At 39.1% G+C, this 72089-nt stretch overlaps 1 long non-coding RNA gene across 2 annotated transcripts; it reads right to left on the bottom strand.

Moving 5' to 3' along the window:
* Positions 1 to 31943: 31943 nt before the first annotated feature.
* Positions 31944 to 38613, bottom strand: LOC133777896 (uncharacterized). 2 transcript variants are annotated; one of them, XR_009868902.1, is made up of 5 exons: positions 37892 to 38613; positions 34087 to 34163; positions 33666 to 33721; positions 32301 to 32563; positions 31944 to 32220 (listed from the first exon to the last, which is right to left on the bottom strand). It is a non-coding gene; the product is annotated as an uncharacterized LOC133777896 (long non-coding RNA). The 2 variants fall into 2 exon arrangements; XR_009868901.1 differs by lacking the exon at positions 32301 to 32563 and having other exon boundaries at positions 34053 to 34163; positions 37892 to 38612.
* Positions 38614 to 72089: the final 33476 nt, after the last annotated feature.

Here is a 72089-nt window from a genome sequence, read left to right as displayed (position 1 = left end):
TAACAAAATATCAATTGCAAAATTTAATATTTATTCTATGAATACAAAATAAGAACAAATAATATTTTTTAAAAATAAAAAATAAACTTACCTCATAATGTTTTTAAGTAAATTATGATATGTTTGACTTTTATATTTGTAAAAAAATTAAAATATATATAAAAAATTATATTTATAATATATTAAATATTTATTATTTAATTTATGTGTTTAAAGTATGTGTAAGAAGAAATATGATTTTTTTATTAAATAATTATAATGAATATTTGTGTAAATTTATAACAAATATGTACATTGAAATAAATATTTTATTAATTAGTTAAAAAGGATTAGGAGAAAAAAAATAGGAGTGGTTCAAGAAAGTTATTAGCATGGTTTCGCTTCTCACTTGGGTATCAATGTGGTTCCGCACCACAAAAAATACTTGTGTCTCCCTTGCTTCGTGGGGAAAGAAAAGAAGAGCTTATTTCAAGGAATTAGAGATCGAGTATGGAAAACAAATTTTAGTTAGAAGTCAAAATTCTTCTCCATGGGAGGTCTTGCTTAAGAGTGTTATTCAAGCTTCTCAACTTACTCTATGAATTTGTTCATTCTCCCAGTTTCTCTAGTTAATGAAATCCATAGGCTATGTGCCAGATTTTGGTGGGGAGGGGATGATGAGAAAATGAAGATGCACTGGTGCAATTGGGAACAACTCTGTTGGCATAAATATGATGGAGGTCCTGGCTTTCATAATCTTTTTTTTAACCAAAGTATGTTGGCTAAACAAGCTTGGAGGATCTACAACAGCCCTCACTCTCTCTCAACGAGGGTTTTACAAGGTTTTATTTTCCCAACTCTAACTTTCTTCATGCCAAAGCTAAATCTAGCGATCATTCTTATGGCACAATGTTATTTGAGGAAAATAATTAATGTTACAAGGAGCTAGATGGACTGTGGGGTGGGAAATGATGTTTCAGTGTACTTTGACAAATGGATCCCAAGGGGGAATGTCATTCTTTCGTCATCTGAGAGAGTTCTGCCTTGTTGTACCCTAAAAATTAGCACGAGTCTAGTCACTCAATTTGGGTACAACTGGAAGATGAATACATGGAAAAGCAACCAAGTAGAACCTCTGCATAACAATGATGTGAGCAGCTTGAGTTGGGACCTGACAACACGACGTATAGGTTGTTATCAGACTGCCTCTTAGGATAACAATCCAATTCGAGATCTAAAATGGCCAGATCTACATTTGGGCACTCTGTGCTTAATGCGAATTAAGGTTCAAATAGTCTTTGAACACCAGCTCGAGTAAGATATTCAGGTCGTAGAAACCTGGTTAGAACGCATAATTGAAGGATCCCAAGAGATTCGGAGGCTCCTTATACGCTCATTAATGTCCAGGCTGTATTGCATATCTATCATTTATTATCCGAGACAGTAGGGGTATATTCTATTATGTAATCAAATCATATCCCAATGAAAATGGGAATAATCTGTATTAAATGTATACCTTATTTATTCACGCGGTTACTCAAACCTGTCCAGGAAATTCCCCTATAAATATCAGGGATAATAGACAGGGAAAGGGACGACATTTTGGTATTACTAAAACTCTGCATAAATTGTGAGAGAAAAGCAATAATACTTTCTCGTGGACTAGGTGGATTTTAACCACTGAACCATGTAAAAGTTGTGTGTGTAGAAAAGGGTTCTTATTATTCATTACGGTTTACAATTTAACACTAATACCCCTATTAGATTTATTAACCTATTGTTGGCGAAAAATCGCGTCAATAGTTTGGTGCTTTCATTGAGAGGAAGTTAGTGCTTCACAAGTTTTGTTGACTGCGTTTTTGGCCAACGACGTGTAGACGTCAAAAACAATAAAAACCTTCAAGAGAAATAAACGACACAGTCGATTTTTATAGTGGTCCAGCCCCAATGTGTTGGTAATAGCCTAATCCACTTAGAGTTGTGATTATAGATCTGCACTCAAGATCAGATGAACCTGAATCAACTGAGTTTCTTCAGTGCAGATTACAAGAATACAAGAATTCTCTCAAATACAAGTACTCTCTCTCTCTAGAAAAATAGAATTCGAATCAAAAGTTCAAAAGTCCCCTTTATGATGCCATAAGCCTTGTATTTATAAGCTCAGGATCGTACAGATGATATCCCCCATAATCGGGACATTTTTCTATTCTCATTATATTTAATTTACAATAATATTCAAAATATAATAGTATACTATATTCATGGGATAAACTGAGAGATTCCCGCGCAAGCCAAGACCGATTCTTATTGAAGCCGCTTCTGGGATCTCTTGCGTAGCCCTGCTCTGTCTAGTCGATCCATATCTCATTCAGGCTGGTCGATCACACCTTCACTGGGCAGACACGCACCTGACTGGGCAAACATGCACTTGACTGGGCAGACATGCACTTGGCTGGGCAGACATGCACTTGGCTGGTCGGACATGGTCATGATCGATCGGCCAAGGTCATGCCTAGTCGGCCAAGTTCATGACTGGGCAGACAAGCATGTGACTGGTCGGACAAGGTCATGCCTGTGCAGACAAGCATGTGACTGGTCGGACAAGGTCATGCCTGGTCGGTCATGACACTTCTCTGGCCAGTCAAAATTCTTCATCGGTCTGCCGGGTCACTCCTAAGCCAGGTCACCCAACCATTCCTTGCCATTTGTCATTTATATTTCCACGTCATCGTTTTCAAATTTTGGGGATAACATTTGCCCCCCAAGTTTATTATATGATGTCTCACATAATAAACTTTTTTCTCCACAGCTGACGGCACTATTAAAAAAAATCAACTGTTCATCTTCCCGCCATGCAACAGACCATGACTCCACAGACCACGACCACTGCAATTAACTGCTCATAATCGTGGGGAGAAAAAATATTCCAGGAATTCCAAGGGTCCAAAAATAAGTGGTAATTCCCACTTTTTTCCTTTAAATAGGCCCCTATACTCCCACATTTCCACACACACAAGAGAGCAAAAACAAAAATATTCCATCATCTTTTTTCCTTCTTTCTTTGGCCGAACCCCATATTTTCCTTCTCTTGGCCAAAAGTGCAAAGATCTTCAAGGAGGAGCTCTTCATTTCTTCAAGCATTCTCCAAGGTGTCTTCAAGATTGGGTAAGTCTTCTCCTCCATGCTCTTATATTGTTGTTATTTTTTTTTTAAAAAAAACTCCATGAAAAATGCATGAGATGGCCGAAACTCTCCTAGGGAATTTTTTTTCTAGAGTTTGTCTATGAATCTTAGAGACACAATGTATTTGCTGGCTGTTTTGATGTTGTTTAGATTATGGGTAACTCAATTTTACCTTCAATTTCATAGAAATTTAAAGAAAAATGAGTCATTTTAACCTAAATCATGAATATGGGTTTTTGGATATTTGATGGCATATATGGTCTCAAGAACATTGGAAAACCTTTCAATTTCCCATTTTGATCTTGTGGTTGTGTGTTTTGGATGAGAAATGTGTTTGTGCTAGGGAATTAAGGACTTTGCTTTTTCGGAATAGGGTTTATGTTTGTGGTAAGGGGTATGGGACATGGGGTATGGCCGATTGGCCATTGCTCATGTTATTTTGAAAATTTCTAGTCCGATCGGACTCTAGCCTTGGGCTCGGACTAGATTCGGCACCCCTCGGACACGCATCCTCAGACCAGGCGCATCCGATCTATTGGACCTGCTGCATTTCTCAGACCCTAGGCGAGCCCCTTCGTCACCACGTTGCTGGTCGGACACACGCACCAGCCCCTCGGACGCGCTGGCTACTCCTCGGACCAAGGTGTCCGCTTGGACACCATGCTGCTGGTCGGACGCTGGCTATCCGCTCGGACCCAAGTGTCCGTTCGGACACAACACGGCTCCTTGGCATCTCTTGGATCCTCGGACCTAACACGGCTCTTCGGACCAGGCACGACCCCTTGGACACAGGGGTCCGCTCGGTCATAGCATGGGCTCCTCGGACAGCCCCTTAGGCACGCACACACGGACCAAATTTTTTGCCTATTTCCAAATCTTTTAGTTCATGCTCATTCTAGGGACCTTAAGCACTTTTTAGGCACTTTTAAGCACTTTTAAGCACTAAAATTATTTTTTCTCCATGCATGCTAAAATTTTACTAATTAGAAAAAAAAATTTCTATGTAGAAAAATAAACATTGCTCTTGTTGATTTATATTTGTATGGTTACTCACCTCCCCATTTTTATTTTTTATAGATGAATCGCTTTGACTATAGGGGAGGTGACAACCACACGAATTCTGATACGTTCGTCCCGCAGTCCATCGACACCCCTCAAAGCAGTGACTCCTCATCAAAGTCTCCTGATAGTCGCACTCCTGAGGATCGCCTCCGCCACTTTAAGAAGATCCTCCCCCGTTCAGCTTTATACTTTCTTCACGAAGAGAAATTCCTTCATCAATCTGAACAGTCGACAATGAGGGTAAAGAAGTCCCACAGACTCCCGCAGGACCAGGATCCTCAAGTAGCCCGTAGAGCGGTACAAAAAGTGGTGGAACGCAGTGAGGTCCGCACTGCAGCTTTTTCGAGACCACCCCACAAGACGCCAAAACCAAATAAGCCTCGAAGAAAAATTACCCAGAAATTCGCTACCGAGATCCAGCATCTGACTGTCCAAAAACCAAGGAAGGAAGGAGAAGAAACACCTTCTTGGTTTACCGCCAAGCCTACAAAACTCAACCCAGGGATGTTTGGCAAACACATCCAAGCCTTGGGCTTGAGAGGGGTGAATGTGATATGTCCGCGCCCTCACCAGAGAGCTAACAGGCCTGGCGGGCCGTACTGTGCCTGGTCTAGGCACCATATATATGCAGGAGCGACTATCCCGCTACACCCTTTCTTCCGGTCAGTAGCGGATTATTTCAACGTCTCTCCCTTCCAGATCGCTCCTAACGGGATTCAGGCGTTGTCTACCCTGTTCATTCTTTACTACATGCAAGGCTGGGATAAGCCTACTCCTCACGAGATACATTACTTGTTCAACTTCAGAACCAATCCAAGCCATAAGAACACAGGTTTTTTCCACCTCTTTCACAGGCATAAAGGGGTTAAATACCTTTGTGGCATCGCTCACAAGTCGAACCCTGGGAAATACTATACAGAGTATTTTCTCACGTCGGACATCAAAGCCAACAACCTAGCTTTTACGCATGCGGGTCCATTTCAGCAACCCTCGCCCACAAAACCGATGTTTGACCAAGCAGAGGAGTTGGCCAACATGTTCAGCGAGGAGAAAGATGTGAAAATTTTGGTTACTGTAGACAATCTTCAGATGGTGGGCCTGCTACCAAGTAACCAAAACATCACAGTGGAGAGCACTACTAAGGAAAATAATGCAACTGATCAGTCCAACGCCGGCACTGAGGTAGTGACTGATCAGTTCTCTCCTGGGCCATCTCCTCACTCCTGTAGACCAAGCAATCTCATCATTAGGGAGCCCCAGCCAGAGGACCAACATAGACCTGCTATTCCCACACAGCCTGGGAAGGGAAAGGCCATCCATCCTGAGAGGGACTTGAGCTCATCATCCGACGACGAGGACGACTTCCTCAACCAAATCCTCAACTCAGGTCTAGTAGTCATAGTGATATGTTTGTCAACTTGGTTATATGGGATTTATAGAACTGTCTAGTAGTAGTAATATAATTATCCACATATTTCTTTATATATATTTCTTTTACTAACAAATCTTGTGTTTTCTCTTTTGCAGATTCAGAGATGTTCAGGCATTTCAACGCCCCTCCTGCCCTGAAGAGGAAGTCCGGAGAAGGGAGTGGCTCCACCCCTCCGAGAAAAGTCCCAAGGATAGTACCATCAAGCCAAGGGAGACAACCCGAGGGGTCAGTTGCACTCCCACAGCTGACCCCTTCCTCACTTCCTCCTTTAGCGAGCCTAACCCCCACTCGTCCGACCGACCTGAGTGAGGCACTTCGCACTGCTGATACTATTGGGAAGGAAGTGGTTGATCAGACTCTTCATGACACTTCAAGGATTCAAAGTTTTGAATCCTTCCCTCGACTTAGCGTTGATGTCGTCTTACAGAGAGGGCTTGCTCAGTTGGCGAATGTAAGTATTCTATCACAAGACAGTTTGTTATTTATATTTATACTTGTAGTAACCTCTTGTGTTTTCATGCAGATGCTCATCACCATCAGTCCTGCTCAGCACCGAGCAGTAGACTACAAGGAGTTGATCAAGGTCTTAAATGATCAACTAGTGGAGGCCCAAGCTAAGGTGGATACTCTGACTTCTTCAGAAAAGGATCTTAAATCCAAGTTGGAGCGGTCAAAGGAGACTGTGGCTGAGCAAGATGAGTCTCTTAGAGGGTTGGCTGATGGGAACAACAAACTAACCCAAACCAACAAGTCGCTGACTGATCGGCTAGACAAACTGACTTGTGAGAACGAGGGGTTGGCTCGCGAGAACGAGGGACTGATTCGCGAGATTGAGGAGCTGAGGCAGGAGAAAGAAGCTGATCTTACTCGCTACGAGGAGATCTACTTCAACTGTTTTTATCAGGTGTGGAAGCTAAACAAGCCTCTCAACCTCGACTTTCTCACGGAGGAGGTTAAGGCAGAGGAGCTTGCGAAATGTGAGGCCAGGGCTGCCGAGAAAGTAGCTAATCCTGCCGGCACTACATCTGCTTCCCCCACGCTGTCATTCCGACCGGAAGGAGCAGCTGATGCTGAGGAAGGGGTTGATCAACCTGCAAGAGCCGACCAGTGATCCCTCATCCGACCAGAGAAGCCTCCGCTCGACCAGACAAGTTGTCCTCCTACCAGCTCTCTAGCATACTTTTGTTTTGTATTTTGTTATATACTCTTGCTCGTATGATTGAGCTGTTGGCATTTATACTTTACTTTTTCTTGGCTAACTTGAAACATTCTAAGTCTTTTTAGACTTAAAACATTATAAGTTTTTTGTGAATAGCAAAGTCACTCTGATGTATGCCTTATATTTTCGCATGAGTACTTAGTTTTCTAACTTAGAAATTCTAGACATTTCATAAATCCATACTAAGTATACTTTCTCACACTCTTATTGCTCTAACATTTTATGAGCATAATGTTTATTGTCACACGAATATCTGCTTCTAACTTAAAATTTTAAAAAATTCCAAGTTACTCAAGCTTTGTCAAACAAGTTAGCTTAATGGCCTTTTTGGACTTCAAAAATTTACAAGTCAGCCTAAAAATAGATATCTTAACTCGTGCTCTTATTGCCTGTGTTAAATTATATACCGGTATACCCTATGTTTCCCCCAAGTGATTGAGGGTTGAGAGATCCTTAGTCACTTGCTACTTGACCGAATCTGTTCGAGCAGTTTATCACTCGTGAAACACATAGAATATATGGAAAATATTTGAGCAGTTGAACACTGCTTGAATGTATCGACCAGTTGAACATTGTCCGATTTTACCGACCAGTTGAACACTGTTCGGATAATTAACACACATGCACATTTGTAGCAAGAATCAACCACGCTGCGCGTGATCTCTTTTATTACTCGTAAATTAAAAAGGACAAAACGTGTCTAATAACGAGTCTTAAACAACAAAATTGTTCAAAAATAGATGGCTGGTCAGCAAATAACCAGCTCATAATCCAAATTTAAATAACAAGTTAAACAACTTGAAATTAAACTACCACTCTGAAAGTGGTATATAGAAATAATATATTCATAGACGCTTGCCGCTCCAGTGGCTCCTGATCCTAGCACTCCCGCTCAGCATGCTTCTCCCTTGCTTCGTTGCTTTCCTCAGCCAAGTCTGGACCTCCACATATAGTGTCTAAGGTAAAGTCCACAGGTCCGGGCTGCAAGGGTGGAGATCTTTGTCGTTTGAAACCAGGATTGCTGCTGCCTCCTTCTCCTTAGGGTGTCTCTGCCTGGTACTTCCTCAACTTGCCCGACCGGAGAAGAAATTCTATCTCATCTTTGAGGTGATTGCATTCATTTGTATCATGGCCATAATCTCCATGGAACCAACAAAATTTTTTCATGTCCCTCTTAGATGTCTCTTTCCTCATCGGTGGGGGTTTCTTATAGGGAACTTCCTGATGACTAGCGAGATAGATTTATGCCCGGCTTGCTGAAAGAGTTGTGTAGTTTGTGAATCGGGGCTCATACTTGGTTGGCTTATCGTTCGGATTTTACTTAGCTTTCTTTTCATCACGGCGGTCAGACCCGTTATTCCCACGTTTCTTTCCGCCATTTTGACCATTTTCTCCGTTCTTGGGGAGATCAGTCAATCTGCCCCTATTGTTTAGACCTTTCTCTCCTTTCTCAATCGCGTCGTCCAATTTCATATATTTATCCGCCCGGTCAAGAAACTGTTGTAACGTTGAAATTGGGTTGCGATGAATGCTATCCCACAAAGGACTCCGATAGATTATGCTGGAAGAAATTTCCACCATCTTCCCCTCATCTCCAACTGCAGTAGCTCGGTTAGCTTCTCTCATGAACCTTTGTATGTAGTTTTTGAGAGACTCGTCCTTCCCTTGTTTAATATCGGCCAAGTGATTGGCGTAAACTGGAGGGGTCCAGGCAGCACTAAACTGCCTGCAAAACTTCTTTCTAAAACTTTCCCAAGAAGTGATAGAGTTAGGCTTAAACTTCCAATACCACTCCTGGGCAGTGTCTGACAATGTAGTAGGGAAGACTCTGCACCGATAGTCATCACTCACTCCGAGCAGCTCCATCTGATCTTCGAATTTCCTCACGTGCCTTATCGGATCTGCCTTTTCTGTATAAACTGGCAGTACCGGTGCTTTGTATTTCGCTGGTGGCTGGGCTGCTCTAATCCGAGCACAGAACGGGCTGCCACTCCTGTGGTCTACTGGATCGATCGCAGAGGGTCGTTTCGTCAGACCTTGAACTGCTGCTGCCAGAGCATCAAGTTGGGCTTGGATGCCTGGGGCCACTGCTTGGGACTCATTTTCGGGACCGCCTGGCCAAGCGGTCCTATCCGGCAGACCATCATCAAGTATTTCTACTTGACTGGTAGGTCGGATTGGATCTCGCCCTTCGACCGGGACGGTTCTTCTCCTATCAGCAATGTTGTCTCTTAAATCCTTTTGGGAGGTATGTCTCCCTAACCAATCAAACACCGTACTCCGAGTCTTTTCGAAAGGCTTGCCGTGTGTGACATGCTCCTTGCCACTGTGCTGTTTAAGATGCAGTGGTGGCCTTCCTGCCTGCGATGGGCGATCTTTTCCTCCTCGATGGTTGTTATCATTCTTCTCCTTCGAATTGTTAGTGTGATGACTATCAACTTCATCACGACCATGCCCATCTTTGAAGTGTGAAGTTTCTTTACCTCGAGGAGCTCTATTTTGCTCCTGCTCAGGTGGAGTTTTCTTGCTACCTGATTTGTGATTTATTGATCTAGAAGTCTCTGATCGGTGGCTTCTTGAGGGGGTTCTGGAGTTCCCCCTTTGGGTTGAGGCAGTGCCCGACCGGACCCCATCTTCTTCCCGACTAGGTGGGTTACTACCACTCCTGTTTAGCCCTCGAGAATTGGGTCTATCAGTGTTCTTACGACCAGCTTCTGTGGTCCTTGCTCCTGAGGTGGCTGCTCCTTGTGCTGCAGCTTGGGCATTGGCTTGGGCCAGCTGCGTAGCTACCTCCAGAGCGAGTGCATCCTCACGATGTCGTCTATCGGCCTCCTCCTGCTGTCGCTTGATCTCCTTGCTCCTGACCTCCATCTCCTATCTTTGCTGCTCAAATGCTGCTTTCTACCTAGCCATCTCTTCAGCGAGCGCCTCCTGTCTGGCGTTGAATTGTGCCATCTCCTCCTGGAAGGCCCCCATGGCTTCCTGGAGTTCTTCAACTTCTGGAGTCACGTCCTCGAGCACGACTCTAGGCTCAGTCTCATGGTCTTGTGAACCAGGACCTTCTGATCTGGCAGGCTCTTTAGAGGAACCTGTCTTCTTGGAAGCCGCATTGGTGTTCTTAGGCACCATAGTACTTCAGGGATCGTCTATCTTTCTCTTCAGGCTCTCAATGAAAGCACCAAAATGTTGACCGCGTTTTTAGCCAACGACGTGTAGACGTCAAAAACGATAAAAACCTTCAAGAGAAATAAAGGACACAGAAGATTTTTATAGTGGTTCAGCCCCAATGTGTTGGTAATAGCCTAATCCACTTAGAGTTGTGATTATAGATCTGCACTCAAGATCAGATGAACCTCAATCAACTGAGTTTCTTCAGTGCAGATTACAAGAATACAAGAATTCTCTCAAATACAAGTACTCTCTCTCTCTAGAAAATTAGAATTCGAATCAAAAGTTCAAAAGTCCCCTTTATGATGCCATAAGCCTTGTATTTATAGGCTCAAGATCGTACAGATGATATCCCCCATGATCGGGATATTTTGCTATTCTCATTATATTTAATTTACAATAATATTCAAAATATAACAGTATACTATATTCATGGGATAAACTGAGAGATTCCCGTGCAAGCCAAGACCGATTCTTGTTGAAGCCGCTTCTGGGATCTCTTGCGTAGCCCTGCTCTGTCTAGTCGATCCATATCTTATTTAGGCTGGTCGATCACACCTTCACTGGGCAGACACGCACCTGATTGGGCAAACATGCACTTGACTGGGCAGACATGCACTTTACTGGACAAACATGCACTTGGCTGGGCAGACATGCACTTGGCTGGTCGGACATGGTCATGACCGATTGGCCAAGGTCATGCCTGGTTGGTCAAGTTCATGCCTGGGCATACAAGCATGTGACTGGTCAGACAAGGTCATGCTTGGTTGCTCATGACACTTCTCTGGCTAGTCAAAATTCTTCATTGGTCTACCGGGTCACTCCTAAGCCAGGTCACCCAACTATTCCTTGCCATTTGTAATTTTTATTGCCACGTCATCATTTTCAAATTTTGGGGATAACAAGTTTCAATTGACATTCATCATGGTGCTCACTCGATTGATGCATGACAATGAGATGGAGTGACTTGTTGGGCAAGAGGCCCATCATACCGCTGTTCCCACTGAAAGGGGCCCAGATGTTTAACAACATCCTGGGAAGCAACCAGTGGGCCAAGACGACGCTGGGAGTTCAGAGTCACTCCCACCAAATCCTAATCCAAGATATTTGACTACCGTCAAGATGGAAAATTCCCAATTACGGAGCCATCTCGCTAGGGCAAATAGACAGATCGAGGAGGTCTTGGCTTGATTACCCCCTCTTGCAACTGATGTTAATGTCGGAAAGAGGCAAAGGGGTCTCATAAGTCCCACAGGAATAACTGGTCCAAACCTAGTCGGACTGTCAGGATTGCCACTTCGAGCTCTGTACTTTCAGAGCGAAACCATCAAAGTGCTCAGCCCACTGGTCACCACAGGAATCACATCAGCATGTCAGTCAGTCGGCCCCCGGCTCCGAGCCTTCTTCACAGATTCCCAGGAATGCCCACTACAACCCACCAGGGTGGGTTGGGACAAGTTCACGGAGGCAAAATGCTCCAGCGAATCCTCCTATGCCGCGATTAGAACCCCAAGCACAAAGAACTCGAGACATTGGGGGTAGAGCTGAGGCGGGCTAATTTAGTTCGTCTTGATGGAAAGAGGATAGTGTAACGACCCAAATTCGCTAATAAGGCTCAAGGGCCTTGATTAGCGTGCCAGGAGGGCACAATGGGATTTATGTGTGATTTTATGAGTTAAATGCATGGTTATGATTTAAAGCATGTTATATGACTAATTGAACATTGAGATGCATGACTACGTGGTTAGTATGCATGTTAGGTGAAATAATTACGCATGTGGACCCCGTTTGCATGATAGGGGTAAATTTGTAATTTTAGCCCGCTGAGGGCATATATGTGATAATTGTGTTCTGTGAATTGTACCACGTGAGTGTGGTGTTATTATTGTGATGCACGTGCCGAGACGGTCCTAGAGAGCTAGTTAACTTAAGAGTCACAACGGGATTTCTATACCCGGCTCGGGAGGAGCCTAGGGGTACCTTGGGAATTTTATGGTTAAGTTGAGATTTAGCGGGTAATGGTTATTGGAGATTTAGTAACCTGGGTAACCATTAGTTACTACTATGGGTAACAAGTTTTAAGGTAAAAAGTGATAGAATTGAAATGATGTGTAAAGACTTAAGTGCCCTTTAAGGTTTAGCTAAGGAGGATTAGTAGGAAAGGGTAAAATGGTCTTTTGGCAAGGGTTATAGACAAAGTTCAGCTGGGATTTAGGGGGGTTCGGTTTGGGCACTTATGTGCACTTGAGCATTGATAGAAATGGAAGAGAAGAAAGAGAAGGAGAGAAGAAAGCTAGGGCAAGTGAAAGAGAAGAAGAGGAAGGGAAGAAGGGCTGAAGTGAGGAGGCTCTTGGGTGAATTCTCTACTTAAGGTAAGGAACTTATGCATATTTAAGTTTGATTTATGTTTTGATTTGAGAAATTTGAAGCTTGAGTTAAGTTTTTAAAGTTTTAGTTTGAAGTTGCTGATTTTTGAATCTAAGGGGTGGACTTTGAGAGTGATTGTGTTATTGAGTTGGATTATGATGTTTATGGATTGATGTATGGTCTATTTGAAGTTTTGAAATTGGTTTTGGGGCTTAGGTGTGAGTTGGGGATGTTTTGGGAGTGTTTTGGATGATGAAATGCAGAGGAAAAACCCAGTTTTTCTGGGTTCGCGAAGGAGTGCCGCGGCCCTGTTCTTGGGCGCCGCGGCGCGAGGCTGTTTTCAGTCAGGGGAGCTTTCTGACTTTGCTGGGCGCCGCGGCCCTTGCGGGTAGCGCCGCGGCGCTATGCCTTTTTCAGGATGGGAAATTTTGCATTTTTGGGCATTTGTTCCAGGGGCTCGGGGGATGTTTCCGATGGATTGTTTTAGGATTTTGGGAGTCCCGAGAGTGTGGGATTGGTCCCGGGAAGTGGTTATGAATTGATTAGTATTAAAGGATGTTTTATGTGTGTTGTGACTAGGCTATTGGAGAGGCTCGTGCTTGAGGACCGTGCTCGCGACTTGAGTGCATCAGGAGGCTCGGAATATAGGTAAGAAAACCGTAACACCCGAGAATAAGGCATGGCCCCACTGTGTGATTGCAGGGCATGGCCCCAGATTGTATTATGTGCAAATGTTTAACCTTAAATGAATCATGATGTGTGTGAATGATTATTTCGAATGTACTATATGTGTGATTATACTGAAATGAACGGCAAGGGCCGAGAGCGGCGTAGGCCGGGTGCGGCAGCGGGGCCGAAAGTAACACTCAGCACATGGGATGCTTATATTCAGGGTGGGACCCAAGGCACATGGGATGCTTATATTCAGGGTGGGACCCAAGGGATACATGAGTTATCCTCGCGGTGAGAACCGAAACCCCAGGCTTTGGTAAGTCCTCTGGGGCGGCATGGCCGTGCTTGTTTATTATGATGGTTTTTCCTATTTACCAGTGAATTATGCCAGCTATATGAATAGCATATGCTATGTATTATTTGGGTTTTCTTGCTGGGCTTCGGCTCACGGGTGCTCTGTGTTGCAGGTAAGGGCAATGACTGAGTCAACCAACCATGAGTACGGAGAGCGTGAAGCGACGCGTACATGTTTGGCCTGCCCGACTGCTTTGGTTGGGGGTTTATTCGAAAATGGCTGTAATAATCTATGATTTTTATAACTGATCAATTGTAACGACGCATTTTTCTAAGATTACAGCCTTAACTTTTAATTAGTCACACTTTCGTTTAAAAACCTCGGTTAGCGAGTTCATTGCACACTGTTTTTGTCTTAAAAACTCACTTAGTAACGGCTCTAAGGAAGTAGGGCGTTACAGATAGCCTCGCCAATAAGGCATCCGCCATCACCAGTTATACATCCTACACCACCTCGCCCACAACGAGATGTTCCAACTCATGGGAATAGTAAGAGAAATCCTCCCTCGTTAGTAGATACTTATTCCCCATGGGCATGTAATAAGAATCCAAGCCCTCAATCTCAGCCACGAGCTGTAAGTTTTGCAAATGGAAGTTAATGGACGGGGAGCCAGGATGGAGGTAGGTCTGAGAGCGATCTGGGAAATCACTTGAGCTCAGCGCAAAGTCCTCAATATGATCCATAGCCTAACCTGCGCGATCATTTGAACTCACAAAGAAGGTATCTTGCTCGTAATGAGGATGTGAATTACACTCAACATGAGGGAGGTCCATTTATCATATGCAACAATGGGAATATCCCACCTAACCAAGCTCGAACTTGAAGGGACAACAACCCATCAAACGCGTACAATAGGATGGGATCTGTTGAACAACCCCCAGCTAACCTAGAGACCAAGGGCCTAACCCTTGAGCGACTGGCCTTGATGGAGGAATAGATGAAGAGGCTCTTATCAGGAAAGAGGATGGGTGATTATGTCTCAGATGAGGAGCTCGAACCTTTCACTCCAAACATTGCAGCAGCTACGCATCCTATTGGCTTTAGGATGTCGAACATGCCAACATTTGATGGAAACATAGATCCATCTGATCACCTCAAGATGTTCAACATGATGATGATGGCCCACAATGTTGAGCTCGATATAAGATGTATCCTGTTCCCTGCGACTCTGGTCGGACCTGCCAGATAATGGTTTAAATAATACAAGAAGCATTCGATAAGCTCGTGGAAGAAGTTGTCTTCTGAGTTTAAGAGAGCATTTTGAGATTCACATGTGGCTAGTGTAGACACTGATTCATTGGCCAATGTAAAACAACAACTTGGTGAATCATTGAAAGCATATCTGAGCAGATTCGCCAATGTTGCAGCACGGGCTAGGGATGCTGATGATAGCTCCAAGCTCATGGCAATGAGGACAGGAATCCTGGTGGGAAGCGACCTATGGCAAGAACTCCAATGAAAAGGAGATAAAAGTGTAGATGAGCTCCTAGCCCGAACTCAAGAGTGGATAATCCTGGAAGAGGCGCGATCTGCTATCGCATGAACAAGCCAAACCCCTATCCAACCCGCTGGAGCGGTGATAGATGTTGTAGCTACGGCTCAACCTGTTACCCAGAATAACCAAGCGGGAAACAACAAGAGGAAGGGGAATGGTGAAGGTGACCAGAACGACACAAAGAAGAACAAGTCTGTGGAGAAATTCAAGCCCGTTTATACCACCTACACTGACCTAACAGACACCCGGGAACATATCTTCTTGGCAAATTCTAATCGCCTCCCGTAGAAAAAGCTAGAACCTTTAAGGCATCAGAGAGCGAAGAGAGATCCCTCAAAGTTTTGTCGATTCAACAATGACATCAGTCATAACACCGATGATTGTTGACAGTTGAAGGATGATATTGAGACTCTCATTCGGGCTGGAGCATTAGCCCAGTACGCCCAAAATCGGGTTTTTCCCAATCAACCTACTGAGCAGAATTCTCATACTAGTATTATGAATACATGTGACCTAGATCTAGGTTACTAGTGTAGTAGGACACTTTAGTGGAGTCACTTTGCATGCTGAGAGTATGTAGAATTGGACCATATGTGTTTTAATAATACTTGTTTAAATACCGTTTCGTAGTATTATAAAACACATCAACTGATGATCATATTCAAACTGATCTTAGTCCTGAATTTACAATGAACTAGTACCTATATATGTTACTTGATCATTTTATTTATGCGTTGTCAGAATGATCAGACTAAGAATAATTATTTTGGGGACTCAATGATGTATATGGCTAGGGACATAGTTTAACAGATATGGAATCTATACCTTCTTATAGATTGAATGATGATTCCCTATTGGGTTGGCTTTTGGAACTGAAAAGGTTATTGACGTTAAATTAATAATCAGATTATGAATTAAACTTTACTAGTAAAGTCAATGGTACACTAGGAATCAATATATAATTAAAAGGGTAAAATAGTAATTTTATTCCCATTTAATTAGGAATCATCAATAGAGGATTAATTTATATGTAATGATTATATCAATGGACACTTTGTGGTTACAATAAAGTCCTCATTAAATATATGTCTTGAATTCTCAATAGTTTAGTCTCATATTTATAGTGGAATAATCATGAGATTAATAAATATGATTATTGAATCAAATAGTTTTTGTTAATAATCTTTTATTTATTAGAGATTGGTACTATTGGTCCATAGGTCCACGGGGCGGCTCTATCAACACTAATCAAGGTAAGAGTTGATACAAGGGTTAAACTGTGAATGGACTATTTGAGAGAATATTTATTCTTTGGGATAAATGTGCAATTATGTGATAATTGAAGTTGCAAAATTTATTATTGCATTTGTGCAATTTCAAAATTGTGTAGAAATAAAAGAAATTGATTTTAATAAATTATTTTATTTGAGTGTGAATGAATAAATATGGATAGTCAAAATTAGTTTTGATTATTATATTCATTTAATTAATAATAAGTTGATGATGATGATGAAAATTCAAATTTAAAATTTGAAATTTAAGTTGTTATCTTTTTCCTTAAAAAGATGATACCTTATTTGAATATCTAATTATTAATTAATTAAAAATAAAAACACATGAAAAATCAAAATCCCATTTTTCAGGGATAGGCCACACACATAGGGCTTGGACTGCTCTAAGCGTATGGCACATCTGATGTTTTCACATATTGGTTTTTCATTTTTATTTTTTTAATTATTTAATTAAACATTTTAAAAGGGGTTTTAAAATGGAATGTTAGATTTTTTTGTCTATTATCATTATTATTATAAAAGGTGATAGATTCATTATTATTATGGTAATAATTTCTATATATTCTATTTGATAGAAAAATAGAAACAACAAGTCTTGACAAGTTTCACAGAGAAGAAAAACTACCATCTTTTTCACAAAAAGAAAAACCTATTCTCTCTAGCCTATAATCAAAAGTCTCATGTGTTGAGAATACTTTTGATTCACAAAATTGATCCTTGTTCTCTATGTGCCCACCCACATCTTGAGGTGTAGAAAACGTCTTGGAAGATCTAGGTGTGAGTACTCAAGCAAGGATAGGAAGATCGAAATACATACGAAAAGATTCAAGGATTCTTTATAGGCTACAAGAGGTAAATTGTTTCGTATTATTTTTCATATTCATATTATATATTGATTAACATATTGCATATTAAAGGATCCTCATATAAAGATTATTTATATTAAAAATTTTGTTGTATACCATTATCGCAATTTCCACTGTGCACTAGGAATTGTTCCTAACAGAGCTCATGCCTTTCATGGACGCATATTCTAGGTATAACCAGATCACGATGAACCCTACACACCAAGAGCACACCAGCTTCATGATTGAGCATAACGTATATTGCTACATAGTTATGTCATTTGGGCTGAAAAATGTCGGTGCCACATACCAATGGTTAGTCAACAAAATGTTCGCTAATCAGATCGGGAGAAACATGGAGGTGTATGTCGATGATATGCTCGTCAAATCAAAGACTGCCAATAACCATGTATCCGACTTGGAAGAATATTTTGGCATATTGAGGAAATACGACATGAAGTTGAATCCCCAGAAGTGCACTTTAAAAATTTCGTCGGGAAAGTTTATGGGATTTATAGTCAACACGAGGGGGATAAAGGCGAATCCAGAAAAAATTAGGTCCTTGTTAGAAATGCCTTCGCCTAGGTCGCGGAAGGAAGTACAAAGCCTAACTGGAAAGGTGGCGGCCTGAAACCGCTTCGTTTCAAAGTCCACTGACAAGTGTCTCCCGTTTTACAACTTGCTCAGAGGAAACAAGAAGTTTGAATGGATCGAAGAATGTGAAAAGGCATTTAGCGACCTGAAAACACATCTAGCTGAACCCCCATACTATCAATACAGGAGTCTAGGGAATGTCTATTTCTATATTTGGTCGTGACAGAAAACGCATTCAGTGTTGTGTCAGTTCAAGAAGAAAATCTGGCACAAAAACTCTTATATTATGTAAGTAAGAGACTTCTCGAGGCTAAATCACGGTACCCATTGGTAGAAAAGCTTGCGTTCTATCTAATTTTGGCTTCAAGGAAGTTGAGGCCATAATTCTAGTCCCATTCTATTCACGTCTTAATTGACCAACCTTTAAGGCAAGTTTTGCAAAAACTTGAAACGTCGGGACATCTATTAAAATGGGCCATCGAACTCAGCCAGTTCGGGATATTATATATGCCACAAACAACAATCCAAAGGCAAGCCCTTGCTGATTTTTGGCTAGTGCATAGGATTTCAGGACGAGCTAATAAAGGAACCAGTGCAGGAATTATGGAAAATATTTTTTGATGGATTTTCTAATGAAAACAAGTCAGGAGTTAGGATAATCTTAATCTTGATTGAAGGGCATTGATTCCATACAACTCTCAGGTTTGGATTTGAAGCATCCAACAACGAGGCCTTATTGACAGGGCTAAGGGTAGCAAAAAAGTTGAAGGAAAAATCCATTCAATGTTATAGTGATTCCCAGCTCGTAGTCAATCAGATATTGGGGGAATACCAAGCTCGAGGTATCAAGATGGTAGCCTACTTAGCTAAGGTAAAGGGTGAGTTATCTGAGTTCGAGTTTAGTTCCATTGAGCAAGTACCTTGTGAGTAGAATTCAAACATTGATGCTCTAGCTCGACTTGATACAACCAAAGAGGCAGATACATTGAATGTAGTTTTGATGGAGTTTTTGGAAAGCCTGAATATAACGACAAAAACTGTTGAGGTCGGAATGATTAACATAAAATCGACCTGGATGACCCCCATAGGGGAGTACCTCATAACCTGAAAGCTACCTGGCGATCGAAAGGACACAAGAAAGTTGTTGTATCAAGCTCCGCGACATGTTATGGTTGAGGGGGTCCTATATCGATGAGGGCGTTTGTTGCCCCTCCTGCAATGTGTTCTTCCCGAGGAAGCACAAACTATTTTACAAGAAATACACAAAGGCTTCTATAGAGACCACACTGGGGGGGGGGGGGGGGGCAAAGCCTAGCTCTAAAGGTACTGAGACAGGGTTATGTTTTGGCCCACGTTGACAAAGGACTCGATCCCGTATGTGCAGAAGTGTGACAAATGTCAATGCTTCGCCATAGTTGCCCGAGCTACTCTAGTCGAGCTAACCATGATCTCATCCCCTTGGCCATTTGCAGCATGGGGAATTGACTTAATTTGTTCTCTACCATTAGGGAAAGGAGGAGTTCGTTATGCAGTAGTCGCCATCGATTATTTTACGAAGTGGGTAGAGGCTGAACCTTTGGCAACCATCACCTCAAAGAGAGTCATGGACTTTGCTGTGAAGAAAATCATATGTCGATTTGGACTCTCAAAAAAATTGTGTCAAACAACGGAACTCAATTCGATAGTGATCGCTTCATAGAGTTTTGTGAAAAATGTGACATAACCAAGAGTTTCTCATCGGTAACGTACCCACAAGCCAATGGGCAGGTCGAGGCCGTAAACAAAACCTTGAAGGCAAGCTTAAAGAAACGATTAGATGAAGCCACAGGATTATGGCTCGAGCAGCTCCCACAAGTACTCTGGGCCTACCAGACTTCACATCGAACCTCCACGATACATAGCCCTTTTTCACTGACCTTTGGAAGCGAGGTTATGCTCCCAATTGAGGCGATGGTGAAAACCCACAGACAAAAGACCTTTGATCAGGATCATAACCATGAGCTACTTAGTGCATCCCTCGATTTAATTGAAGAAAAATGAAAGGCATCACAATTATAGCTTGCCCATTATCAACAGAAGATCACTCGTTATTTCAATTCAAAGGTTAAGGGACGCAAACTCAGATTAGGAGATCTGGTTCTCTGAAGGGTCTTCTTAGCAACAAAATATCCCAAAGACGATGTGTTGGGGCCAAACTGGGAAGGACCATATCAGATCATCAAGGTCCTGGGGGAAGCAACTTTCAAGCTAGCCCGGTTAAGTGGAGATATAGTTCCACAGACCTGGAATGCCCTACACTTAAAAAAGTATTATTGATAGTTTTGTTGTCTTTAATGTTTTCAGAATTGCCGTTTCTGTAAGGCTTATTTATAAAAATCATTTCAGTTTAATAACAGTTGGATTATTAAGTAACCAATTTTATCATTTTTTTATCACGAGCTCACTTTTTAAGAGCAACCAAGAACGTTTATTTGTTCTGGTTGCTTGGGAGGCACATAACCGAAGAGAGCTTTTAAGAGAGTTTAGCTTATTCGGATAAAGATTAAAACTTAGAGTTTGGAAAAATTGATTATTATTCAAAGACTTTTTAAAATTTGAATTTTCAAAATTCCAAACGCGGACTAAGTTTGAGAAATCTCTAAAAATAATACCCCTGGATATAACCAGGTCCAAGGCCTGATTCCTAATAGGTATAAAGCTACTAAGCCTATTAAAACCCCTGGATATAACCAGGTTTAAGGCTTGATTCCTAATAGGTATAAAGCTACTAAGCCTATTAAAACCCTTAGATACGACCAGGTCCACAACCTGATTCTTAACAGGTATGACACAATTAAGCGAGCAAAATCTTGGATACAACTAAGATATCGATAAAATCTATCCCGATCTAAAGTTAACCCCTAAGATTTCGAATGTACAAGAATATAAGGATTCACAAGCATGGGAAAACAATAGACTAAAGGGAGCACAAATAGATCACAAGTTAGATATATATTCAAAAATATTTTGTCATCTCGAGGAGAAAAAATCTCGACCTGAGCCCGAAGGAAATTGTTTTGATCCCAAGGGACTTAATTACAGAAGCATAAAGATAAAATAAAAACAAGGATAATAAACCACTTTGGTTTGTCAACTCGCTCGAAAGAGGTCACCTCCTTGCCATCTCCCTCAACAGCTTCAGAAGCTTCGGCGGTCTCTGAGGGTTCTTGTGAGAATCGAATCTTGAACCTGGCAAGATATGGTTCCCACAGCTCAGGTTACATAACTGATAAGTTCCCGTCCTAGATGAAAACCCAGCAACAGTAAAGCATCTCCTCAATCTGAGTTGATGACTCTGCAGCTTCCTCTTTGGCCTTGGCCTCGACCTCATTCAGCTTCTTCTTGAGTCCTTCATTTTCAGCCTGCAGCTGGTCCACGTGACGGCTAACCTCCGCGACCTAATCTTGGGAGGTAGACACGGCAGCCTTTGTATACCGCTCGCTCTCCTGGGAGGAAACCATGGAAGCTTTTGCAGTCTGTTTGCCCTCTTGAGCCAAACTCATGGCGGCTCGAAGCTCCTCGTCCCTAGGTTTAACCCGAGCAATTCCTTGAAATTGAGGTAGGATAAACTACAAATGGATAAGGAAAGTCAAGAGTAGTTTAAGAAAAAAAACTAAGGAGAAAAGAAAAAGAAAAGTTAGAATATTGAGAAGGACTCACGGTGAGGTTCATCTCCATAGGAGATTCGAGGACGTCCTCAAGAGTACGCTCCTCTATAGCCCTCAAGTTTTAGGTGTTGGCTCTGTAGGCATGGCCAACCATTTGGCTTGCCATCTTGTACACAGTACCCCGAAACACCTCGGGGATCATGGCCAGGTCGAGGGGCTTGACTAGACTCTGGAAGATGGGAGCCTCGCCTTGGATAACTTAAGGAATTGAGGAAGGTACATGCCGAGGAAGAAGAGGCAGTGTTGGGGTTTTATGCCCTAATTAAAACCAATTTCCTTGTAATCTCATTTTATTATCAATAAAAGAATAGAAATCAATTTTTGACTTGGTCAATCACTTTGCTCACATGATTTGTTTTAATGATTATTTATTTAATATAAACTTCTACTAAATCCCGAGCATGTAGCTAATTGTATCAATAGTGATGTAATCATAGTGGAATACAAATATGATTATATGTTCAAATATAAGTTAGTCCTAAGATTAGTCAGTGCACAGGATTTACTCTGACTTGCCAATATATGATATGATCTACTTATACATTGTAGTGTTATGTTCTTTCTAGAACATTAGCAATGTAGATAAGATCAGATGTATTTGTTACATCGAACTGAACTGATATTGACAATAGATAGGATAAGTAAACATACCTTTATTATCTATTCTAGTCATATCATTTAGTTGACCATAGGTCAATTCAATCTCAATTCTCAGTGGTTAGTATTCTAACTAATTGTATTGTTTGAGTTCTTTGACTTGTTCATTACCAGCTGACACTACGGACTAGCCCATAATTACATCTTGGAAACTCAATAGTATGATTGAGTGGGAGAGTTAATCATAGTTATGAACATCTATAGCTTCTGATGAAGAAGTGAAATGATGTTTTCCTTTTAGTTTGGTTCAAGATGCTAAATGATAGAGATCTCATTTCAGTAATTGATATTAGTTTGCTGAAATATCATTTACAAGGAACTAAGTGTTTTAAGGATAAAATACAATGAGGGGTAAAACGGTATTTTAGTCCTATCTCATTGTAGACCATCTATAGAGGATTGAGTGACAATTATGGTTGTAACTATGGATAATAAATAATGTATATATATTGCCTATAGAGTGTTCTATCAATTCAAGAGTGCAATTCTGAGTCTTTAGTAGAGTCACGAGGAATTAATCAGTTAGTAAATTTATTTGTTAAATTTATGATAACTTATTGGAGCTTGATTTCATAGGCCCATGGTCCTCACTGTACCTTAGATAAATCATCTAAATAGTCTCAATTAATTGATTTAATTATCAATTAGAATTATCAAAGTCGACCAGGTCAATTTTGGATAGTTTCACAGAGTTATATAATTTAGAGAAGAAAAAAGAAATTAGGGCAGATTTATCAATTAAGATAAATTAGTGTCTAAATTAATAAATAAGTTTAATTCAAGGTTCGAATTATAAATAATTAAATTGATAAAGGATTTAAATAATTATTTAATTAATTAAATTAATATAAAATAATACAGGTCTTGATTTTAAGTCCAATGAGCTTATAATTAAATGGGAAATTTCATGGGCCTAAAGCCCATGTGAATTTCGACCTAGGGCTGATAATTAACTATTATTTTATTGATTATTTAACTTAATAAGTAACCTAATTGAGCATATAAAAGGAATGATAAGTGAGAGTTGAAGACAAATTACAGAAAGACTTTCTAACAAAAGATCAGAAGATCTAGTCTTGATGCTCTAGGTTTTAGATTCTCTCTACACCATAAGTCTTTTTCAAAGTCTCAATATTCTCTTCTCTTCTTCTTATTGTATCTATCTCATGTGTTGAGAATTGCCCACTCTAGTCTAGGTGATTCTAAGGATACTTTGGAAGGCTGTGAAGAAAATTGAAGAACAATTCAGTTTCTTGGTGATACCTTGCGACAGAAAGGATTCAAGGGTTAGAGAAATTGAAGGAATGACTCATTCATTTCGCTGTGTATAATGTAAGTGTTCTTATTATTATTTCTTTTTTAATTCAATTTTAGAAACATGTTCTAGGTTGTCTCATATTAATTTGTTTAATATAAGATTTACATGAAAATAAACAAGATCAGGTATAAGATTTTTCCAACAACTGGCCTCAGAACCTTTGGTAATCTTTATTTTAATGCATGAACATGGTAAAAATTGAATTATTTGATTTGTTGAATAGTTGGATGGATTTCGTGTTTTTATGAAGCATATTGATTCTTATGTGATTATTAGCAAATTTTCTTATGTGATTATAAATGCTTTATTTGATATAAAACATGGTAAAAATTATTTAGAAAACATTTTTGGATTGAAAAATTACACAAAATTTTATTTTTTAAAAAAATTCGAGCTCTGGCCGTGGCCACTTTTTGTAGAGTCCGAGAACTTTACTTAGCTAAGTTAGATAGTAGTATTATAGTAATTATAGTATTATCTTTATGACTGTGGATTTTTGGTTCAGACCGGGATTTATTTGGACACTCATAGTAGTACTTGTAGATTTTCTAAGTTTAACCTATAGTTTAAGAATATTAATTTTAACCTAAGGTTTGATTAAGATGACTGATATTAAGGATAATATTTATTATACTATAAGGCTTAGATAAGAACCAATAGGATTTCAAGCACATGTTATGTATGGGTGATTAAGGATTAAGTATTTTGAGGATTAAATTTAATTAGGGTAAAGTTTGAATGCTCTAAGGTCAGTCAGCAGCTTTGAATACGTTTGAGGGCTTAGTCAAGGTTGTTTACTCAATTTGAATTAAGCTAAAAATGTGTAATTTCATGTTTAAATAATCAGCAAATGCCGATATATCGCAGCTATAAGGGGCGATATATCGCAGCACGTAGATACGGAAAACACGAAACGATGCACGTTTGCCTCGGGCATAATGGTCCAGGCGATATATCGCCTATAGGGGGCGATATATCGCCTCCTTCAGCTTATTTTGAAAAGTTTTGAAATCGTTTTCCATTCACCCCTTCAACCTCTTGATAAGTCCAGCACCTTTTTGAACGAGTCTTCAGCCTCTGCTGAACAACAATTCAAATTATTTTCACCTAAAAAGCCATTATTTTTATTCAAGTAAAATTAAGATCATTTCATTCCTAAACTCTATAAATAGGACCTAGTACCCATCCATTATTCATCTTTTGCTCTAAGTTCAGAGGCTGCAAGTTGCTAGGTGAGTGTGAGAGTGTAAACACTTGGGTGGGGAAATCATAAGCTTGATCATCATAAGCTTATCAAACACTTGGGAAAGTAAGGATTTATAGTATTTCGGTTCGAGGTTTAGATTGGTCTTACAAGTCTTCAAGGTAACCCAAACTCTAGTTCGTTTCTGTACTTTTTCTTTAAAAGTTCTCATAGTCTTCTACTTATTCTAACCTTATTCTTATTTTGGTTAGGAAATCTAAGATCTCGCACATAAGTTTTTGGTAAGTATTTTTCTCAATGGTTTAGTCCTTCCATTCCTTTCATTTATCTTCTTCTCTATACTCACTCTTTTTCAAATGGTTCTTAGGAGTGTTCCAAAGTCCCACCTCTGTCCTCTTATCCCGGTATTTTGGTAAGGAAAATAGGATAGAATTCATATGTTATATGTTTTATATGTTATCTTATGTTTTTATGTTATGAAATATGTTATGTTATGTATGTATGTAGGCTTGGGCATATGACCCATATGACTAACAAGCCCCAAATAGATTATGGGCATATGACCTACTTAGCTAGTAGGACCCCACTAATCTAATAGGCATATGACTTGTTTAGTCTATGGGACCCCAAGTAATAATGGCCATTATAGTATGTGTATGATATAAGTGTTATGTTATGTTTTTTTATGTTTCTTATGAAATTTATGTATATGAACTATGTGGTAGATTTTCCTTGCTGGGCATTAGGCTCATTCCTTTTTGTTTATATGTGCAGGAAAATAGCTATAGTGGCGGGTAAGGTTCGTGGACGCTTGGGGAATGTGTATCGGTGATGAATGGATTCAAGGAGTCGAGAGTTCGATTTCGAGGATGTATTCTTTATTTATGGTTTATGTGTATTTTCCGCACTTATTTATGTAATCTCTTTTCATTTCAATTAAGATATGTTTTCTTTTTAAAACAATGGGATCCCATATCCTGCTTTGAGTTATGTAAGTTTTAACATTGGTTTCTACAAGTTTTTAATAAAGTATGATCTTTTTCACTTATAAGTTCTATTAAAGATTAGGGTCTATGTATAGTTTTCGTTAATGGTCCAAAGTCTAGAGTAGTTGGGTCATTACACTTTTTCACAGGCCACGACCTGCGATTAATTTTTCTTAAAATTTTGGGCTCTGGCCGCAGCCATTTTTTCACAGGCCACGAGCTGCGAAGAATTTTTTCTTAAATTTTCAGGCTCTAATCGCGGCCACTTTTTCACTGGCAGCGGCTTGCGATGAATTTTTTCTTAAAATTCGAATTTTGAATGTATTTTTTTAATGGGTTAATATAAAAATATCATTTTTTTCTATTAATTGAAAATATTTTTTTAAAATATGATATTTTTGTTGTTTAATCTTTTTAATCAAATTCAAATTTAAAAATAAGTTAACTAATTAATTTTAAATATTTTTATACATTAAAATACTAAAATTAAGTTATCGGATATTAAAAATATTTTTTAATACTTGATATTTTTTTTTAAATCCAATATTTGAAGATATTAATATCTAATTATTCTATGGATTTTAATATTTAAATCATTTAAAATTTGAAATTTTGTTGACTAGATATTTTTATAGATATTTGAATTTGTTGAAGTGTTTAAGATATTTTTTCAAAAACAGCAGATGATATTTGTTTTAAAAATTTATAACTGGTTAGATTTAAGAAAAATATATCACGTTTTTCAAACCAATTAATAAAATATTTTTTAAATGAGATTTAAATTAACTTTGGCTAATTGTTGATAAATCCTATTTAAATTAAGTTAATATTTTTCAAAATGACCTAAACTAAGTTGATTGTTGATAAATGAAATTTAAATTAACTTTGGTTAATTATTGATTATTTATGGTATATGTTGTTCTATTTCTTGAAATTAGAGTGAATAGAAGTTTTATTGAGCAAATGTGATTGATTTCTACTTTATTGATAATACATAGTTTTAAGTATGGTTGTGTCTACTCCCATCCTTTCTCAACTTTTGATGGAGAAACTCACTGGAGAAAACTTCCTAAAATGGAAGCAAAACATCAACATTGTGTTGATTGGTGACAATTCCAAGTTCGTCATGACTGAGGAATCCTCAGAAGTTCCAGCTGAAGGAGCTACCAAGTCTTTGAGGGATAAGTATGAGCATTGGCAGGCGGCTACAACAAGGGGTGATAGTACATGTTAACTACTATGGTCGACACTCTCAAGACAAAGATGGAGAATGTCGAGACGACCTAGGAAATCATGGATCAGCTCAAAGACATGTTTGGTGCCAAGTCAGCGCAAAATCATTTTGAGGCCACCAAGAAATATGCCAATGCTCGGATGGCATTGTCTCAACATGTTTGTGATCACCTGATCCAGATGACCAACTACTTTCAAGAAGTTGAACTGCATGGAGCAATTATAGATGAGGAGACTTAAGTCGACTTAATCCTCAACAGTCTTTCTCCAGCTTTCCTGCCGTTCACCACCAACTATGTGTTGAATAAACTCAGGTGTTGTTTGACGCAACTCATGAACGAGCTTCAGAATTTTGAGTCTATCATGGGTGGACCAAGGGAGGAGAAAAGAAGACAACTACTACTACTGTTGTTGATTCAGCTAAGGTTGAAGCTAACCAAGCTTCATCTACAAAAGCTGGAAACAAGAGGAAAGATAGATAAAAAAAAAACCAACCCCAAGCCTGCAAAGGCTGCAAAGACGAGTGCACAACCTAGTGCATAGATGCCTAAGGGGAAGAAAAAGAAAAACAAGAAAGGAAAAGGTAAGTGTTTTCACTGCAAAGAGAGGGGGCATTGGAAACAGGATTGCCCCAAGTTTCTAGCAGCGAAAAACAAAGGTAATGATTATACTTCATTTTATCTTGGAAACATGTGTTTTGGAGAATGATAAATCATCTTGGATTATTGATTCTGTATCTACTAACCATATTTGTACCTCTTTATAGCTTCTTGAATCGTGGGAGGAAGTGGATGAAGGTGGCTTAAAGCTTAGTGTTGGGAACAGATTACGGTCCAAGCTAGAGGAAGAGCTTGCCTGAAGTTCGAAAATAAATATTTAATTTTGAAAGATGTATTTTTTATTATGGATTTTAGTACAAATTTAATTTCAATTTCCATGTTACATTTAGAACAATTTGTTATGACTTTCACAAGTTTTAATATATCTATTTCTTTCAATGGATCACAATTGTGTATTGCATGTTTGGAAAACGAGCTTTATATTCTGCGACCTAACGAACCCCTCGCTCTTAACAATGATTTATTCAAAGTAGCTAAACCTAGGGCCAATAAATGTCAAAATACTGATAACAATAACATGACGTATTTATGGCATTTGAGACTAGGTCACATTGGCTAGAATTCAAAGACTCACAAAGGACGGGCCTTTGAGGGAACTCACCTTAGGTGAATTACCTATCTACAAATCTTGTCTAGAAGGCAAACTGACCAAGCGTCCATTCTCTGCAAAGGGTGATAGGGCCAAGGAACAACTTGGACTTGTTCATTCAGATGTTTGTGGACCTATGAATGTACAAGCCAGGGGTGGTTTTGAGTATTTCGATACTTTCATTGACGATTACTCTAGATACTCATGTGTTTACCTAATGCATAAGAAATCAGAAACATTTTCAAAGTTTTAGGAATTCTTAGCTGTGGCTTAGAACTAATTAGGTAAAGCGTTAAAGATCTTGCGATCTGATAGGGGTGGAGAATATTTGGACATGCAGCTCCAAGATCATTTAACTAAACTTGGGATTTTATCACAACTTACTGCCCTAGGTACTCCGCAACAAAATGGTGTAGCGGAATGCCAGAACAGAACTTTATTGGAAATGGTTAGATGCAAGCTTAGTTATTCAACTCTGCTAACTTCATTTTGGGGACATGCAATTGAAACTGCAAACGACATTCTAAATGTCGTACCGTCGAAATCAATCCCCAAAACTCCTTTAGAACACTGGAATGGTCGTGAACCTAGCTTATGTCATTTTAGAATCTGGGGGTGTCCCGCCCACATCCTAAGGAAAAAGGAAGGAAAGCTGGAACCACGAACTGAAGTTTGCAAGTTTGTTAGCTATCCTAAAGGTACTTGAGGTGGACTTTTCTATAGTCATTCAGAAGAAAAAAAAAGTGTTTACTTCTAGGAATGCTACATTTTTGGAAAATCACAATGTCCAAAACTTCAAACTGCGTAGCAAAGTAGTTTTAGAGGAGATGGTTGAAGAATTGACTCCAACTAATGTTCCACCATCATCAACGAATATTGATGATGAAATTCGCACTCTTCATGTCCAACCGACACAAGTCGATTTAAATGAAGAAATTACCACTCTTCCTAAGCAAACTTTCACGGAGCCTCGTCGTAGTGGGAGGGTTTCTAAGAACCCAGTTCGCTATGGTTTGGATGGTGAAATCAATATGGTTGTTGGTGACACTGGTGATGATGATTTGTTGTCTTTCAAATAGGAAATGGCTAGCCCTAAAAAGGAACTATGGCTCGAAGCCATGAAATAGGAAATAGAGTCCATGTACCCAAATTCCGTGTGGGATCTTGTGGAAGCACCTAGTTACTTTAGGGCCATTGGGTGCAAGTGAATCTACAAGAAGAAAAGATGTGTTGTGGGAAATATCAAGATTTATAAAGCTCGATTAGTGGCAAAGGGTTATTCCCAAAGAGAAGGTGTGGACTATGAGGAAACTTTTAGTCCGGTAGCCATGCTCAAGTCCATTCGCATCCTCCCATCAATAGCAGCCGCTTCGACTATGAGATCTGGCAAATGGACGTCAAGACAGCTTTTTTTAATGGAATGCTTGACGAAGTCATTTATATGGATCAACCAGAAGGTTTTAAATTAGTTGGACAAGAAAGAAAAGTTTGCAAGTTGAATAGGTCTATTTATGGACTTAAGCAAGCTTCTCGTTCCTAGAACCTTAGGTTTGATGAAATAATCAAAACTTATGGCTTTAAACAAAATATTGATGAGCCTTGTGTTTACCAAATGAAGGCAAATCAAATAGTGGTATTCCTGGTTCTTTATGTAGATGATATCTTACTCATTGGAAACAATGTTAAGAAATTATCAGATGTGAAGAATTAGCTGAGCACTCAATTCCAGATGAAGGATTTGGGTGAAGCAAGTTATGTTCTAGGTATCCAGGTCATTAGGGAAAGAAAGAACATACTCTTAGCTCTATCTCAAGCAGCTTACATCGATAAAGTGCTTGAATGTTTCTCAATGACAAATTCCAAGAAAGGACATCTACCGTCTCGCCATGGAATTCATCTTTCAAAGAAGCAGTCCCCCTATACTCCTAAAGAAGAAGAAGATGCAATGAGAAAGGTTCCTTATGCATATGCAGTTGGAAGTCTAATGTATGTTATGTTGTGTACTAGACCAGATTTCTACTATATAGTGGGAGTAGTGAGCAGGTATCAGTCAAACCCAGGACCGGAACATTGGATAGCAGTTTATCATATCCTGAAGTATTTAAGGTGGGCTAGGGATTATATGTTAGTCTACAAGGGTGGTGTTCATAGTGATGTCGATGATAGGAAGTCTACTTCTGGAATGGTGTTTACTTTTGGGGTGGAGCTATGATATGGAGAAGCGTAAAGCAGTCTGCAATCTAAGATTCCACCATGGAGGCTAAGTACATAGTTGTGTCTGAAGCAACTAAGGAAATAGTTTGGCTAAAGAAGTTATATCCAGATCTTGGTGTTATTCCAGATATGGATAAATCACTTGTGTTGTTTTGTGCAACACAGGAGCGATAGCCAACTCGAAAGAACCTCGAAGTCACAAGAGGAGTAAGCATATAGAAAGGAAGTATCACATAATTCGAGAATATGTGGCCAGGGGAGATGTGAAGGTAATGAAAATTGCATCAGAACAAAATCTTGTGGATCCGTTTATGAAGACATTGTTAGAAGCTACATTTGATAAACATATCAAGGAAATGGGATTAGTATAATTAAGGCATTTGTTTCAATTAGTCCAAGGGGGAGTTTGTTGGGATTTTATGCACTAATTAAAACCAAATTTCTTTGTAATCTCATTTTATTATCAATAAAAGAATAGAAATCAATTTTTGACTTGGTCAATTACTTTGCTAACATGTTTTATTTTCATGATTATTTGTTTAATATAAACTTAAACTAAATCCCGAGCATATAGCTAATCGTTTCTATAGTGACGTAATCACAGTGGAATATAAATATGATTATATGTACAAATATAAGTTAGTCCTAAGAATAGTCATTGCACCGAATTTACTGTAACGCCCTGGATAACTAAGACCATTACACTGTGTGTTTAAAATAGTGCAGGACTTGCTAATCAAGCCATTTAACAAAAATGTGATCCTAAAATCATAAACAAGTTAGGTTTAAAAGAGTTTGTTCATAAGCGAATAATATTCATAAAAATAAATGTTTAGTATATGGGATCCCAAAAATAGGGTTTAAAGAACATATTTACAAAATTTCCAAAAGTTTTGAACAATCGAGGCCACTCTAATGGAAAAATTCACATTTTAGGTTTTCGTCCCTGTACAATCCCTCGACCGTGGCAGCCGAGCAGCTGACAATGTACACCTCACCCCCAGAGCTCTCCAACTCATGATCGATCCATCAATCATTTGCCTTTACCTGCACCGCGTAGCACCCGTGAGCCAAAGACCACCAAGAAAACCATAAAGTCATAGCACAACAAATAACGATAATCAGTAATTCATAAAACATCACCAAACACTCAGCAGTCCATAGCATTCACATAATCAGTGATAACAGTTGACAAATCAACAATCTATTATCCAAGTATTCAACATGTCATATTCATCAAATTAACTACCACTACAAGAAAAAACAGTATTCATAACACTTAAAAACTGCTAACCGGGAGTATTGATAACGCTTCTGAAAATGCTAACATAGCCCCTGTTATTAAAAGTCATGTCTCTTCTATAACAGTATTCGAATGTTATGTTCGATGTTATCTTAAACTATTCAATAACACATTTTTAGTTGCTATAATATTCAAATAATAACGTTTAGTTAAAGTATTTGGTTATAAATTTAAAGATTAATTATACTTTTTGCATAACACTTTTCAACTGTTACATTTGATCATTTTGATAGCATTTTTAGTTTGTTATATTATATAAATCATAACAATTTGTTACGCTTATAATATGTTTCTAAATCATAACATATTAAAGGTCCAGTAATAAAATTTTGTTACTTTAGTCTGGATAATATATTTTAAATTTTATTATGATAAAGATACTTATAAGGTTTTTTTAATTAAAAGATTATCATTATTGTATTTTGATAAAAAAAAATCAAAATTAATCATAAAATGTAATTCTCAATAGATTGATAAACCGTAAGTATTACATTAAACAATAACTAATTCAAACCATGAATGTGTCTACTTCATGAGATTTTAGTTCTAACTTAAGTTTGAAAACATAACATAATAAAGTTTTATAATCTTGAACATTTTTTACTTCAAAAATGAAAAACATAAACATTACAAGATACACAAAAGTAAACCATGCATGAAACTTGCTCCATCCTTCAATTCATCATCATTTGTGCACTTGTCTTTGTTGTGAGTCCGTTTGCTTAGCTACAACAAAATTTAAATAATTAATGCTTCAACTTAAAGTTAATAGTAAACTAAAAGAGTACATAAAAAAGGTTAATTACCTAATTATGAATTTATCAGATGGTCATGCAATTGTACTACCTATAGCATATTCTATAGTAGACTAACTATTGAAGGCCTCCACAGAAATGCATCATTCTTTCTCGCAAGATCTATCCCCACTTTCATAGCACTAGGCCCAAGAGGAACATGGTGAACCTCATCCTTTGGATCACTTGAAATAAAATAGCATTATGCAATAATTTCTCCAGATCCAATCAAATTTAATATTTTTCATTTGGAGCCAAATATGCGAATCTTGACACTCTAACAATATATCAATAAAACAAATTCAGCAGCAGCAAGTGATTTTATGTTGAATATTATATGTTTTAAATTTTATCATTTTCACATAATTAGTATCATAATTACTTGAGGGGAATGAACATGAGAATTTTATTGAACATTGGCATTTGATTGCTCCTCACTCTAAGCACATGTATTCTATTTACAAGTAAGATAGCAAGACATGAATTCAACATCAAAATTAAAATGGATAATTCTAGAGGTTGAAAACCCAACATCAACAATGAGTTAATAACATATACATATATAACAATGCTAGATCAATCCCCTTCAACATACTCACAAGTTCATCAACAATGAGTTAATAACATATACATATATAACCATGCTAGATCAATCCCCTTCAACATACTCACAAGTTCAACACCGCATAAAATTTGTTGGTGAAGAAATTTTATCTAAAGTAAGAAAAAAATTCAAGAGTTAAAAGGGACTGTGGAATTGTTATTGAAATTTGCATGAGGTTTACTTTTTCTTTTTGGGCATGATCTATGATAGTGCCTACTGAAATCACTTCTTAACCCTGTAATCCATATGCATATTACAAAGATTTGTGAGGGTAATAATTAATGTGTAAAAGCGAACTTTATTTTTACATTATTTGAAGATGTCTTATATATAAAGTTGTTTGTGTTTATTGACTTCCTCTAGATTGCATAAAGATAGAGCTTTTCAATTTAATGTTCTCTATGTGCAAAAAAACTTGAAAGTTACACTAGTACCAATTAATAAAATACTATACCTGCGTTTCGCCTTAGTTGAGGAAAACGCTTCGATTCTATATAAAATCAGAAAACATTTCAGCCATATTTATTAACCAAACATCTACCATTATCAATTCAAAATATTCAAACAACACACAAATTCTCTTCCTTATCTCGCCGCAGCACACAAATTTCTCAGATCCTACTTCACTAGGACACACAAGTTCTCAACCTTCCGTTATCACCGCAATACACAATAATAATCTCAAGACCTACTTCACTATGGATGAATATCTAAGATATTCAAACTCCTCTAACATTTGCAAAATATTTTAACAAAAATAAAAGAGAACATACCTCTTGCCAACTGTTGTAAATAAAGTTTCCTTCCAATGTGAAATCCAATGAAGCCACTAAAATGAAAGAAAAATTACATACCAATTAATAAACTATTAACATCATTGGACCTTTAATTAGGAGTCATAATTAAAAAAAATTATGACTCTTACAACCAAGAAACTATCCAAACCCACTACAGAGTCCTTAGAAACTAGAGCTCACAAAAGAAAAAGAACAACAAAACTCTTTAATACAATGACAAGAGGCAGCAAAAAACCAAAAACAGTTTGTATGCCAATTTAAAAGGATGAAAAAAATCAAATTTATTATTAATACAAATATGGGAAATGATAAATCCATGAAAGTGTGTTCTATCTTGAGCATATTCTCTACAATAATGAATACCTTGAAAGTGAAAAAATAGCCCAATGAAACAAACCTAGCTGAGATGAAAATATGAGATCCCTTTATAAATGTCTCAGTTCCCTAAAGTTGCTTGTCTTCTTTTCTGAATTTCTGCAAGAGTCCAAAGAAATTTAAAAACTTTTGTGTAGAGAACCCAAAATATCAAAAAGTCATGTCACAGTTATCTCATATTGAAAGAACAACATGCTTATAAGATCAAAATAAAAATTACATGAACAAAAATTACATAGAATGAGTTTCATGGATTAACATGTGTGTTTTACTTGTAATTTTTATCAAACATGTGGTATACCATATAGTTATTATCATGCTCAAATTGATTGATTTATTTATTTATACAATCTAGCCATGAATTATTTAATTTATATAGAGAAAGAGTATAGAGAAAACACAGCCAACTAGCTCAAATGATCAGCAAGAAATTAATGTTACAATTATGTGAGAAGAGGATCATAATTATCTGATAAGAAAATTTATTAATGTTTTTTTCCTACATACATAATCCCTGAAAACCAATTATGAAATAAAAAATACTAAGTGCATTATAATAAATTAAAATATTCAATTTGAGATTTCAAATTTCAAATTTTCTACACAACCATGTTATGCATTATATAAGGAATGTTATATTATATACTTTTATAATGCATTAAATTGAGATTGAATCACTAACAAAGACAAATTTTGATGTAACCAGCTGAGAAAAGTGCTATAGGCCAAGCAGAAAATTGCTATAAGCCAAGCTGACAAATTCAGAAGCACAAAATATTGGATGTAACCAGCTGAGAAAAGTGCTAATTAGTAGAAAATAAGTACTATAGGCCAAGCAGAAACCAAAATTGTTTAATAAGGATGATTATTACTTTAGTTTTTGTATGTGTCAACTGTAGAGCATCATGCATATGCATGCAACTTAAATAAATGAAGGTAAGTTCGTTGAATAGTATCACAAAATATCAAAATACAAAATATTTTTTATTGATAATAATTGCATTAAATTGAGTAACATCTAGGATCAGTATTGATGTTAGAGACATAGCTAAGATGTGAACAATAAAAACACTAAGTGCCACTATAATAAATAAGAGTTCAAGCAAGAATTAATACTGAAAATTTCTTAGGATCGCCACCATAGATCACTTATCTTAGCTAGCTAGTCTATTAATGACATGAACAAGCTTAGACAGGCCTAAAACTCCAACAGTATTGGTCTTACAAAGTATCACTCACTTTTGATTTCTATATATTAGTACTCACACTATAAATATGCAGTTAAGCAATTATAATATAATAATCCATAAAATCTGAAAGCAAAATAGAGGTGGTTTGTGATGAATGACGAATTTTAAATCTGTTTATGGTATGTAGTATACGAAATGATAGTTATAACAACAATCAAAATTGATCATCGTGATTAGACTTCTAAGATCCAAAAAACTCAAAATATTCTCCTATCTCTTCCTTCTTCTAAGCTCATGTTATGGAAGAAAGATGTATCTATATAACCTCTAACCATGAAAAAGTTTCAATATAGATAGTAGAACAAAGTGATAGTAATGATTATATATCTCTCTAAAACCAAAAACAAAAAGCAGCGAAAAGAAAAACAGTAACAAGATACACAGTTTCACTTCAATCAAATTAATCAATTAAACTCGTCAAACTATAAACAACACAAGATTAAAGAAACAATCAAACCCTTCCAAACAAAATTTTCTGCAAAAAATAATGCATAAATATTTAAAGTAATAAATGATAAAGAGGTGCTTACATTCCTTTAGTATACAATCAGACACGCAATTAGATAATAATTCATATAGAAAGGACAAACATTCATGATTCAGAAGAGTAGAATATTGGATGTAACTAGATGAGAGAAGAGCTAATTAGCAGAAAATAAGTATAGGCCAAACAACAGAATAACTACTACAGTTCAGAAAATAACTACAAAATAAGTATAGGCCAAACAACACAAATATACATATATACTCGTCCAATCGGATCGAAAGAGTGTGTGAAAACTGAACGGGACCTATTCTTGGAAGAGAAACTGTTGCGGAAGCAGCTTGGGAAGAAGAAGAACCACAATTAGTGGCATCAGAAGCTTGGGCCATTGATGAAGAATCGAAGAGAGCAACAAAGTTCAAATAAAGGGCACTGATACCATATTAAGATTTCAGAGAAAGAAAGAATAGCTGGAAAATGAACTTGTATATATATACACAACATACATAGTAAGTACTGATGAACCATTAATAGCCAAGAACATGGTTTTGGCTTCTTTGAATGAAAGAGTAATTTATTTTTCAATAACAATGACGTAGTTGCGAGTACTAGAAATAAATTTATCTGGTTCGACACTTTCTATGCCATCGATTGCTTAATTTGTCAGATATTAATTATTGCAGAAAGGTTTATGCTTGGACTGATTCTTTAATTAAATTTCATGTCGCTGTCTACAAGACTAGCAATTTATATTTCAAGTATTTTTAAAAGAACGTGTCAAAGTGAAACTTCTTTTGATGTATATTTTTTTCCTCATTTGAGTATTTTCTTCTCAAATTTTTAATAATATATCTCAATTATTTAGTCCATATGATCTTTTGTTTCTACTAGTATCATTTTCCTGTAGTATTACTAGCCCACCCACTGAATAAGGTTGTACTTTTTTTAAACAATGCAGTTAATTACAGTAAAACCTCTATATAGTCATTAAGTAACACTTATTTTTATAATTTTGTAGTGTACTAATAATGTATCAAAAATACCAAAAATATGTTAGTCTCGAAGAACAGTTCCAAGAATGAGTATGCAAAGCATATTATTAGATGAATAAAAGGAAAATCTCATGCAGTAGAAAAGAATTTTGTATTTAGTTAAGTGTGCTCTGTAGAAGTGTTTTTTTAACAAACACAAATAAAACCCAACAAAGAGAGAAGAGAATGAATATGGAAATGTCTTGTTATATAAAAATGAGATATATATATTTTATATCCATAGATTTATAACAAACCACTCCTTAAAAGGTTAAAGAGTGGAATTTTCATACGTTTGGAGAGATTTTACAATTACTTGCATGATAATTTGTTCACATCAGAGACCAAGTCTTGCTCAAATTTGAAGATTGAGTGAACTTGAGCAAAAGCTGTCTTTTGATTTACATAATAAAAAAACTATACCAAATGCCCTTTCGTGTTATCACCTAGTCCATGAAGCTTTAATCTCTAACTAAACATATTATAAAAATAATAATAATAAACAAAAGTAAAATCCAACTTTAAGATAAAACTTGCTCAATAAGGATTTTCTCTAGTAAAAATGGTGCCTAAATGTCCAACTTAAACACAGAGTTCTCTGATATGACATGACCATTAACAGAATCAGAAGAAAGGGAAATTAAGTATTAACAAGTAAAACATTTAATTAAAAAGAAAGCCAGAAAATAAATTGAGGCACTGTGTGATATACTCAAAATCACCAACTCAAGTTGAAAGTTCCTTTCTAGAGGCAAAATCTAGTTGAAGCTACATGTCGATTTCATCACAATATTAGTAACAAAACCATTATTGACCAAAAATTTACCAACTCTTTCATGAGTAATTTATTGATCTTACTGATTAAGAGGAATCAACTCCTTTTATACAGAGGAGAAGTTAGAAACTACCAAAGCTAACAAAGTTGTTAAGAAACAGTAAAACAGATTAACAACTTTAACAAACTTAGAACTAACTCCTTAACAAGGCCAAACAACACAAATATACATATATATATATACATTGATGATATGATATGAGATTGAAATCTAAGTAAAAAATTACCTCACAGTTACGAATACTCTGGCCTGGGTTCTTGCTTCCAGCAAGAGAGATAGCAAGCGCGCGACTCGTGAGGGAGATGCCTGGGTTCTTGCTCCAGTAGGAGAGATAGTAGCTTGAGAGAGCAGGCAAGACTCGCTTGTGGGAGAAGGAGCTGCTTTTGGGTTCCTGCTCCAGCGATTCAGGAATGGAGATGAGAGACTTACTGGATGGGCAGAGGAGGCGGCTGGGACTAGTTCAGGTAGATGAGGATTAGGGATTCAGATGATTACGGGATGGGGATGTGTTTATTTGCCTTTTCATTTTTCATTTTTATTTTCGTGTATTAAGTTTCATTTGGTGCTTCATTTTAGCGCGTAGCTTTTTTCTTTTTATTTATTTTTATTCCGTGTTATTTCCTTTGTTTTTTATATATGGAACCATGTTTTTTTTGTATGGGACTGTGTTACTTATTTTATTGATAACATTTTGAATATATGATATTTATTTACCGTAATATATGCTAAAAAATGTTGTAGTGTACAGTAAACATATCATACAATATACAGGCTCAACGCTCTTAGGCCGCACCCTCAGTTAAAGTCACTGTCTTCGGCTCACTTAGGCCAAGCCCAATGTTCAACCCACTAACTCTGGCTCACTTAGGCCAAGCTCAGTGATTATTTAATTAATCTCAGCTACCAGTGCCCGAGTCGCGTCCTTGTGTGCCAATATTAATTCTAGCACTCTTAGGTCGTTTATATCATACCCACATGGCATAATACCACCATACAATATTGCATACAAATATAGAGAACTCTTAGTCCCAACTTATCCACATAAAAGGGTGCAGTTTTCTTACCTTTAATTTCCGAGCAGAGAAAGTAAAGCGGTTCCGAGCACGATCCCTAGCTCTGAGCCTTGGCGAAAAACCTAGTCACAATCCATAAATGGTACTTTGACAAGCTTAAATTTCAAAGGAAAATCCCAGGACCAAACTCACGCTCTTGGGAACTCTAATTCCACCAAACGAAGTGGTGAAACCGTCCCCCCGAGCCCCTAGAAAAACCCTAAAAAGTTCCTAAAAACCAAGTTCTAGAGGAAGGGTAGCACTAAAGCGCTACCTATAGGGCGCTACAGCGTAAAAATAGAACCAAAAAGCCCCCCAGAAAAGCAGTCTAGCGCTATAGCGCTCCCCACCTAAAGCTAAGCGCTGCAACCTGACCTGCGAATTTCTGGGTTTGCTCTTCGAATTTTCCCTAGCCAAAGCTCTAAAAATCCATCCCTCAAGACCTCCAAACAAAAAATTAACCACATAAATCACTATAGCTCATCCAAAACGACACAATAGCATCAAAACTTAGCTAAAAACCTCACCAAGCACAAAAATCAAAATTTGAGCTTTGAAGCTCAAGAATCCTAACTAAAAACCAGAAAAACTTCTCAGAACATTAAAGAAATCCTTACCTTAGAGAGGGATTCGACCCTAGGTTGCCTCCAATACTATTCCAATCTTTAACTCCTCAGATTCCCAAGCTTAAGTCCTTAAAACTCCATCCCAAAACCTAAATTCAGAAATAAAACTCAACTAAAACTCAGTAAACTCAAAGGCCTGAAACCTTACCTCCATGGCAACTAATCCTCAGCTTCAATCCTCCAATTCCTGAGTTTAGACTCCTAGACTTCCCAGCTGAAGTTCCCTCTGGTTTCCTTTCCAAGACCCCAACTTCCTTCAGCAATTCCAGCCTTCCATTTCCTTCAATTTCCCTTTAACCCAAGCTTTGTTTATGCATCTATTAGACCCTTAGCTTCATAGTTCATCAAGGAGAGAGTGAGAGAGAGGAATTGTGAAAGAGAAGGAGCAAGAAGGTTCTACTCCTTTCTGTTTTATTCCTACTAAATCTGAGTATATCTTCTTTTGGAAAAGATCGAATTGCCCTCCCACATAACACTTAATCCTTTAGTCAACTAAGGGTATACTAGTCATTTGCTCCCAATTCCCGCTAATTCCTTGAGTGTTCCTATCATTTACCAATTAATTCCATCATCAAATTAATTCCCAATTATTTACCCAAATGTCTAATAATCCCCGATATATTTTCCATATTCCCCAAATACCCCCAGGCTCCCCCAAGTCGGGTAGAAATTCCCATCGTGACTATTTCGCCAATCCGCTCACCAGGACCGTCTCGAGCCATAAACTGCAAATATGTCCACATAATAATGTGGTCTCGACAATTAATCACATAAAATTACATTTATGCCCTCAATTGGCCAAAATTACAAATATGCCCTTATAAGCAAAACAGGGCCCACATGCATATTTAATATTCATAAACATACACTTAATCATTTCCTCATAATCATATAATCATGCATTAAATCATATATTCACATAATACCAATTATGCCCTCCCAACACACTAATCAAGGCTCTTAAGCCTTATTAATAATTTTGGGTCGTTACAACCATCCCCTCCTTATAACAATTTCGTCCTCGAAATTTATTTGAACACATCAGGTAATAAATCTCATACCTCTGACCATAACTCCAACGTCCAGCTCTTTACCTTTTATTCTTTAATAACATTCTTACTAGAGTAACAATATTGCTCCATAAGATATGTTCTTACAACTATAATCTCATTAACCCTTCCTTGTATAACAACTCTGCTAAAACCCCAGGGTCTGTTTATCTCATCAACGATCATTTTTCTTTCTTGTCATTGATGCCAGTAATACTCATAATACATCACCCATGCTAGGGTAAGTTTAACGTGTAGACCCTTGGCCTAAATCTTGGTATGATCTTAGAACTCTTACCGAATCAAGAGCCGAAACTCCCTTTTCTTCCCCAGAATATCATACTATTTCTTATTTGTTCCTTATCTTGGAACTTCGTGTTCCAAAGCGTACAAATTGTACACTCTTATGCCCTTTCAGACAGGCAGATACTTCTGACCTAATAATTCTAACAACTTCATTGGTTTTCCCCCGAACCAAGACCGAACCATAATACCCATTGCCTTCCATTCCTTCACCTAGAACTAGTACCTCTCATTTTCTATCTTACCATGTCTCATGCCGTGCACCTTAGCTGTGACTGCTTCATCAAGGGATTATACTTTTCTTAATATCCCAATCATTTTCACATTCAATGCATGATTCCTTAGAACCACCATTAATTCTTCTGATTGCCATTCTATCTACAGACAACCCCTCATTCTAGGTTCCAATCTTATTCCCTTAGTTCTCTAATTTCTTTCCATAACCTGGAAAGATTAAAGGGTCTCAACCCATTACTATCAATTATCATGCCATGTCACTCATTCACATGAACCAACATGTGTTAACTCAATCTGCTGAGTTGCAACCTTCCATGTCCAATCATCTCATTTATAGACTAATATGGTTCACTCTTACAATCCACCACTATACCATTTTACCTTCCAATATACGAATTTTAAACCTGATCACCCATTTAAACTTCCTGATTACCATATGCCTAAGAAGGTAGTACAATATTCATTCAAGACTTTCATATCTACACCAAATTCCATCAGATCACTCATCCGATCTTTATATTCTAACTCCTATAATTCTGGTAGGGCTCTTCACCATTTCCATAAGATTCTCTTTCTGAATTCCATTGTCCAAAGAAATATATATCTGTCCATAACCAATCACATATGCGAAAACAATCACAATCGTTACCTTGCTTGACCTTACCACAATCCATGGCGTCCTATCCAAGTGACACAAATCTTCTCAAGTAGAAGATCCGCTCCCAATTAAATTTTCTCCTTGTGCAATCAAGGGTTTCTAACATGAATCACCCATTGAGTCTCACCAAATCTTAGTCTCAGGGTTATCTTTCTTACAAATGACCAAATGCTCAAATTCCTTACGTTATGCATTCATCGTTAACTTAATGTTCCATGTATACCGTCCACATTCCCATTCTTTCACCTCCCGTGAGACACAAACCATCATCTCATCAGTCTATAACTAGGCACATCTCAGCCTTTGATGCACCGCTTACAGCTTCATGTCTTAACAAAAATAAGGTCCTTTGTATTACCCCTCCGTATCCATCCATGACATACAGATTCCTATATCAAAGTGCTAACCAATCCTCATTCTGTCTTCTGAAAATCTGATACAAAATTACCCATTCAGTCTAATCTTAAGTTCTTCTGTCATTCTAATCTCTGGTATAGCTGCCTTTGAAGATACGTATGTAATAGATGACATGTTCACCGGTCTCGTTGTGCTTCTTATCCCTCAGATGTTCTTCAATAATTTCTTAGTGGCTTCTAACTGAGTTTCTTCATACTTGACCCCTTCTCTTCATGTAGCATAACCTTGAATACCCTTGAAGAAACGAAGCTAATATCTTCTAGAAATTTACTTGTGACCCTGCTGCTTCAGTCTTAGTATCATCAGTGTAATATTCATCCATATTCTACTTCTAACTGTGAAGTAGATCAACGCATCTCTAACAAGCCTGAAGGTGCCTCATCCAAACTATTTCTGCACTCTCTGGTTGTTGAACTTACCTGTGCTGTTGAAGCTTAAGTCAGTTAAGAACCTTTACTAATAATTCATCACACCCCACTGGGTACAAGTAATAACTCTTAAAATGTCTCTTTCCTTGATCCTCAACTGGTAATAACCAGATCGAAGATCAATTCCTGAAGACATTGTCCTTTCTTGTAACCGAGCATTTAAACTTTTCATCCCTAATAGGCGATGTCAATGAATCCTACGATACGATGCTCCATCCAATCCACTCCCAAGTCAAAAACTTCTTCCACTGAACCAGTAATTCTTTGCGCCAAACTAATACCATTCTTGATAGTGTCCCTAATACCAAGTATGTCCATAACCCAATTCTAAAGCGTACCCAATCACTCCTTACATACCCATTTGAATCCCTATTGACCAGCTTAGTTTCCATTCAGTCCAACTAATGTACTTTGAGTGATGCCCCCTACAATCCATGGTTGTCTCTTATCTAAAAAATTAACTCTCACCCAGGCCCCTATCAAGGCGTTCATAAGGCAAGCTCAATTACTTTCACTATGAACCCCCTTTACTACTTGTGTTCCAACTCTTCTTTAGAAGTTTCTAATTCATCCTCAACAAGAACTACCATCTCAAGCCCTTCATACAATAGCCTTGAGACATAACCCTCATATTTGAATCTCTCCTGGGATATGTGCAACACCGAACTCTTTTAGCTCTTATATAACCAAGAACGAAGATTATAAGTCAACTGTTACCTCTGAGGAACTAGCCTCAGGCTTCGAGTGTAACAAGGCATTCCAATCTTCCTTTCTCTAATCCTGGGCAATCCCTAGTCCGACCTAACGTACTGAACAATTCCATGTAGATAACATTCCCTCACCTGGTGTCTTTCCAGATGGTGTCTCCTGCTTCTGATGCATACTAAATAACTTTACTAGGTCTCAACACTGTCCTGGTTGCTAACCTATAAACCTGACCCCTTCCTATCAGAACCAAGAGCCATAAAACTGTCAGGGGTCCTTTTACTCCAATTACCGAGAATCTGTCTTTACTAATTTCCACCGATGGGAATACTATCATCTACATCTCTTGCCCTATGGCATTCACGCTCCATACCTCATTCCGTATACCTTAAGTAACATGGCCCTCCCTGCTGTCCAAGCACAAACAAACATCTCGTGCGTTGGAGCGGCCCAAATGCTTTGGGCCATCCCAGAGTTTAATCCTTAAATGGTCATCATTGCTGACTACATCCGCTTATATCCACTTCCAAAGAGAATTGACTAACTCTCCAAACTTGTTGACATACTCTGTCATTGCTTTACCATTCTAAACCAAGTTCAGAAACTCATTAGTCTCCACAGCTCAAACTACGTCTTTATAATCTCTTTATTAAATCACTGCTTGAATTCCTCTTAACCCGTTATGACAACCTTTTGGGTCTAGGTACCACTTCTGGGCATCCTTCTGCCACATCTACTTAACGCAACCACTTTGTCACTACCGATCATCTTCATATAATCAAGAATGAGATTAGCTATGCCCATCCACTGACCAATTCTTAGGAAAATCCAAACCCTCCTCAAAACCAGAGGATAATACCTTCTAAGTCTTCCATACAGTACTCTTATCTGTCTATATCTTCAAGTTAAACCAACATTGGTGCCTCTACTATCAATATACACAAGGTAACTCTTTCCCCAACAAACCCACAGTTTTACCCATCTAATCTTCTCTATCAGACCTCACAGCTTCACCCACATACCAATGAATGTCTGCTGCGAATTTCAAGGGTAGATGGAGGATTCCAACCCTAGCTATCATTTGCAACCCTCACTATAACAATACCAGGTCCATTTAACCATCTTAAGCATAAACAATCTGAATTCATCCGCCATCACTAACTAAACCCCTCAACCCTGATGTTCATACCCAGAACAATCCCACGGCCAGGCCCAAACAACCACAATAATCATGCACACATAAAGCATAATAAATACCAATCTACAGTACTATGCATTTATTTATCAAGTTTCATTGTTACCAAGTACGTTCACACTTACCATGCCTTCCATATACCAATAAACAGGTACAACATATAGGTTCAATTTAAACAACTCACAACATACAATTAGTATACGAACCATTATATAAATATTCATCCACATGCAATAGCAATGCTAATCATCATGCCTCAATTTCATCACACAACAGTCAAGGGCCATGCCCTATCAGAATCTCATGCTCCCTATTAACCATACAAATTAATGCATTCATATTTCATTCAAGCACTTAAGCATATAATCTCATGTATTCAAATACAAAACCCTGAGTTGAGCTTGTCTTTAGTGGAAATTGTACATGTCCAGCCAGTCTTCAGGAACCCTTAAATCTAGACTGCTCTGATACAAAATGGTAACGCCCTGTATAACCAAGACTATTACACTGTGTATTTAAAATAGTGCAGGTGTTGATAATCACGTCATTTAACGAAAATGTGATCCTAAAATCATAAACAAGTTAGGTTTAAAAGATTTTGGTCATAAGCGAATAATTTTCATTAAAATAAACGTTTAGTACATGGGATCCCAAAACAAGGTTTAAAGAACATATTTTCAAAATTTCCAAAAGTTTTGAACAATCGAGGCCACTCTAATGGCAAAATACACATTTTAGGTTTTTGTCCCTATACAATCCCTCGACCGTGGCGGTCGAGCCAATGTACACCTTACCCCCAAAGCTCTCCAACTCATGATTGATCCATCATACCTTTGCCTTTACCTGCACCACGTAGCACCCGTGAGCAAGGCCCAGCAAGAAAACCATAAAGTCATAGCACAAAAAATAATGTTAATCAGTAATTCATAAAACATCACCAAACACTCAGCAGTCCATAGCATTCACATAATCAATGATAACAGTTGACAAATCAACAATCTATTATCCAAGTATTCAACATGTCATATTCATCAAATTAACTACAGTAAACATATCATACAATATACAGGGTCGACGCCCTTAGGCCACATCCTCAGTTAAAGTCAATGTCTTCGGCTCACTTAGGTCGAGCCCAGTGTTCAACCCACTGTCTCTCGCTCACTTAGGCCAAGCTCAGTGATTATTTAATTAATCCCAACTATCATTGGCCGAGCCGCGTCCTTGTCCGCCAATATTAATTCTGGCACTCTTAGGTCGTTTATCTCATACCCACATGGCATAATACCACCATACAATATTGCATACAAATATAGGGAACTCTTAGTCCTAACTTATCCACATAAAAGGGTGCAGTTTTCTTACCTTTAATTTCCGAGCGGAGAAAGTGAAGCGGTTTCGAGCACGATCCCTAGCTCCAAGCCTTGGCAAAAAACCTAGTCACAATCCATAAATGGTACTTTGACAAGCTTAAATTTCAAAGGACAATCTCGAGACCAAACTCACGCTCTTGGGACCTCTAATTCCACCAAACGATGTGGTGAAACCGTCCCCCTGAGCCCCCAAGTGAAACCCCCAAAATTGACTAAAAACCAAGTTCTGGAGGTAGGGTAGCGCTGTAGTGCTACTTATAGGGTGCTACAACGCTACAAATAGAACCAAAAACCCCCCAGAAAAGAAGCCTAGCGTTGTAGCGCTCCCCACCTAGCTACAGCGGTGCAACCTGACCTACAAATTTCTGGGTTTGCTCTTCGAATTTTCCCTAGCCAAAGCTCTAAAAATCCATCCCTCAAGACCTCCAAACCCGAAATTAACCACATAAATCACTATAGCTCATCCAAAACAACACAATAACATCAAAACTTAGCTAAAAACCTTACCAAACACTGAAATCAAAATTTGAGCTTTGAAGCTCAAGAACCCTAACTAAAAACCAGAAAAACTTCTCAGAACATTAAAGAAATCCTTACCTTAGAGAGGGATTTGACCCTAGGTTGCCTCCAATACTATTCCAATCTTTAACTCCTCAGATTCCCAAGCTTAAGTCCTTAAAACTCCATCCCAAAACCCAAATTCAGAAATAAAACTCAACTAAAACTCAGTAAAGTCAAAGGCCTGAAACCTTACCTCCATGGCAGCAAATCCTCAGCTTCAATCCTCCATTTTTTGAGTTTAGACTTCCAGACTTCCTAGATGAAGTTCCCTCTCGTTCCTTTCCAAGACCCCAACTTCCTTCAGCAATTCCAGCCTTCCATTTCCTTCAATTTACTTTCAACCCAAGCTTTGTTTATGCATCTGTTAGACCCTTAGCTTCACAGTTCATCAAGGAGAGTGTGAGAGAGAGGAATACGTGAAAGAGAAGGAGCAGGAAGGTTCTACTCCTATTTGTTTTATTCCTACTAAATCTGAGTATATCTCCTTTTGGAAAAGGCCAAATTTCCCTCCCACAAAACACTTAATCCTTTAGTCAACTAAGGGTATACTAGTCATTTGCTTTCAATTTCGGCTAATTCCTCGAGTGTTCCTATCATTTACTAATTAATCATATCATCAAATTAACTCCCAATTATTTACCCAAAATCTAATAATCCCCGATATATTTTCCATATTCCCCAAATACCCCCAGGCTCCCCCAAGTCGAGTAGAAATTCCCGCCGTGACTATTTCGCCAATCTGCTCACCGGGACCGTCTTGAACCATAAACTGCAAATATATCCACATTATAATGTGGCCTCAACAATTAATCACATAAAATTACATTTATGCCCTCAACGGACCAAAATTACAAATATGCCCTTATAAGCAAAACAGGGCCCACATGCATATTTAATACTCATAAACATACACTTAATCATTTCCTCATAATCATATAATCATGCATTAAATCATATATTCAGATAATACCAATTATGCCCTCCCAGCACACTAATCAAGGCCCTTAAGCCTTATTAGTAATTTTGGGTCGTTACATTTACACTGACTTTCCAATCTACGATATGATCTACTTACACATTGTAGTGTTATGTTCTTTCCAGAACATTAGCAGAGTAGATAAGATCGGATGTATTTGTTACATCGGACTAGACCGATTTTGACAATAGATAGGATAAGTAAACATACTATTTTACTTATCTTATCCATAATATGTGAAAGAGACTTCATCCCTTTTACCATTATATAGTCAACTCAATCTCAATTCTGAGTGGTTAGTATTCTAACTGATTGTATTATTTGAGTTCTTTGACTTGTTCTTTACCAGCTTACCCAACGAACTAGCCCATACTTACATCTTGGGAACTCGGTAGTGTTGACTGTGTTTTTAGCCAACGACGTGAGAACGTCAATAACGACAAGCCTTCAAGAGAATGTAAACGACAACAGACAGTTTTTTCAATGAAAGTAAATAACACAAGAGATTTTATAGTGGTTCAGCCCCGATAGTCGGTAATAGCCTAATCCACTTAGAGATTTATTTACTGTATTCACACTCAAGATCAGATGAACCAGTGTCAACTGAGTTTCTTCAGTGTAAATATTCCAGAATACAAAAAAGGGATTCTCTCAAGAAAAACACACTTTCTCTCTCTAGAACACAGATTAATTCTCAATTTTCCAAAAAGTCCTTTTACGATCCCATCAACCCTCTATTTATAGGCCTGGGATCCTCAACGGATATCCCTTTTAGATAGGGATATTTTATTATTCATATTATATTTAAATTACAAGAAATATTTAAAATACAATCGATTCCTCAATTTGAGTGAGGAATGAGAGATTCCCGGGTGCCCAGACCGATTCTTGCTGAAGTCGTTTCGGGGATTTTGGCGTAGTCTCCTGGTTAAATACATGCATGTTGATTACATGCAAGTATTGGTCAGATATACTCCTCCAAGCTTTCCTTGGCTCAAGGTGATACATGCTTGGCTCTCCTCGGACCAAGGTGGTCCAAGCCAACTTCCTTGGCCTCTCACCTCGGATAGGTCCGAGGCAATCTTCTTGGCTTCTTACCTCGGATAACTTCGAGCCAACCTCCTCCAACTAAGGTCCGATCGGACCTTGTGTGGCCTTCTCCTCAGACCAAGGTGGCCCGAGCCAATCTCCTCTTGCCTTCTCCTCGGACCAAGGTGGTCCAAGCCACTCTCCTTGGCATCTCACCTCGGACAAGTCCGAGGCAACTACCTTTGGCATCTCACCTCGGATAGGTCCGAGGCAACTTCCTTTGGCATCTCACCTCGGATAGGTCTGAGGCAACTTCCCTTGGCATTTCCAACTAAGGTCCGATCGGACTGTGTGTGGCCTTTCCTTGGCCAAAATCTAAGTCCATCTCTTGGCATGCACGGGACTTCCCCTTGGACTTGGTCCTAGCCAACCATCTTGAGGCTCACCTCGGACATGTTCGAGCCAAACTTCTTGAAAGCTTACCTCGGATAGGTCCGAGCCAACCACCTAGGAAGCTTACCTCGGACACGTCCGAGCCAAACACTTGGGAGGCTTACCTCGGACACGTCCGAGACAAACACTTGGGAGGCTCTCCTCGGATAGGTCCGAGCCAAGTACTCAGGGGCTCCTCAAGCTAAGGTCCGATCGGACCTGCTGCTTTTGTCCCTTGAGCCAAAGTCCAAACCCATCCTTTAAGCTCCTTAGACTTGAGTTTGAACCAAACACTTGGGCTTCTCGGACAAGGGTCCGAGCCAAGCACCCTTCAGCCCAAGTACTCTCCTCGGGTGTATTTGGCTTGACCATGGCATCTCTCAAGCAGTCCAAATCTTTCACTGATGCACTGGGCTACTGCTAAGCCAGATCACCCAACTAATCCATGCCACGTGTCAATTTTACTGCCACATCATCCTTTTCAAATTTTGGGATAACATTTTCCCCCCAAGTTTATTATATGATACATTCACATAATAAACTTTTTCTCCAGTTGACGTCATTATAAAAAATAATAATTGTTCAACTCCATGCAGCAGACCCACGATCACTGTAAAAAACTACCCATGATCGTGGAGAGAAAAAATAGTTCCGGAATGCCAAGGGTCTAAAAATAAACTATAAACCCCACTTTTTCCCTTTAAATAACCCAACTTTACACACTTTTCTTCACACAAGAAAAAATCACATTTTCCAAAAACCTCTCATCTTCTTCTTTCCCTTTTAGCCGAAATCCCCAAGACTTCTCTTCTTCTTGCCGAAACTCCAAGAACTTCAAGGGAAGATCTCCTTCTTCAAGAAATCTTCAAGCAAGCCAAAGGGTCTCCAACCTTGAGTAAGTCTTCTTTTCCATGTTTTACATTGTTATAATTTTTCAAAATATTTCTAGGGAACCCATGCCATGGCCGAAACTTCTTATAGCTTTGCTTGTTCTTGAAGTTCTTATGAATGCTTGTACAATGTGTTAGCTTGTGGTTTTGATGATGTTTGTGGTATGGGTAACCCGAAATTACCTTTAATTTCATAGGAATTTCAAGAAAATGGGCTAATTTGGCATGAATCATGAGTATGGGTTTTGGGGTTTTTGATAGTATAATGGGTTTTCAAGAACATAATAAAAACTTTTCATTTCCATGCTTTGATCGTGTTTTTGTATGTGTGAAATGAAGAAGTGTGTTTAAGATAGGGATTTTAGGGCTTTGCCCATTCGGTTTGGGTTTGAGGTAGGAAGAGTGTATAGTTAAGGGCTTTGCTCATATGGTTTGCCAAGAAAAATTCTGGGCAAGTATGTGGTCCGATCGGACCACATTTTAACCTCCTTGGGAGCCCATGTCCGATCCGACATGGTGGGATGTTGGTGGCTAGGACTCTTGGAGGCGCAAGGTGTGCTAGGCGTTCTCTCGCTCGGACCTTGAGGCGCGCATCTCCTCGGACGAGCCGAGTAAGTACATCCGATCGGGCCATTGAAAATTCTGGGCAAGTATGTGGTCCGATCGGACCACACTTACCATTCTTGACTGCCCATGTCCGATCGGACACGTTGGGCTCGGACGCTCGAATGCCACCGCTCGGACCGTGCGACACGCCTCTCCTCAGATATGCTACGTCTGATCGGGTCTCCTGGGGGGACTTGGCACTAGGCTCGCACGGAGGCAGTTTCCTTGGTTTCCCACGGCTGCTGAACGTCTCCTCAGTCGCACATTCTAGGGTGCATAGGCATCCGATCGGATGCACCTAGTCCTTGGCTTAGAATCCACCATGTGGTCCGATAGGACCACAACCACTCTCCTAGGCTTCGGCCTTCTTCAATTCCTTTTAAACGCATACCCAGCCCTTTGGCATGCACACACGCACACATAGGGAATCTAGCCTCATAGGAAAACCCCAAAATTTTCCATTTATATAGATTTTAGTGATCTTAAATACTTCAAGTAATTTTTAGGCACTCTTGGGCACTAAGATTATTTTTTCCCTTGTGTGCTATATTTTTATAACTTAGACAAACTTTTCTAAGTATAAAAATAAATTTTATTCTTGGTGAATTTTTTCTGTATGGTTACTCACCTCCCCATGTTTTATTCATTTTTGTAGATGAATCGCTCTGACTATAGGGGAGGTGACAACCATACGGACTCTGATACATCCATCCCGCAATCAATCGAGACTCCTATAAATAGTGATTCCTCACCAAACTCGTCCACCGGTTGTACTCCAGAGGACCGCCTTCGCCGCTTCAAGCAGATCCTCCCTCGCTCAGCTTTGTATCTCCTCCACGAGGAACAGTTCCTTCAACAAGTTTCTCAGTCGACGATGAGGGTGAAACAATCCAACAGACTTCCTCAGGAACATGATCCACAGGTTGCCCGCAGGGTGGTGCAGAAGGTGGTAAAGCGCAGTCACGCTCGCACTGCCACAACTTCAGAAAAACCTTCTCAGAAATTTGCTGCCGCGATCCAAGACTTGGCTGTTCAGAGGCCACGTAAGGAGGGAGAAGAAGAACCTTCCTGGTTCATTGCCGAAGCTTCAAAGCTTAATCCCGCGTTGTTCCAAAAACACATTGAAGCTTTGGGCTTGAGCGAGGCAAACGTGATATGTCCGGGCTCTCATCAAAGAGCCAATAGGCCTGGTGGAACATACTGCGCCTGGTCCAAGCACCATGTGCACGCCGGAGCGACACTTCCGCTACACCCCTATTTCTGGTCTGTAGCGGATTACTTCAATGTCTCCCCATTCCAGATCGCATCGAATGGGATCCAGGCACTCTCTGCGTTGTACATCCTCTACTTCCTGCATGGTTGGGACGAGCCCACCCCTCATGAGGTGCACTACTTATTTGACCTTAGGACCAATCCCTCCCACAACAACACGGGCTTCTTCCACTTCTACCATAGGCATAGGGGGATTACATATCTCAATTGTATCTCTCACAAATCTAACCCCAGGAAGTATCACGAAGAATACTTCCTTACATCGGACATTGAGGCCAACAACTTGGCCTTTACACGTGCGGGTCCATTCGAGTGACCATTGCCTACTAAGGGGATGTTTGAGCGGGCCAAGAAGTTGGCTAGCATGAGTCTTAGGGAGAAGGATGTGAAAAAATTGGTCACTTTGGACCTCCTTCAGATGGTGGGCCTGGTGCCGTGTGACCAAGATATGGCGGTGGAAAGTACCACCGGGGAGAACAACACAACTGATCAGTCCAACGCGGGCACGGAGCTAGTGACTGATCAGCTTTCTCCTGGACCTTCTCCTCTCTCTCGTAGACCTGGTGAACTTGTCATTAGGGAGCCCGAACCTCAGCGCAGATCTACCATTCCCGCTCAGCCCAGGAAAGGAAAGGCTATCCAGGTTGAGGGGGAACTTAGCTCATCCTCGGACGACGAGGATGAGTTCCTCGATCAGATCCTCAACGCAGGTAACATATGTCTAGTGAACATAGGAATATTTTTGATAATTTGGTGATTCGAGAGTAACAAAATTGTAGTATATACTCATGCACATTTTATTATGTTTATATCTCTAACAACTTTGTGTTTTCCTCTTTTGCAGATCCAGACATGTTCAGACAGTGCGTTGCTTCTGCTCCAAAGAGGAAAGTTGGTGATGGAAGTGGCTCCATGCCCCCAAGGAAGATTCCGAAGGTAGTACCGCCCAGTCAAGGGAGACAACCTGAGGGACCGACTACACTCCTGCCACTGACTTCCTCTTCGCTTCCTCCCTCTGCGAGCTTAACTCCTACCCGCCTGGGTAGCTCGAGTGAGGTCCTTCGTGCTGCTAGTGACCTAGGAAAAGGACTTCTTGAGGAGATTGACCATGACACTTCAATGCTCCAAAGCTTCGAATCCTTCCCTCGGGTTAGCGTTGAAGTCGTCCTGAGAAGAGGGCTTGCTCAACTGATGAAGGTAGGTATTTTGTCTTAAGACAATTTGTTATTAATATTTTTGCTTGTAATAACCTTTTGTCTCTCATGCAGTCACTTGTCACCATCAGTCACGCTCAGCTCCGAGCGGTACATTACAAGGAGTTTATCAAGGTGCTAAACGATCAACTGGTGGAGGCCCAGGCTACGGTAGAGACTTTAATGGCTTCAGAAAAAGACTCCAGATCCAAGTTGGAGCAAGTAGAGAAAACCATAGCTGAACGGGATGAGTCTCTCACGAAACTTTCTGATGAGAATCAGCAGCAAGTTCAAAACAACAATTCCTTGACAGCCCAACTGGAGAAGCTGTCCCTCAAGAACAAGGAGTTAGCTCGGGATAATGAGAGACTGATCAGCGAAAATGAAGAGTTGAAACAAGAAAAGGAGCTTGATTTAATTCGCTTTGAGGAGGCCAGCTTCGACTACTTTTATCAGGTCTGGAAGCTGAACAAACCTCTCAATCTCGATTTTTTCAGCAAGGAGGTTCAGGCAGAGTAGCTTGCCAGATACGAAGCAAGGGCTGCTGAAGAAGCTGCCAATCCTCCTGCACCTGCTCCCGCCTCCTCTGCCTTATCATTCCGAGCAAGAGGAGCAGCTGAAGCCGAGGAAGGGGTTGATCAACCCACAAGAGAAGCACGCCAGTGACTCCTTATCATAGTTTATCATAGTTTTCTTTACTTTGTACATTGTTGCTCGGATTAGTGAGCTATTTTGACACTTAACACTTTACTTTTTTCTTTTTTGACTAACTCTAAACTTTTAAGTCTTTATTGTGAATAGTAAAGTTCCTAGATGCCTTAAATTTCACATGAGTATTTAGTTTTCTAACTTAGAAATTCTAACCATTCCATAAGTCCCTACTAAATATGCTTCCTCATGCTCTTATTGCTCTAACCTCTTATGAGCATAAATTTTATCATTACACGAATATCTGTTTCTAACTTAAAATTTTAAAAATTCTAAGTTACTTAAGCTTTGTTAAACAAGTTAGCTTAATGGCCTTTTTAGACTTCCAAACTTACAAGTCAGCCCAAAAACAGATATATTTGCTCGTGCTCCTATTGCCTGTGTTGAAGTACAAACCAGTATACCCTATGTGCCCCCCAAGTGATTGAGGGTTGATAAATCCTTTATCACTTGCTACTTGATCGAATTTGTCCGAGTAGTCAGTACTCGTGAAACACATAAAATATACGAACATATTTCAATAGTTGACCACTACAAATACATTATTTAAATGTTGGTCTTTCATATCACGATACCGACCAGTTGAACACTGCCCGGTATATATTTAGACTTAGTTTTTAGAAGACCTGTTTTGTTTAAATCATTATGACAGTTGAACACTGCCAAGCAAGAATAATCAACACATGTGCAAAATTTGTAGCAAGATTCGACCACGCTGCGCGTGGTCTCTTTTATTACTCGTAATAATAAGTGACAAAACGTGTCTAACAACGAGTTCCAAACAAAATAACATTGTTCAAAATAATGTGACTGGGTAGCAAATAACCAGTTCACAAACAAAAAACTTAAATAACAAGTTAAGCACTTGATACAAAGCTACTACTCTGCAAGCAATATTTATTGATAATATTTTCTCAAGTGCTCGCCATTCCAGTAGTTCCTGATCAGCTCTCCATTCAACCGAGCAAGCTTGTAGGTGCCGAGCGGCAAGACTTGCTCAATTTGATACGGCCCTTCCCAGTTTGGTCCTAGCACACCAGCTGCTGGGTCTCTTACAAACACCTTTCTGAGGACCAAATCTCCGACCTGGAACTTTCTATCTCGCACTCTGGAATTGAAGTAGCGCGCCACTTTTTGCTGATGAGCAGCTACTCTTAGGCTTGCCTCCTCTCTTCTCTCTTCGAGGAAGTCCAATGATTCTGCTAACAACTGATGGTTCTCCTCTTAGTTGTACATGGTCCTTCTATGAGATGGTGGGTCTATCTCCACAGGTATCATGGCCTCATACCCATATGCCAAAGAGAATGGGGTATGACCAGTTGCCGTCCAAGCAGTAGTCCTATATGACCAAAGGACCTCTGGTAACTCCTCTGCCCAAGCACCCTTAGCTTGCTCCAGGCGCTTTTTTAGAGTGTCATTCAATGTTTTGTTTACCGCTTCAACCTGCCCATTGGCTTGAGGATGGGCTACCGAGGAGAAACTTTTGGTGATGCCATGCCGAGTGCAAAAATCGGTGAATATGTCACTGTCAAATTGGGTGCCATTGTTAGACACTATCTTCTTAGGCAGACCATAGCGACATATTATGTTCTTAACCACAAAGTCCAATACTTTCTTCGATGTGATCGTGGCTAATGGCTCGGCTTCAGTCCACTTAGTAAAATAATCTACCGCGACCACTGCAAACTGCACTCCTCCTTTTCCTTTGGGCACCTTCCCGATCAGATCAATACCCCACACTGCAAAAGGCCACGGACTTTGCATTTGCTTCAAGACATTTGGGGGCGCTCTGGGTACTTTAGAAAATCTTTGGCATTTGTCACACCTCCTCACGTATTCCATAGAGTCCTCGTTCATGGTAGGCCAGAAAAATCCTTGCCTCAAGATCTTTTTAGATAGACTCTGCCCCCCAGCATGATCTCCACAAAACCCCTCATGCACCTCAGCTAGTATGCTCTTTGACTGGTCAGGTGTTATGCACCTGAGTAGAGGTAGGGATTACCCTCTCCTATACAACACTCCATCTACCATGGTGTATCTAGCAGCTTGCCTCATAACCTTCCTTGCTTCATTACGACCATCTGGGAGGGTCCCTTGCTCAAGGTAAGCAATGATGGGAGTAATCCAAGTATCGGCTATCATGATCGGCATGGCCTCGTGTTTATCAATGCTCGGCTCCGCCAAGTATTCTACTGGTACTATATTCAGAGTTTTGGCGTCTTTTGCACTAGCAAGCTTTGCTAGAGCATCGGCATTGGAATTCTGCTCCCGTGGTACTAGCTTGATGGTATACTCCTCGAACTGGGCTAACAAATCATTGGTTTTGTTTAAGTATGCCACCATGCGTAGGCCCCTTGCCTGGTATTCCCCCAATACTTGATAGACCACCAATTGGGAATCACTGTTTATTTCCACCGATCGGGCACGTACATCTCTAGCCAGTCGCAAGCCTGCTAAAAGGGCCTCATACTCCGCCTCATTGTTAGAAGCATTAAATCTGAATCTTAGTGCACAATGAATTCGGTGCTTCTCTGGTGTGACTAATATTATCCCAGCTCCTGAATGGTGCTCATTCGATGACCCATCAACAAAAAGTTGCCAAGTAGGAATTTCTTCTTTCTGCCTAGTAACACCTTCTTGCTGATCGGAGACCTCAGCGATTCCAGTACATTCAGCGATGAAATCTGCCAAAGCTTGACCTTTAATAGCAGTCCTTGGTTGGTACTTGATTTCAAATTGGCCTAGCTCAACCGCCCATTTAAGTAGCCGACCAGACGACTCCGGCTTCTGTAAAACTTGGCAAAGAGGCTGGTCAGTAAGAACCTTGATGGGGTGTGCCTGGAAGTATGGCCGCAACTTTCGTGACGCAAGTACTAAGCATTAAGCCAACTTCTCGATCATGGGGTACCAGGACTCCGCTCCTATCAATCGCTTGCTAACATAATATACCGGGTGCTGCACCTTATCCTCCTCACGTACTAACGCAGCACTAACAGCGTGCTCCGTGACTGCTAGGTACATAAATAGTTCTTCTCCATCAACTGGCTTGGAAAGAACAGGAGGTTGGGCCAAATGCTCCTTTATCGCCTGGAAGGCTTGTTCACACTCTGTGGTCCACTCAAACTTCTTGTCTCCTTTAAGCAGGTTAAAAAACGGGACGCACTTGTCCGTTGATTTCGAAACGAACCTGCTTAGAGCCGCAATCCGCCCAGTCAAGCTTTGCACATCCTTTATTCTTGTTGGAGATTTCATCTCTATGAGAGCCTTGATCTTCTCTGGGTTTGCCTCTATTCCTCGGGAGTTAACAATAAACCCAAGGAATTTTCCATAACCCACTCCAAATGAACACTTGAGGGAGTTTAACTTCATATTATACTTCCTCAATATTGCAAAGCACTACTCTAGGTCTCCCACATGCCCCTCAGCTTCCTTTGACTTCACCAGCATATCGTCTATGTATACCTCCATGCTCTTGCCGATTAAGTCACGAAACATACCATTCACCAAGCGCTGGTAGGTAGCTCCTGCATTCTTCAATTCGAAGGGCATGACCCTATAGCAGTATAACCCTATATCTGTTCAGAAGCTAGTATGCTCTTCATCAGAAGGATGCATGCTGATCTGGTTGTACCCCGAGTACGCATCCATGAAGGACAAGGTCTCGTGACCAGAGGTTGCATCTACCAACTGGTCTATTCTCGGTAAAGGAAAGCAATCCTTCAGGCACGCTTTGTTTAGATCAGTAAAATCTACACAAGTCCTCCACTTTCCATTGGGTTTGGGCACCAACACTGGGTTTGAAACCCAAGCTGGGTAGTATGCCTCTCTGATAAACCCATTCTCCTTCAATCGCTCTACCTCTTCCTTAAGAGCCTTTGCTCGATCCTTGTCAAGCAGGCTCCTCTTCTGTTGCACTGCTGGATATCTTTCATCCACGTTGAGCACGTGGCTGATCACAGTTGGTGAGATACCCACCATATCCTTGTGAGACCAGGCGAAGACATCTTGATTCCTTTGCAAGAATTCTATCAGCTGTGCTCTCACCTCAGCTTTCAACTTCTTTCCAATCTTGACCCCTCTCGCCGGGTCCTTCTCATCTATAGGGACCTCCTCTAACTCCTCGGACGGTCCCACATCACTCTCATAATCCCCAAAGCGAGGATCAAAATCTCTTCCCTCGCTTTGGGAAACGCCCTATTTGGTGACTTCATCACCGGATGGGGTCTTCTGCTCTTTTAAACTAGGAGTGCTCTCCTGGCTACACTCCTCTAACATCTCTTCCTCGTTCACTACTACAAGATTCTGGTCTACATCCATCTCATCCACCTCCTCTTTCTCAACACACACAATCATGTTGTTCTCCTTGGCACCTTTCTTCGCCTTAGCTATCGAGGCATTATAGCACTCCCTAGCTTCCCTTTGGTCTCCTTGGACACAGCCTATGCCAGCGCTGGTCGAGAACTTCATGGATAGGTGCCAAATTGAAACTACCGCATGCAAGTTGGTGAGTAGTGGTCGACCAATAACCACATTGTAGGCGGATGGGCAGTCAACAATCAAAAATTCAGTCATCACGGTTTCATGCTTGGGGGCTTCCCCCGTTGTAACTGGTAACTTGATTGTCCCGGATGGTGACAATCCATCTCCCGTAAACCCATAAATGACGTGAGAGCATGGCTTCAAGTCATTGATAGATAACTTCATTTTATCAAAGGAGGAATTATAAATGATGTTTACAGAGCTTCCTGTATCAACCAGACACCTTTTCACCTTCATATTAGATATTTGGACTGTCCCAATAAGAGGGTCATTGTGAGGATACCTCATGTGTTTAGCATCTTCCTCAGTGAAAGTGAGGGACTCACTTTCATACCTCGGGTTCTTGGATGGCCGCTCCTCCACCGTCATAACTTCGGAGGTGGATGCCGCACCCAACTCATGACGAAGGGTGCGAGCATACCTCTCTCTCGCCTTGTTGCTATCCCCAGCAAGATGTGGTCCTCCACAGATAGTATCTAGTGTGAAGTCCACAGGTTCAGGTTGCAAAGGTGGGGACCGTTGCCGCTTGAACCCAGGATTATTGTTGCTCCCCTCTCCCTGGGTCTTCTCTGCTCTGTACTTTTTTAATTTCCCCGACCGGAGGAGAAACTCTATCTCATCCTTAAGGTGATTACACTCATTCGTGTTGTGACCATAGTCTCCATGGAAACGACAGAACTTGTTCTTATCCCTCTTACTCATCTCCTTCTTGATTGGTGGGGGTCTCCGGTAAGGGACATCCTGATGACTGGCTAGATAGATCTCCGCTCGGGTCGCCGAAAGAGTGGTGTAGTTGGTGAATCAAGGTTCATACTTCGTTGGCTTGTCATTTGATCCCGACTTAGCCTTTTTCTCACTGCGGCGGTCAGACCCGTTATTCCCACGTTTCTTACTACCACCTTGATCATTTCCGCTATCCTTCGGAGTATCACCTGATCCACTTGGATTGTTCAACCCATTCTCTCCTTTCTCAATAGCATCATCCAACTTCATGTACTTATCTGCCCGGTCCAAAAACTGCTGTAAAGTTGAAATTGGATGGCGGTGGATGCTATCCCATAAAGGACTTCGATAAATAATACCGGAGGAGATTGCCACCATTTTCCCTTCATCTCCAACCGCGGTAGCTCGGTTAGCTTCTCTCATAAACCTTTGAATGTAGTTCTTGAGAGACTCATCTTTACCCTGCCTAATATCCACTAAGTGGTTGGCATAAACAGGAGGGGTTCAAGCGGTACTGAACTGCCTGCAGAACTCCTTCCTAAAGCTCTCCCAAGAGGTGATGGAGTCTGGTTTGAACTTCCAGTACCACTCCTGGGCAGTGTCTGATAATGTGGTGGGGAAGACTCTGCAGCGGTAGTCATCACTCACCCCAAGCAGCTCCATCTAATCTTCAAACTTTCCAACGTGTCTTACCGGGTCTGCCTTTTCTGTATAAACTGGCAATACCGGTGCTTTGTATTTCCTTGGTGGTTGGGCTGCTCTTATTCTAACACAGAAAGGGCTACCACTTCTGTGGTCTACCGGATCAATAACTGGTTGTTATGACAAACTTTGGACTGCCGCAATCAAAGCATCAAGCTGGGCTTGGATGCCCGGGGCCACTGCTGGGGACGCACTCTCGGGACCGCCTGGTCGGGCACTCCTGTCCGGCACACCTTCATCGAGTATCTCCACTCGACTGGTAGGACGGATTGGCTCCTGCTCTTCGACCGGAACGGTCCCCCTTCTATCATCAATGACATCCCTCAGGTCCTTCTGAGCAGTGTTCTTTCCCAACCGGTCGAACACCGTACTCTGAGTCTTCTCGGAAGGTCTGCTAGGTGGAGCGTGCTCCTTGCCATTACGCTGGTTGGGATGCCGTGGTGGCTTTCCTGTTTGAGCTGGTTGATCTTCTCCTCCTCGTCGGTTATTATTCTTCTCCTTCGACTGGTTGGTGTGGTGACTGTCAGCTTCATCACGCCCATGTCCATCTTTGAAGTGGGAAGTCTCTTTGCCACGAGGAGCTTTATTGTGCTCCTACTCAGAAGGTGTTTTCTTGCTGCCTGACCTATGACTCCCTGACCTGGAAGTCTCTGATCTGTGGCTCCTTGAGGGGGTCTTAGAGTTTCCCCTCTGGGTCGAGGCAGTGCGCGATCGGACTCCCTCCTCTTCATGACAAGGTGGGTTATCACCACCCCTGCCTGGTCTATCAGTTTTCTTACGACCAGCCTCTGGGGTGGGTGTCACCCCAGGTGCAGCTTGAGCATTGGCTCTGGTCAGTTGCGTAGCTGCCTCCAGAGCAAGTGCAGCTTCGCGATGTCGCCTGTCGGCCTCCTCCTGCTATCGACGGATCTCCTCGCTCCTAGCGTCCATCTCCCGTTTCTGCCTGGCCATTTCCTCAGCAAAGGCCTCCTGCCTAGCATTGAACTGAGCCACCTCCTCCTGGAATGCGCTCATGGTCTCCTGGAGCTCTTCAACTTCTGGAGCTACATCCTCGAGCACAACTCTAGGCTCAGTCTCACGATCTTGAACGCTGGGACCTTCTGATCTAACATGCTCCTTAGAGGTGCTTGCCCTCTTGGAGGCCGCATTAGTGTTCTTAGGCGCCATATAGCTTCAGGGACTGTCTGTCTTCTCTTCAGGCTCTCAATGAAAGCACCAAAATGTTGACTGTGTTTTTAGCCAATGACATGAGAACGTCAATAACGACAAGCCTTCAAGAGAATGTAAACGACAACAGACAGTTTTTTCAATGAAAGTAAATAACACAAGAGATTTTATAGTGGTTCAGCCCCGATAGTCGGTAATAGCCTAATCCACTTAGAGATTTATTTACTGTATTCACACTCAAGATCAGATGAACCAGTGTCAACTGAGTTTCTTCAGTGTAAATATTCCAGAATACAAAAAAGGGATTCTCTCAAGAAAAACACACTTTCTCTCTCTAGAACACAGATTAATTCTCAATTTTCCAAAAAGTCCTTTTACGATCCCATCAACCCTCTATTTATAGGCCTGGGATCCTCAACGGATATCCCTTTTAGATAGGGATATTTTATTATTCATATTATATTTAAATTACAAGAAATATTTAAAATACAATCGATTCCTCAATTTGAGTGAGGAATGAGAGATTCCCGGGTGCCCAGACCGATTCTTGCTGAAGTCGTTCCGGGGATTTTGACGTAGTCTCCTGGTTAAACACATGCATGTTGATTACATGCAAGTATTGGTCAGATATACTCCTCCAAGCTTTCCTTGGCTCAAGGTGATACATGCTTGGCTCTCCTCGGACCAAGGTGGTCCGAGCCAACTTCCTTGGCCTCTCACCTCGGATAGGTCCGAGGCAATCTTCTTGGCTTCTTACCTCGGATAACTTCGAGCCAAACTTCTTGAAAGCTTACCTCGGATAGGTCCGAGCCAACCACCTAGGAAGCTTACCTCGGACACGTCCGAGCCAAACACTTGGGAGGCTTACCTCGAACACGTCCGAGCCAAACACTTGGGAGGCTCTCCTCGGATAGGTCCGAGCCAAGTACTCAAGGGCTCCTCAAGCTAAGGTCTGATTGGACCTGCTGCTTTTTCCCTTGAGCCAAAGTCCAAACCCATCCTTTAAGCTCCTTAGACTTGAGTTTGAACCAAACACTTGGGCTTCTCGGACAAGGGTCCGAGCCAAGCACCCTTCAGCCCAAGTACTCTCCTCGGGTGTATTTGGCTTGACCATGGCATCTCTCAAGCAGTCCAAATCTTTCACTGATGCACTGGGCTACTGCTAAGCCTGATCACCCAACTAATCCATGCCACGTGTCAATTTTACTGCCACATCATCCTTTTCAAATTTTGGGATAACAGGTAGTATAATTGAGTGGGACATCTATAGCTTCTGATAAAGAAGTGAAACGATGATTTCCTTTTAGTTTGGTTCAAGGTGTTGAACGATAGAGACCTCATTTCAGTAATTAATATTAGTTTACTGAAATATCATTTACAAGGAACTAAGTGTTTTAAGGATAAAATACAATGAGGGGTAAAACGGTATTTTAGTCCCATCTCATTGTAGACCGTCTATAAACGATTGAGTGACAATTATGGTTGTAATAATGGATAATTAATAACATATCTATATTACTTATAGAGCATTCTATGAATTCAAGAGTGCAATTCTGAGTCTTTAGAGGAGTCACGATGAATTAATAACTTAGTAAATTTATTTGTTAAATTTATGATAACTTATTGGAGCTTGATTTCACAGGTTCATGGTCCCCACTATACCTTGGATAAACTCATCTAGATGGTCTCAATTAATTGATTTAATTATCAAAGTTGACCTTGTCAATTTTGGATAGTTTCAAAGAGTTATGTAATTTATAGAAGAAAAGAGAAATTAGGGCAAATTTATTAATTAAAATAAATTGGTTTCTAAATTAATAAATAAATTTAAATCAAGATTAAAATTATAAATAATTAATTTGATAAAGGATTTAAATAAATATTTAATTAATTAAATCAATAGAAAATAATACAGGCCTTGATTTTAAGTCCAATGGGCTTATAATTAAATGGGAAATTTCACATGCCTAAAGCCCATGGGAATTTCGACCTAGGACTGATTATTTGCTATTATTTTATTTACTTTTTAATTAAATAAGTAACCTAATTGAGCCTATAAAAGGAATGCTAAGTGAGAGTTGAAAATAGATTACAGAAAGACTTTCTGACAAAAGATCAGAATATTGGAAGATCTAGTCTTGATGCTCTATGTTTTAGATTCTCTCTACAGCATAAGTCTTTTTCAAAGCCTCAATATTCTCTTCTCTTCTTCTTATTGTATCTATATCATGTGTTGAGAATTGCCCACTCTAGTCTAGGTGATTCTAAGGATAATTTTGAAGGTTGTGAAGAAAATTTAAGAACGGTTTAGTTTCTTGGTGATACCCTGCGATAGAAAGGATTCAAGGGTTAGAGAAACTTAAGGAAGGACTTATTCATTCCTCTGCGTATAATGTAAGTGTTCTTATTATTATTTCTATTTGAATTAAATTTTAGAAACATGTTCTAGGTTGTCTCATATTAATTTGTTTAATATAAGATTTACATGAAAATAAACAAGATCATGTATAAGATTTTCCCAATAGTCAGAGCTTTGTGAACCGTGACAGTTGTAACCAGAGCTGGGGGGAGGTTCTTTTGTGGTTGCTCCTGCATGGAACTAGCACCTTTGTCCTTAGCTGGAGAGTCGGTGGTAACCCCGATCTTGGGGGTTTGTTGCTTTGTCAGTCTGGCCTTCTTCACCACAGAACCAGCTCCAGACCCACCGGCCTTACAAGCACCCCTCAAGCCCGGGGCATCTGGCAGCTCTATCTCTTCACCTGGAAAAGAACAAGCAAAAGGTCAGATTTAAAATATAATAATTCAAAGTAATATAAAGACAAGAAAAAGAGCAAGAACCCTACCCTCCAAGCTAGGGGAGGAATCTACTATGATCAGCTCGGGGTTATGGATTGGGCTAGGCACAAACTCTAACTCTTGGATTAATGGAGGTGGGGGAGAAACTAAAATTATGACCTCTTGGGTCCTAGGGGTTCAGGTCCTTCTTCGGGGCTGGACTCATCTACGTACTGCCTAAAACAAGGGGTATATGCACCCTGACGCAAGGAAGGCCAAGTCCTACGGTTTGTCCCGTACTCTTCAAAAATGGTGGACCTGAAATTGAGTGTTGTCAACCACAATGGTACCTTTGGGGTAGTTGTGGTCATAGCGTACCACCAAATGGTCCACACACTGAAGGAGGGTTATGTTTAGGTCTGGGTCGGTAGGATGATGACTAACGAGCTAGTTAGGGTTGAAGTGAATTAGACTAAAACTGGCAGCATCCCGATCTAACTCTTTGTATGGGTATGGGTTACCTTGGCCGGAGGGGCCGGCTGCTACCCTAGATGCAGCTCGCTCTGGATCAGGCCCTTGATTATCTTCAGGAGCTCGCCTTCTGCGCACCAACAGTGCCACGTCTTCTTCCTCCTCAGCGTCTTCACTAGCTAGCAAGGCTTCTTGAGGAGGGGGGAGCTCGGGGATGATTGGAAGAGGAACTTGGGTCGTGAGAGCCTGTGTCTGGACTTTGCTGATCAGGTTGCAGGTCACTATGGTGTCATCATTCACAACCTTACAGTAGTCTTTCTTCTTCGGAGGAAGACTAGACCAAGTCTCATATTAACCCCCAAGGGCCACAGACCGCTATGTCCTTGGGAATATAGCTGCACAGAGAATGAACTCAATTAGAATACTTAAAAAAAAAAAGTGTGAAAGCGATAAGAAAGTTTATGTGCTTAATTCATAAAGATAAAGGACTTACGAGGGCAGTTTAAGTATCGATGGTTGTAGTTCTTAAGCCCATTTGACATAAATAATAGGTCTTTATAGTCATTTGGGTTGCTGGGGAGGTCAATGATAGAGGCTGAGTTGGGAAAAATAGTGAGGTAGTAGAAACTATCACCTCGCCCTTTCTGATCAAGACTGTCCTTGAGGCAAAAGAAATACATAATGTCTGCCAAAGTGGGGACCTCCCACTCGTGCCTCAGAAATAGATACTTTAACCCCTCCAAAAGTTTTTATGAGTTTGGCGGAAGCTGGAATGTAGCCAGTCTAACGTAGTTCAAGAAGTCTACAAAATATTAGTCCAATGGGAGGAAGGCACCTGCCTTCAGGTGCTCATCACACCAAGCCCAGTAGTCATCTTGGAGAGGGGCGCAGCTCCGCTCTCCTTCCAATAGAGGTCGGGCATGGAGGCCATCATCTCCCATCTCAATCCCATGACTTAGTAGGATCTTGTGAACTTTCCCTTGAGTCATGATCTAGGATACTATGTGCTCAGCCTCAAAGAACGTGTTGGGGTCGACCACGAGTTCCCTCTCCACCACAGGGCCAAATTGAGGAATGGGAGAGTCAGAGGTGACTTGCTTGCCCTTATCCTTGCTCTGAGCAAAATAGCTCACTATGTTTTTCTTTGTGGGGGCCATGATTTAGCTCGCCTGACGATAAAGCAGCCAATTAGTGGTGGCATAAGATAATTACTAGCTACGACTGTGGAGGTACGAAAAACCAAGGGTTTAATTTGTTTACTTTTGGGATCTAAAATTTATATGAGCTAATTTGTATTCTAGCCTCAACGCATGGTTCCACACGTGGTCTTAGGCCACACGCTTTGATTTCTTAAAATTTCCTGATACTTCGGGATTTGTGTGTCAAACTCGTCAAACCTACTACTTTTCTTTTGAAAGCAATTTAATGCAAAATCGCTTAAGGAATCCTAACCTTTAAGCCATCCAGAACCAAACCTAAATCCATTTCGGCTCCTACACCCCAAACAGGTATTCTAATCGGTTTACCAGTAGAATTTTCTTTGTGAAACCCAAAAAATTTGCCCAATTTTATGAACACCTTATTTCTAAGACAAACCTAGTCTCGTTCATTCAGCCTAAACTAAACCTTATCTCCTATTTACACTCAAACATAGCCTAAACGACATTGAGCAAATGACGTTTTTCACAGTAAAAAACCCACTGGAAATCAAAGAATTGAAAGATTCAAACCAAGTGAGGAAATACTTATAGTTTATATGATCGATTCAAAGAAAGTGTCGATACGTCAACAGGATACTCCTTGATAGCTTCTAAAATTTTGAAAGGCGATGAAGGATTTTGAGAGAGCTTAAGAGAGAAAGGGAAACTTTGTTTTTGAAAGGAAACTTTTTGAATGCAAAGGTGGTGAGGGTTCAGGTCTGGTCACCCTATTTATTCATAAACTATGGGAATTAATTCGGACCATCCGATTGGGTTAGCTCGAGATCCAAAAGCAAGATTAAATAAACCATACAGCAACAAAAAGTTGACAGGACAGTTATCACAGTCCTCAAAACCCGAACGGACGCCAATTACAGACAGTCACATGTCTGGTACTCGAGTAGTGGGCAGGCACAATTTTACATGGTAGAAGCCTAAAAGCCCCTACTGTGCATGTCAGAAAGTGACGACATCAAGCACGAGCAAGAGCTTTGGGGGCAAATGTTGTACCCTAAAAATTAGCACAAGTCTAATCATTCGTTAGGGTACAGCTGGCAGATGAATACGTGGAAAAGCAGCCAAGTAGAAACTCTAATTAACAATGATGTGAGCAGCTCGAGTTGTTATTAGACTGCCTCTTAGGATAACAATCCAGTTCGAGATCTAAAATGGCCAGATCCACATTTGGGCGCTCTGAGCTTAATACAAATTAAGGTTCAGATAGTTTTTGAACACCAACTCAGGTAAGATATTCAGCTCATAGAAACCTAGTCAGAATGCATAATTGAAGGATCCCAAGATATTCGAAGGCTCCTTATATGTTCATTAATGCCCAGACTGTATTGCATATTTATCATTTATTATCCAAGATAGATGAGGTATATTCTATTCTGTAATCAAATCATATCCCACTGAAAATGGGAAAAATCTATATTTACCTTATTTATTCATGTGGTTACCCAAACCTGTCCAGGAAATTCCTCTATAAATATCAGGAATAATGGATAGGGAAGGGGACGGCCTTTTGGTATTACTAAAACTCTGCATGAATTGTGAGAGAAAAGCAATAATACTGTCTCCTGGACTAATGAATTTTTTAAATGAATTGCATGCTTAATGAATTTTTTTCCTAGACTAACTTGTTTCCATTGAATGTAATCTTTTTTCTGGGTTAAATAGATCGCATGCTTAATGGATTTATTGCTTGGTAAAAAATATTAATTAAGAGCACTTAGTTTTAATTAATTATATTAAGGAAACTGGGATAATTGACTGCTTGAGTGTTATGTGTGGAGTTGATAGTTTAATTGGGAATATGGAATATTATTTGCCATTGTTGATAGATTGATTGTTGAAGGTGGAGAATAATTCTTAATTGAATCTTTAAAATCATATTATCCATTGTTCTTTGTTTATTACTTTATTTTATGTTATTAAATCTTGAAATAAAATTCCCTATTTAATTCTTGTTTTTATTTTGAATGATAAATTGAATAATAGTCATTGTGGATTCGACCTTTACTACCACTTTACTAATAATTTAGTGAGTAATAAGGAATAAATATATTTAAATTCGGTACATCATATGACACGCATCAAATTTTTGGCGCTGTTGCCGATGACTAATTTATTTAATTTGTTATTCATTTTTTTTCTTTTTACTAACTTGGTCTATTAGTTGTGGTTGACGTTTTCAGGGCTTGCATAAAACTTGGTTTGAGACATGATAATGTAATATCAACATTGTTATGATCTACAAATGAATAAGATATGACTCCTATTCTAACAATTACAATTCACAATGGGATGAATATTAAAATACTTTCTATGATGGAAATCAATATGTTGAGTCGAATTACTACTCTTAATCAGAATATAATGAGTTCGCGCCACAATAAATATAATCATAATATACGATAGAAATCAATATGTTGATGGAAAACTACTTGTTTAATTTTTCTTTGTCATTTCTTTAGTTATTATTTGTGTTTGTGTTATGATTTTTATTTTTATTTTTGTTTGTCATTTCCTTAGTTGTTATTTGTGTCTGTGTTATGTTTAGTTGTTTTCAGTGTCATTTTTTTCTTCTTCCGTTTAGTTTGTTTTTAGGTTGTGGTAAGTATGGTTAAGTTGAAATTCGTTTGTCGATGATAAAACTCCTGATTGAGATGAGAATAATTCTAGGAAATTGATGAATTCTACATGAATTGTGTGCTTAACTCTTGATTTGGTTGTCACTTATGCTTGAACATAGATTTTTTTAAATGATGAACACAATTGGATTTACTTTTTTCACTAGTATTTGGAGAGATTTATGCATGCTCTTACCTATTTATAGTCTCGACCACTCTAGAAATTATTGATTAATTGTTTGAGGCGAAATATTTATGCTTGTGATCATGAATTTGATTATTGAATAGTTTCCTCTTAGTTTAAGGGTTATTTCAAAACCCTAGACATGAGATCTTGAATGGATTGATGATTTTTTTTCCTTATATTCCCTTATATTAAATTGCTTATGTTTTTCTATTTGAATGCTATGAATCTTGTAAAATCTTGTTTAGATGACCACTAATTAGGATTTTGCATTATTCTATTATCATCTTAAGATTATTATTCATATAATAGTATAGGATTCTAAGTAGAGTGATAAATTGCAATTAAGGTATTGTGACAGATATTTTAATTGTGATGAAGAATAGAATCTAGGTTAAATGAATTGAAAGCTTAATGAATGTGTTGTCTATATTAACTTGTTTCCATTTAATGTAATGCTTTTTCTGGATTAAATAGATCGCATGCTTAATGGATTTATTGCTTGGTAAAAAAGATTAATCAAGAGCGCTTAGCTTTAATTAATTATAATAGGGAAACTAGGATAATTGACTGCTTAAGTGTTATCTCTAGGGTTAATAGTTTAATTGGGAATAGGGAATACTATTCGTCATTGCTGATAGATTGATTGTTGAAGGTGGATAATAACTCTTAATTGTTTCTTTAAAATCGTATTATCCATTGTTCTTTATTTATTTCTTTATTTTATGTTATTAAATCTTAAAATAAAATTTCCTATTTATTTATTATTTTTTATTTTGAATGATAAATTGAGTAGTAGTCATTGTGGGTTCGACCCTTACTACCACTTTACTAATAATTTAGTGAGTAATATGGAATAAATATAATTAAATTTGATACAACATGCGACACGCATCATTTGTCAAGAGTGGTTACTGGTTGGCTATTAGAAAAGTGGGATATGGGCAAGTCTCGTCATCAACAAGGCGTTCTAGTAGGTGGAGAAATTTGGGGAATTTAACATTCCCACCAAGGTAAAACATTTTTGTTGGAAAGCTATGCATGATTGGTTGCCTTGCAAAGTAAATTGAGTTGCCCATAGTATGGCAATTAAAAAAGTTTGCTCCATGTGCCTATCGGCACATGAGTCAACCTTTCATGCATTATGGGACAGTCCAAATTTAGTGTCATTCAAAACGCTATTCCCAGTTATGCTAACAAGGGATCTTCCTCGTCAGTCTAGGTGGCTAGACTTGTTTATGGATAACTTGGGTATTCTGTATAACTCACCATGCTTTTTATCTTATTAATTTGTGTGCTTTATTTAATTATTAATTGTTAAGTGTTAGGAATTTATTTTTAATTGTTTGGTATAAATTATGTGAATTAAAAATTGTTAATTATTTTATTTAATTTTTTTAATTTGTGAATTCTTGAGATTTGTTTGTGTGCACCAAGGTGCATGGTAGTAGAAATGCACCCTTGTGTGTGTGCATGTGCATGGTATGCATGGTGAGCATGCATTAGTTTCCATGCATAATGTATTTTTCTATTAATTAATTATTTATTTTTTTTGTTTAGTTAATTTAGAAAGAAAAAAAGGAAAATAATGGGAGAATTATGTATAGATATTTTTTAAAAGATAGTGTTTATTAGAGAATTGGGAAATAAATAGGAAAAGGAGAGAGAGGGTGTAGGCGTGTGGGAAAGGAAGAGCAATGAGAATGAATGGTTACCTTATTTAGCTAGGTTGACAAATCAATCCTTGATTAATTGGATTCGAAGGCAAATATCAAGGGAGGTAGAATTTGGGAAAGTTCTCTTTTCCCACCTACACTTAGGGTTCAACTATTATGCTTATAAAAAGAAAAATCTAGGGTTTGAGGAGCTCCTAGTAGTTGTCGTGTACAGAGAGAGAAAGAGGGGAGGAGAGCACACGAAAGAGAGAGAAAGGAAGAGAGAGAGAGAGAGACACACACACACAGCTCGTGGAAAGGAGAATGAAGGAGAAGAAGGAAAGAAGAAGGGAAGAGAAAGTGATTTCGAATTTCCTAAGGTATGAGTTAAGGTTTATGGTTCCATTCTTTCCTCTTCTTCTTCGTTCTAAGCTTGGTGAAATTCACGGTGATGCTAGAATCATTATCATCATAAGCATCATCATCATCATATCTTTGTGAACATGGCCCCCTATCTTGTCCATGTCACATCTTGAGAAAACAGGAACTTTGGTCCTTGAATAACTTCGGCGCGTCCGCCCTATGATTTACGTCTTCATATCCTTAGTAACTCGGGTTACGTCTTCATATCCTTAATAACCCCTTTGTTGTGTCACGTTCAACACGCTAACAACCATTACATATCATACAACATACGAAAATACATGCAATCCAGTCATATCACACTACTATAAATATAGGCTTCTAGTTCGTTTTTTTACACAAACATTAATTAAAAACCGAAGTAAAAGCTTCTAAAAAGGTTTTTACTTCACTTATGGGAACTGTGCTTGAAAAAATAGGCTACTACTTCGCTTTTATAAAAAAACAAAGTAAAAAGATCAATAAGACAAGGGCCGTGTTTGGTTGGCACACCGGGGGGGGGGGGGGTTCCACTTCGATTTTTATGAAAGAACCGAAGTAGAAAAGTGTACGTGCCAAACAAGGCCCTTACTTATTGTGAAACCCTTTTACTTCGGTTTATATATAAAAAGCAAAGTGAAAAGTGGACTTTCCACATCGCTTTTTATATATAAACCGAAGTAAAAAAGGGTTTTATAACCCTATTCCCTTTCACTTCGATATCATTTCCCTCTTCTCTCTCTGAAGAAGAAACCCAGAAGCAAAAAAACGTTGTTTCTGGTCGTACAACTGACGAGGGTTTGGTTTTCTAACCTTTTTTTTATTTTCACACCATTATTGACTAGTTTTCTTGCTAAAAAAACTTAAGTAATGGCTAACAATTGATTTATTTTCATTTTTTAGGAAAAAAGAAAGGCTTTGGAAATGGATCTATTTAGAGTTTGAAAATGGGGTTTCCTACACGATTTTGATTGGATTTTTAAGGTTCAAATATGTTCTTAAGCTTCAAAATAGGTATGGATCGTTCAATATTTGGTTGTATGATTTTTATTTTATTTTCTATATTATTATCAGACTTTTTGTTTTTATATATAATATATTTTTTTGTTGTAGCTTTTTATATATAATGTGTTGAATGAGTTGTTTGTATTATTTTTTTTTATATTATTTTGATTTTAATTAGGTAGTGTTGTTGCTAATGTTAGAACTTAGAGAACATAAAATGATTAGATTATTAGTGACTTATTTTTCTTTTCTTTAACTAGTTTGACATGTTGTTTGATAATTATGTAACTTTTTTTTTTTGTTTAATCTTTTTAATAGTCTTGTTGATTTAGTGGTGAGCTTGGTGTTGAGGGATATGATTGTTTTAAGAAAGAGGTGTTTAATTTGAAGGCATATGACTTGTTATTTCAATCTTTTAATATAGCTACAATAGGTAGTATTGCTGCCAATGTTAGAACTTAGAATGTTTGGATTAGTAGTGACATTTGATCTTATTTTCTATAACTATCTAGCTTGATATGTTGTTTGATGATTATGTAACTAGTTTGATTAATTACGTAACTAATTTTTATTTGTTTTTGTTTAAGATTTTTAGTAGGGTTGTTGATTTAGTGGCCAATTTGGGTGTTGATTTCGGGTGACTTCAAGAGTAATATTGGAGGTGAGTAATCTTTAAATTTTATTTATTACTATTGCAACATTTATTTATAAAATTAGAGTTAAATCATCCATATTGAATTTAGTAAAGTAGGTTCTGAGAAATTTGAGTGTTGGCGGTGATATAAGGATAGAATAATGTGTGTTGATTTTTGTGTCGTTTTGTATTGAATTTATAGGGAATTATGAAATTTGGATATGCTATAAAAACAAAGGAAACTATGCCATTTTTTTTTTGGATTTTATGAATTGTTTTCCTTTTTAGATTTGCACATCATGTTGGGATATTCTATGTGTTATTTACAGGTTTTGAAATTTTGGGATATGTTAAGAGCAATTGTTATGCTGCCGAAATTTTTTTAGACTTAGGAAAATTTAATAATTAAACTTCTATTATGTTGGATGTCTTAGAAAAAGAAATAGGAGTATAAAAAAATTCTAAGTGTTTTAAAGTAAAGTAAAGTAAAGTAAGTGTTGTTATAAGTTACTAATTTAATCAATCATTGGTTTGTTTCCAGAATGAACTAAAAGACAAAGTTAGTAGTAGCCAAATCGTTGCTAAGGGTCGAGATGATATATTGCCAAAGTTAGTAGTAAGCATATTT

Source organism: Humulus lupulus, chromosome 5 (assembly GCF_963169125.1).
Source record: "Humulus lupulus chromosome 5, drHumLupu1.1, whole genome shotgun sequence".
In the NCBI taxonomy this organism is placed as follows: domain Eukaryota; kingdom Viridiplantae; phylum Streptophyta; class Magnoliopsida; order Rosales; family Cannabaceae; genus Humulus; species Humulus lupulus.
This window is presented reverse-complemented; position numbering and strand designations above follow the sequence as displayed.